The sequence below is a fragment of the Chanodichthys erythropterus genome, chromosome 10 (assembly GCF_024489055.1).
Source record: "Chanodichthys erythropterus isolate Z2021 chromosome 10, ASM2448905v1, whole genome shotgun sequence".
Lineage (NCBI taxonomy): Eukaryota > Metazoa > Chordata > Actinopteri > Cypriniformes > Xenocyprididae > Chanodichthys > Chanodichthys erythropterus.
In genome coordinates, this window is record NC_090230.1 from 52,015,679 (window position 1) to 52,079,865 (window position 64,187).

At 37.5% G+C, this 64,187-nt stretch overlaps 1 protein-coding gene across 1 annotated transcript; it reads right to left on the reverse strand.

The window, feature by feature from the left end:
• Positions 1-211: 211 nt before the first annotated feature.
• On the reverse strand, positions 212-40,880 carry sppl3 (signal peptide peptidase 3). The gene is made up of 10 exons (XM_067398108.1): positions 40,445-40,880; positions 16,356-16,433; positions 14,063-14,154; positions 13,749-13,868; positions 13,532-13,610; positions 9,376-9,488; positions 9,136-9,242; positions 8,028-8,382; positions 5,590-5,699; positions 212-2,475 (listed from the first exon to the last, which is right to left on the reverse strand). The coding sequence occupies exons 1-10, from the start codon at positions 40,465-40,467 to the stop codon at positions 2,404-2,406; spliced, it is 1,149 nt and encodes a 382-aa protein (XP_067254209.1). The 5' UTR covers positions 40,468-40,880; the 3' UTR covers positions 212-2,403.
• Positions 40,881-64,187: the final 23,307 nt, after the last annotated feature.

Below are 64,187 nucleotides of genomic sequence, written 5' to 3' on the forward strand. Positions count from 1 at the left end.
TTTTGACCAGAAAAAAAATAAAATTTACGACATCAATACTTAAAATGTTAGGTTTGTTCAGATCTCTAACTCGCGATAAAATGACATAATAATAATAATAATAATAATGAAATATTAATAGTAGTTAGTATGTTCGCCTAGGCAAACAGCACTAATAATAAATGTCCCGTTGCTACACTAGGAAAGGAGACCACTTGAACATACAGTTAGAGTCATGTTTATTTACAGCAGAATCCTGACTGAGGAGAAGATAGGGAAGGTTATGAGAGCTGAAATGTTTTCAGTACAGCTCATTTGGATCCACATTTCACTACACCTTTTAATTTATTCAAATTTTTATACAGAATCCTTTTGGCTGTTAATGTTGATAACCAAAAAGAGCTTAGCGCCCTCTACAGGCAGGGAGAACGATGGAAGAAAAAAAAAAAAGTTCGAAGTACAAAATGAAAATCCACAGCATTAAATGGGAAAGTTGAGAAAAATACAAACAATGGGAACAAAACAAAAGCAATCTTCCATAAAAAAAAAAAAAAAAAAAAAAAAAAAAAAAATGAACATCTGAGTTTATTTTCAAAACAATCACCATGATCGTCATTTATATTGTTCTCTTTTTTCTTGTAATGTCTATAAGGGTGGCAGAGGGACAGTGAGGAGGTTTGTGGGTAAAACAATGTCCGTGATGCTCAGGTTAACTGTGTCCCAACGCCAGGCATATGTTCATACTGAATATTTAGGCAACGCACTGCCAATGTTTGCGCGAGGTCCATGCCGGCCGCGGGGGTCAGAGCGGTCCGGACTCGTTGCCCCCCTCTCCATTTTATAAATTCTCTTGTGCGACTGTTTGTCCACGACCCCGTGTCTGCGTCTCAGAGTTTCAGAGTGTCGCACAAGTGCGGATGCCCTGAAAACGCAGCTTTGAAGAACGACACGCTGTACAACTGACATGCAAGGCCAGACAACTAACAGATTAAAAAACAGGTAACAGGTAAAAAAAAAAAAGAAAAAAGAAAAGAAACCAAAAAGCAAACCTCAACAGACTGAGCCAGCAAAATGCATTATTTTCTACAACATTACACACACATACACACACTCAATCCCACAGAACTCACTCCTCAATTCCAGTTTCATCATTTCATCAGCCAATTGTGTTGAAGGAATGACTACAAACAAAAATTAATGCTTAAAATACTAATTTGGGGGGGGGGGGATTGGCCTTAAATAATGGAGTACAATCCTTAAAGATTCCCTCCAGGAGCGTGATAGAGTTCATCTTCAGTGGTCCATCCAGAGCCCATGGAGGTAATGGCATACATTCATACATAAACACAGACATAATCACAAGCACAGCCTTCTCTTCAAGAGCCAACTTGCACAAATGGTCCATATGCAATGTTTTATGGAAGAGGATGTACATCACGCAAAAAAGTGACCTAGGCTGAGCTGTTACGACTCATTCACAGGGGGAAAAGAAAGGAAAGAAACAAAAATATTTCCCATCTGCGCGTTTCGTTTATGACTCCGTTGAGATCTAAAAGCCCTTGCCCTTGTTCGCACACGCACGCGATCTCACGCACACCTCGACATGATAACCCCCAATACATGTGTACACATATATACATAGAGCTGTACGCCCCCACAATTTATAATGCATCATTTCTGTATATGCCAAGAATAAAATCTTTCTAAATAAAATACATGTTTCTGCGAAGGAAGGGGTTGTTAGAGAGGGAGACGGGTGGGGTAGATGCGGGAGGGGTATTATCAGAAAGGGAAAGAGGAAGAGAGAATGAAGGAAGGAAGGAAGGAAGGAAGGAAGGAAGGGAGGGGGGAAAACAACGCTGTCCTCTACTGTGTGCTGGTCCCTTATAGGGTCGTCGTCATCCCAAGCTGTGGCAGAATCTGCGTTCCTCAACCACAGTTCGTTTAGAGCAGTAAATAAAGAAATCTCAGTCTGTAAATCCATAAATGGTGCCAAACGGTACAAATGGAAACACACTCGGAGCTCAAAGGGGCTCCGGTCACGTCCAGACAAAAGACCGATCCGGTAAAGTGTAAATGAGTTAAGTAGAATAGGAAAGGGATGATGGGATAGAAGAAAGAGAGAAAGAGAGATGGCGTGACAAACATGGAATGGAGCTGAGAAAGAAAAGAGGATGAGGGGGAGAAAAAAAAAGACAGAAACTATAGAAGGATTGAGGAGTACGGAGACGTGTGGAGTGCATGAATCCATCTGGCAGTGAAGTCCGCGTACGTCTGTTCATCCGCTGGCTGGAGGATGACAACAGGAATGAGGGATGACGAGAAGACGAGTGCAGTTCCTCTCTTCCGACCTCTCTTTCTCTCTCTCTCTCTCTCTCTCTCCAGTGGGTGGGTGGGTGGGAACCTGTGCTAGTCAGAGCAGCATCATACCTCCAGGAAGCGGGAGCTGCTGGACTTGGCATGGAAGGGCTCGGACCACATGCGCCGCAGGTCTCCCTGTGGAGAGACAGACATGGAAACAATTACAATCAATTCACACTGAAAGTGATGTCACATGACAAAGACAGAGCCACATCTTCTCAACTTCTGGGTTTAAATTTGTCTTCATGTGAACGTCACAGGATGTAAGGTTTTCTTGTACTATAGAGTACAGCAACGACTCATCTGTGTCTCATAATTATTCATGTGAATGCACGTCCTTATCCTGCGAGAAGATGCCTCAGTTAATTATTCACGACAACATGCGTCGATATCCTCTGACAGATGTTTCAAACTGGAGATCACGTACAGTAAGTGAGAGATGAAGTAATGGATCAAAATGAGTGTTCGTTTTTGCTTTGTAAGAGTTTGTCGCATAAGTTTTCTGTGTCACATGAGTCTTCGACACAAACGCGATTCAACCACACTGAGCGTAACTAGTCTTTACCGATCAAAAGGCTTATAAAAACAGCAAAAATAAGCCTCAAAGATGCAAGAGGGTGTTCATATATTTTCGATACAGAGAACAAATGTGAACGGCTGTGCATTTATTTTATAGCGGTCACAGGATATGTATTTGTGTAATTTAAGGTCAAACTACAAAACCATGTGTATATAGTGTAGAGTGTAATGGTAATTTGCTGCGTGCATTTGTGGGAAGCTTTGATGCTTTTAATGAGAGCCTGAATCAGAAGCCATTGCTGTGTCGTCAGCCTCTTCCCCCTCCACGCTCACTTTTGTAGCATTTTTTAAAACTGTGGTGAGAACTGACTGCTGCTGAAATGGGGTTTCATGACCCCTTTAATGAACAAATTTATATCTGCATCCTAACATAAGCTACAACTACTGTCAAATGTGCAAAAGACAAAACATTAATATTGCAGCCTGCACTGCAAACCTTTAAAACCACTAATAACAGTCTGGTTTCTACAGCTTTCACTTAGGAGCAAAAACCTGCCTTTAAACTTGAAAGAAATAAAGATTTGACATTCATTGTCATAATTATCAATATCGACTAACTTGAACATTATCTGGATAATTTTTTTTTATTTTTTTGGCCATAACCATCCAGCCCTATCATATTTACAAGCTTCTCCTCGATGGTCAATGAGGTTTTTTTTTTTTTAATTGAATAAATAAAAGAATGGTAATAATGGTAATAAAAAAGCAGTAATCAATCATTTTAAATTACAATTATTAATTTTTATCTTCTTTTACATTTTTCATTGCATTGGTCTATATTAAGGTTTAATTTACATTTGAGCATAAATTGTTGACTTATTAAAACAAATAATAGGTCAATATTTCATTGTTATTATTTGTAATTTTACTATATTGTTTGTTGTTATATAATAATAATAATAATAAAATATTGACCAACTAAACATTTGTTGACGTCCATATTTAAGCACCGAAATAAAGCTGAATATATACTAAACTAAATGTTCAAGTACAAAATATTATAATAATAATAATTATTATTATAATAACCTATTCATTATTTATTTTGTTGAATAGGTCAATTCTTTTTAATGCACAAAAATGTAAATAAAACTAAATACAGACTTATGTAATGAAAAATGTATAAGAAAAAAAAATATTGTTCCAAGTAAAAAATAGAATAAATTTCTATAAAAATATAGTTAAATCAGAAGATGTTCCCTAAATTTTTTTTGTTTAGTAACGTTTTTATCTTTCTTGTAAATATACTGTATATAATAAGTAGCGTTTAAAATATAATTTCCCATCTGCTATATCTGGTCTGAAATGTGTTTGATTAGATGAATAAAGTACACTGTTTAATTCATTTGTCTATGTGAATGAACTCATGCATGTGATAAAAACATCCTTTCACAACAAAATAAAATGTCTCAGTGTCCTTCATTTCTGCACATTCATTTGACCCATTATCTGAATATTACACTAAGTGCACACCAGAGATCACAAACGTACTGCCACAAATTATAGTAAATGTCAGTGGGACTGCAGCAGCATTACAGAAAGTAAGATAATTGTGCCATTTTTCTCAGTACATTTAATGTGTCACGTCAGGTTTGACAGCCAGTCCTATTATATTGTTATACTCTGAGTTACAAGAGGCTTGTGCACAGTGTTTATGCTACCATCAATGTTGTTCTTAAACAAATATGCAAGTTAAAAACAGCACAAACCTGTGCGGATCAATTTACACACCATAATTATGTCCTTTTGTTGTTAACGATTAAACAGACAAACATTTTGCTTTGTCAACAAGCTCACCTTCTCTACTATGTTTGCACATCAAGAAATATCGTTATTAACAGTCATAAATGTTTCAATAATAGGTTCAATTGTACAGAAGCGCTGACGAAAACAGCACAAACCTGTGTGCTTCTCCTTACACTAATTAGTACACACACACACACACACACAATTTAAATAAGACACCTACGTGGAAAAACACAGCTTCCTGTTTGAGAAGATGAGATTCAAATCAAATTTGTTCTAATGCTAATTCGCTTTGCCTACTTCTGTTTTTAGGCACACACAACATTCTATAAAGGAAAAGATTTTATCTTCTTGATGGTTATCACACATCCAACAGGTACTACCGCATACTTTGACACCAAAGAAGTGTAGTGTTTTAAACAGTCATATGGCACATTATTTTAATCCATTGTGTACAAGTCAAAGCTGGTAAAGCTCCATCCAGCTACTGGAGCAGCATTTCAACTTGCATGTGTAAAAACATTTCCAAAAGTGTTCGTTTCCATGGAAAAGGGAGGCTGCTGCTATGGCGACGGCACTACACAGAACTGATCATATTATGTTGCACATGCAGAACAAAACATCTGCCACAGTGAAAAGAAACCGGCGTAAAATTGAAGCCTCAATAGAAGGAATGTGAAGTACCCGCAGAGACGTACATAGGTGTATGTGCTAGAGCATAAATAATGCAGCGCAGTGTTATGGATATGGCACACACCCTGCTCAAATAACCGGAAAATGATCCGATATAGACTTCTGCATTGTTTCTGAACAAGTGGGCAAATGACAATTCTGCGAAATGAAGTTGACACTGTTTTGATGTTCCTAGAAATAAGGCATATCTCAACTCTCTGGAATTTCTGGTTTTGGCACAAACTGACATACCTTCAGGTAGGCCATGGTGAGCAGAGGCAGCAGGGTGAAGGGCACCAGGTACAGTAGGGCAGGCTGGGCCGCGCGGTGAATACGAGAGGCCACCGTTGCTGTCAACAGACCTGAGAGTGGAAGAGAGAGAATCATCAAACAATGAAATAGTCAACATGCAATCACTCACAGAAACTGCGAGACTGAAATGTAGTTAAAAAAAATAAAAACTTGACCAAAATAACTTTGTTTTTGTCAGGAAACAAAATTACAGAATATTCTTTACAAGCCAATACAAGCGTTCATGTTTGCGGTTGCCAGATTTAAAGAATTCAAATCCTCCGATCAGAGCTTTTCTGTTAAAAGAAAACTGGTGATTTACATAATCTTTGCAATCTGGCAACCATGCACATGCGCTTTTTCTCTACACTGCGGAAGAAGCGGGGATGATCTGAAAACACTAACAAGTAAGCTGGAGTTTAGGTTATGAGGATAAAAAGATAACCTGTGTGGTTAAAAAGTTTGGTGAGTGGCAGAGAGCGGTCAAAAGTTCAGAGATGCTCAACTTGCAAATATCAAGCAAAAAACTCCAGGTGGCAACCAATTGATTTGAGAAGCAGGTGGTGACATCTCTCACAACTGTTTCAAATATGCTGATGGTCCTCACGTTTCTGGTGGATTAAGTGCTTAAATCATAAGGCTTACACATTGTATGCATTAAAGTTGTTATATGAAGTTCAGATGCGAAAGCCACTAAACGGCACATCCGTCAAAAATGAGATCATATTGAACGAATGCTCTCGGCACATAGTATACCAAATACTTTTGCTTTAAATCCGCTAAATCCTGGAATCAGCCCATTCAGAAATATTGGTTCATTGGCAGAATCTGCTAAATGTCACTTTGCTTTGTCCGCAAAAGCCTCTAAGTCCAAAGAAGAACCAATCAGAAGACACAAATCAAATTATATGATTTCAAGATGAATGACGGTGTGTGTATGAGCCGGCTTGCAATGGAACTTTTCATATGCATGTTAAATATAGCAGTTTTGACATGTATTTCATTGTGAATTGGCTGGCTTTGTTGAAATGTTTTTTGAAAATGACACTGTATCTTTACTTCGGGCATTCGGAAACAAAGTTTGCATTTTTCCAACTGTAATTGTGTATATGTGATTATACTGCCAGTATGCTGGGGAAAAAACTAATTAAACAGAGGTGCTGTAGCGTTTTGAGCGGAGCTCTGCCACTGTAGTGTACATTCTTGTCTGTGCAATCAGAATGCAGTGCAAAAAATCCTAGCAAAAGTTGTGTAGTGTATTTCAGCCCTTAAGGAATACTTTGGTAAAAGATTACAAGATTTTTGGTCATACCGCCCGGCACTGATAAGGCCGATAGATAGCAAGACAAAGAGTCAGGTAGAACAACAGACAGACGGATATACCAACCAACAGATTGGACAGATTTCTATTGATAAAATATTTTTTTTGTAGGCAAAACCCGGAAGCGAGTTAGCATTTTAGGACTTCCGGTTCCAACGGCGTAAAGTCTATGGGTTTCTTGAATGGGTTTTTGCTAAATCGCCTGAAATAAGGTCTGTGGTTAACAAAGCCTCTAAATACTTTCACGTTTTGATTTATGACATAAAACACACCAGTTATAACCCACTTGTGATTTTTTAAACCTTTACTGTGTCTTAAAAACAGCGGTTGCTAACAAATTGCTAAAAGGGACTACTTCATTTGGCGGGGACTTTAGACGTCATCATTAAAAACAGGACATTTGGACAGCATTTCTCATGAAAAAATGGATAAGTATTCATACACAGCACAGATCATAATCAGCGAGCATGTTTTTAAATAAAGTTGTTTTTTAAATAAAGTTTGGCGATGGTGACGTTGATCCTTGACCATGGTGTGCTGTAGTCCGTTTATAGCCTACTGTTAGCCTTTTATATCTGACGACTTTATTTAGGCTTCAAAATCTATAAATGTTGCGTTAACTTGTAAAGATTATCTTGATAGACAAAACGTATAAGTGTCATAACCCTTTGTTAAACACAGATTATTTTCTGTGATTTTCCAAAAGTCTATGGGGAAAATGCATAGGCTTTCAATCGAGGGAACCCGTGCGCCGCTAACTTCCGGGTTGGCCTACAAAAACATGTCATCCCTGGGGTACTCTATGGTGCCTGGTTACAAACGTTCAACTTTTTAGCTCTTTAACAGTGTGAATAAGTCAGAAAGCATGAAATAGCATTAGAACCCCCAGCCCTCATTTAATGGGATCACATCAACTGTTCTACATTCTTCAAAATATCTTCTTTTGTGTACAGCAGAACAAAGAAATGTATACAGGTTTGGAACAACTTGAGGGTGAGTAAATAACTGAATTTTCATTTTTGGTGAACTAGCACTTTAATAGGAGGGTGTGTTTGGAAGATTAAGTTGTGATACATACCAACAAAGTAACCAATGAGGGTACAGTGGAAGTAGGAAACCCGTTGCATGCGGCCGGACATGTTGGCTGGTCCGGGCACTTCTCCAGTGGCCTGCTTCTTATAGTTGTCGTATCGAAGCACGAAACATAGCAGCAGGCCTGGCATGACAATATCGCCGATGCCCAGCATGGAGAAGTGGCTGCCGGTGGAGCTGGGGAACACCAGCTTGCCGGGCAGGGAGAGGCGTGGGACGTCCCGTCCCATGCCAGGGCCCAGATGTAGTTTGCGTGAGAGTACGTCAAGGGGATTGTCAGCAGGTTGCGTGGCCACCTTCACCATCACGTTGCTGTTGAAGATGTAGGCGGAGAAAAAGACCTATGGGAGAGGGAGGGAGATGAGTCTGAGGGACAGACCAGCTTGCCCTGCTGTTTTAAGACGCTGAGAGAGAGTGATGTCAGGCTTGCGTAAGCGTGTTTGGAGTGATTTTCCACACTGAGGAAAAGGTTTGACAGTTAGCACCGGGGTGGAATGGGGAACACATTTCAGGATTTGATGTACTAAGGGGTTGGTGTGATCTTGTGGTTACAAATCTGGAATGACATCAAAGGGTTGCAGGTTGCCACCCAAATGGCACTTAACCCCAGGTGCATTTCTTTAAGTAATAAGCTTCTGACTTGCAAGCGAATAAGTAATCCGTTTTAACAGGAACCCCTTGAATGTTTTTGTAACAATCTCGTGAGCTGCAATTATAAGGTTTATGACATCAACAGGGTGGAGCAGTACAGCAGTATATAACATGTGAGGAAAGACGTGTGTCAGTGTAATTGCTTTATATTATTTGCATGCGAGAGTGACAAAGAAACATTGAAGATGTGTAAATACAGAGCAGGATGTTTCCTGAACAGTCAAGACAAAGAAGAACTTTTTACTCATTTTAATAATCTGGGGCCCATGAAATATTTGAGAATGATCAAAAATGCTGGTGGGCAACTTTATAACTTTATAAAACCTTTATAAAACCTTAGACTGGTAGTGCATATACAGTTACTGTGAATTAGTCATGGCGTGATTTAAAGACTTAACACCATCCCTAGGAACCAGTATGACTTGTTGCATTAATTTGCTTACCCAGAACACATCATAAATGAGGAGGCCTGACAGCAGCAGGCATGACACCTTGAGACTAGGCAGCCGCACAAATGCGATCATGGCCACACAAAGACCCATGGCAAGCGCTGCAGGAAACAACAACACAATATTATGAGCAAAATAACACCACTCCATACAGAAAAGTAAATCAGAGGACATGTTTACATTTTCTTCCCACACACACACACACACAAACAGAGTAACAGCATGCTGACGCACCGTCCATGAGCAGCCAGTGGCCTGTCAGCACCCAGATGAGGACCAGCATGACAGAGAGAGAAAAAGACAGCAGCTCCGCCAACGTGAAGCGGCCACAGCAGCCGAACGAGATCCTGGAGACAAAAGAGACACGCTGGCTCACATGCTGAATACACTACCAACCACACGTCACTTGGTTGGGACATGAGGCTCTTTTTCACACCCCAGCATCTGATTTCTAACACAGTTGTCCATTAATACACAAGAGGATTGTTTCACCCAAAGCAAAAAGATCAGATTCTAGATTACACTGTGAGATTAAGCAAAGCCGAAACAAAAATCCCTACGAACAAACATGAGCATTATCGGTTTCAAAAAAAATATTTTAAAAGCTGATTTTGTAAGATTTGGAACATTCTATCAGACAAAAAATATCTTTTAAGTGTTAATAAATTGCATTGGGTGTTAAAAGGGATCGCACACCAGACAAGAAGCGCAGCGTAGCATTGCGCCACATGGTTAAAATTTGTTGTTTTCTATGAGTGTACATCACATGAGGCGGTTCAAAATCCTGCTGCGCCAGAGCACCCTCAACATAGTTTTCTATTAAATTACATTATATTTCTCCTACATTGTCATTATTGTACATATTGACTTTACCCTGTGGAGATGCATTTAGTTTTACATTCATAGTTTTACAGCTTGAATAAAGTCTAAACAGGAAAAAATGTATTAAAAAAGAAGTAGCCTTTTCTAATCTTTCATTTTGCCCTGTTGTGACATTTTTTCATATACTAACCTCAGTTCGAAAGCATATGTAACTTTTGCTGAATTATACGTCATGAACCACAGCTGTGTGGAGGAAGACTGCTGATGTTACCGGATTTTCAGGTGAGATTCTCAAGTAATTCAGTTAAAATACGCCATGAGGTAAAATGTTCAGTCTAAGAATAGTTCACCCAAAAATGAAAATTCTGTTATCATTTACTCACCCTCAAGTTGTTCCAAAACATGTATGATTTTTTTTTTTCTTCTTCACTAAAGAAGATATTCTGAAGAATGAAGAACAGTTGATGGGATCCCATTAAAGGGGGGCTGGGGGTTCTAATGCTATTTCATGCTTTCTGTCTTATTTACACTGTTAAAGAGCTAAGCATGGCCAAAAGGAGTGTAACGATACGCTCAGGTCACGATATGGTACGTATCACGATACTGAGTTCGCGATACGAACAAAAAGAAACTGAAATTAGATTTATTTAAAAAACAAAAATTTTCCTTGTACATACAAGATCACACTTCAGGTTTAATAAAAACCTTCTGTATTCAAAATAACAGCTGAATAGGTCTGTCTGTCACTGAAAAACTTAGAATTCAGAAATCAGAGTCTAAAAATGCGTGGAAGGTGCGGCCACACCGCTGCTTCTTTCCAAAGTGCTCCCATGGCGTCGGTCATTGCAATGCAACCATGAACTGCGCTCTCCAAGAGGATCAAGTTTCAGCAAAGGATAAAAAATTATTTCTAGCCCTTGGATTACTTTTACTACTGGATATATTTATGGAGATGAGATGTAAAAACCACCCTGTACAGCTGTTCGGCTGAGATTTTGTTACGGAAAGGCCATAGCTGATCGGTTGGTTCTTGTCACATGGCCTGCGGTGCACTTGCGGCATTCTGACAAGTTGATAATTTTTCATCTCGATGCGCCTGGAAAACGCACCGCATGTGCGTCGCGACCGTGTTGCTTCCATTATGGGCGCGGTTGCCGCGTTACTACATTTGAAATAACTGACTTGCATGCGGAAAAGACGCAATATGTGAGCGGCCCCACAAAACTTCTTAAAGCAAAGCATCGCAAGCATCTTTTGGTTTTCTGTGAGCACAGCTGTTGCTGTGGCACTGCGGTGAAAGAAAGCCACGACTTTTCTCACGCGACCAAGCAAGAGACTGACGCGAGAAATGTTTAAACCTGCTTGCAAGATTCGATGTGTGCGCGAAACACTTACTGAACAAGAGAGCTGATTGAGACACACCCTTATATGCGGTGACAACCCGGCTTCTCTCATTGCAGCCTACACTTTGCAGAGTAGGTCACATCGGCAGCTCAACCAATAAGATTAGACTGCCGTCATATCGTAAAAGTATCGCCATCACTCTACGATGCATATCGTAACATTTTTGCATCGCGAAATATCATACTGCGATATATCGTTACACCCCTAATGGCCAAAGTTTCAAAACACGAGTTGGACGTTTAATGGAGTATTTCTGTGCCAAATACAATCCTTCCAGATTCAGATAAGTTTCGGAAAGTTTTTTTTCCAAGTATGGCCCTGTATTACATAATAAAGGGGGGAATTCTTTGTATGGGCACTTCTCCCTGACAATCGAGCGCACACATCACCCAGAGCGAGAACAAGAGCACACCCATCAGCACGCTTCGTTCGGGTTATGGAAGCCGAGAGATTTTTCAACGAAGTGCGTTTTTGGTTGTGAGGGAAAGATAACCTTGTTTAGCTTCCCAAAGAACCCAGCTTTAAGGGAACAGTGGATGCAGTTTGTTTTTCTGGGGTAGCAACAGAGTTGTGCACACATGTTTGTTTGTTCCCAGAATTTCGGCGACAAATGTTTTGTAAACACGTCAGTTTGACGCTGGAAAATTGCAGATCACGGGCGTTGAGCAAAACTGCATCAAATGTCTGTTTTGTTGGCAATCGGCGTGCAAGTGCATATAATGTAAACAACGCAAATGCTTTTGTTTCTTTTTATTTACAATGATGTCGCAGCTTGCAGACGATCGCTACGTAAAAGATGTGCACGTTCTTTAGCTCTGCCCACGGCACGCCTCCAGGAGCTCGGCTTTTTTCGGAAAGACTCGGTTCAGCATATCTCTTTTACAAATATGATAAAACTAAAGACTTTTTGGAGATATGAAGGATGCACTACTACTATAGGTACTCAAGATACTGTGTGTGTTATGTACCCTTTAACTTCCATAGAATTTTTCCCCCCATACTATAGAAGCATGACATTTTTCAGAATATCTTCTTTTGTGTTCAGCAGAAGAAAGAAATTCATACAGGTTTGGAACACCTTAAGGGTGAATAAATGAAGACAAAAATGTCATTTTTGTTAAACCAGTGGTTCTCAAACTTTTTTGGACATGCCCCCCTTTAAACCTTTAAAAAAATATGGAGCCCCCCCCACCTGACTACCAAATAATTTCACTAAAAGCTATAAAAATGAAAATATTTTTTAAATTGAAAAATGTGCAATAAAAAACGCATGCAATAGTTTGTCGCATGCAATTTACTTTGTAAAGCCATTGAGTCATTTAAAATATAACAGTAAGAAAGAATAATAGATCAGAACAATATATAATCAGTGGCTGCAGTGAGCTCTTTTTACAGCATGTCACAAGCTCAGCTTCGTAGTCTTCTCGTCGCCACACTTTGAGAACCACTGGGGTAAACTACCCCTTTTAGGCTAAATAAAAACTTTTTTTTATATACACTGGTATCCATATGTCTATTAACACCTGGAAATAAAAAGTTTAGGAATTTGACAAATGTAAACTTATGATATAGAAACAAAGAAATATTTCAAATCTGTGCTATTTCTAAGTCAATATTCAAACCTAAGCAAATGTGACATTGACTATGCTCAATTCTGACAAACTCAACAAATTTAAAATAAAAAGTTATTTATTTGTCCATACTTGTCGTCCCTTTTGACATGTGTTGGCATCCACATAATGAGAAAAAGAAAATATAAGAAAAGAAAATAAATAACAGTTATTGTTAACAGTTACATTTCTTTGTTCAGAAAAACAGAAGACAATTTATTATTGCTAAAAGGTTTACATTTCTATACACATTATTATTATTATAATTATTTACATTTAATTATTTTAAACAAAAACTAATATAAAATTAAATGTAGATATAATAATAATAATAATAAAAAATTCTATCTACATTTTTACTATTATTTATAAATATCCGTCATCAGTTATTCATCATTAGACATTATGTAGAACATGCTAATGAGGGACACATTTAACTCAATGAGTGAATGTCACAAGATTTTTATCTGAATCCCAATAAGAAACAGTTTGTTGACATGGGAACTAAGGTAACTACAGCAAAATGCTCTGATGAGTGAGAAAACATTTCTTACTTGTTCTGTGGGGAGCAAGGTCTGGTCAGATACTGGCACATCGGCAGCAGTAGGAATGCAAATGCGATGGTTGCTAGAACTGTTGAGGAAAAACAAACAATTACGTAAATATTACTCAAGCATGCTACAGTGCAGTGACATGGCGCAGTGTATGAACTAGGTCAGTGTGAGAAAGGAGTGGTGGAAGGTTACTGGTGCGTTTGCATGCGGCACGTACCTGCAGTGCATATGGTAAACACCACCTGAACGGAGTCGAAGAAGAAAAACATGACGAGCAGAGACACTGAGGCTCCGATGGGCAGGAACAGCGCCTGTGTTGAGTCTATGGTCTGAATACCTGTGCAAATACACATTCTTATTAGAGGATTCAGGTTCTGCTTAGAAGAGCATACTAACATACTACTGCAACAGCATACTGTATCCCATAACGCACTCCACCTTCCATTTCTAGTGTGATTAATGAAGCAGAAGTAATTATAGCAGTTTTAATCACTTTCTTGGCTCATGACTAGTAACTAGTTCAGGACTCACTGTTGTTAGAGTTGGCATTGTTGAAAGAGCCATTGGTTGTGGGGTTTCCATCCTTGTCCTTCTCCTGGTTCTCACAGTCCATGTTTAATGACCTGTGTGGACAGAGACAGTTTACACACAATCCCCAATTTCTCTGGCCCCTAAGTGAACCACCAGTGGACAGAACCAGGATGCCAAAGCTTACTGCTCGACGTCTGGGGTTTTGACAAGTCACAGATGGCATATTTAATTTGAAGACAAATGAAACAGTCCTTTTTAATGGCCAATTCCATTTTTTTTTTTTTTTTAACAAGAAAATGGGCTATTTCCAATAACAGTTGTTTTTTTGTTTGTTTAAGCAAATATGTTTTGTTTATTTGAACTACTACAGGCCAAACTGGTGTTAATAAAAAATATCTGTAGCCATTTGAAATTAGAGGAAATCTCTGCATGAGCAGTTGTTTTTTATTTAAATTTGAGTGTATAATTTCAAAATTTAAAGCAAAAACAGTATGGTCTGACTTTAGCTTTGTGCAATTATGCTACATTAGACATAGCTGCACAGAACAAAAACAGAAGATGGACAGAATTAAAATGCAAATTCACTCTCTGACAGTAGATGGCGCTTATGGAAAGGCAGCGATATAGCGTCCCCTGCACTTGTAAACACTGCTTTAATAGGTATTATATGGAGGGAAGTGAAAAAGAAAATCCCATCAAAACTTTTCTGAAGACAGTCAGTTCTATTCAGAGATACATTCATATAAACACCCACCCCCAATTCAATATTTATATTTTTCCAATATTTTGAGCATGGCGAACAGTGAGCTTGCTGTGCCTGGTCCAGTATTTTCTCTGCTGGCATGTCTATGCCTTCCACTCCTCTTTGCATCAGTCTTCAGCATGCCCCATCTCTGGCCTGTGTTAACATCCTGTTTACAGACTTTGAAATAATTTCTCAAAATGGAATTTGTGCTGAAATATTACGATGCAGCTTGTGTATAAGTCCGGAACAGAGATCTTCCGAAAAAAAAAAAAAATAAATAAATAAATAAAACGGTCGGTTGCCAATCGTGTGTTTGGAGCAAAAAACTTTGACCGTTGCATCTTTACGTTTTAATATGTCATACTGTTTTAGCTACATCAAACTTTCAGAGTCCATGATTATGAGAGTTGCTGTCCACTGAAAATTTGGAAAGATATATTTTCAAGGCTTCATCAGATAAACAATCGACACTTCTGTACCTGACAGCTTCAAGTTCTTTTACAACAAATTAAATTTGTCATCTAGAAAAACAACTCTGCCCACTGATTCATTCAACAGATATATTTAAAAGGCCCAGGTTCCAAGAGTAAAGATTTTTTTTCTGCTAACACAGGCAAGAAAATTTTGTTTTTCACGGTTATGATAAAGTAAATTGGCTACATCACATAAAACAACACATTTTATAAGCATTTAAAAACATATGTACCAAAAAAAAGAAAAAGAAAAAAAAAACTGAAAGAAAAATGTAAATATTTTAGAATTTTTTAAATGTACTTCCCTGTATAATAAATATTTGTGAACACACAGGTTCAAAATAATTTTTAATGTTTTAGAAACTATTTTGCTCACCACGGCTGCATTTATTTAATCAAAAATACAGTAAAAAAAAAAAAAAAAGAAATATTGTGAAATATTACAATTTAATACAATTTATTTTCAAATGTAATTTATTCTTGTGATGCAAAACTGAATTTCCAGCATTACTCAAGTCTTCAGTGTCACATGATCCTTTTTTCAGGATTCTTTGATGAATAGAAAGTTCAAAAGAACAGAATTTATAAGAAACAAATATTTTTTAACATTATAAATGACTTCACTGTCACTTTTGATCAAGTTCATGTATCCTTGCTAAATAAAAGTATTGATTTCTTTTTTTAAAAAAATCTCCAAACCTTCGTACGATAATGTATATAAAATATAAAAAATATTAATTATATTTCCCTACAAAGAGAAAGGGAGTTTTCATATAAATATATTTTTCATTAAAACTTTTACTTATTTTAATTTTCAATAATATTAGGAAATTATACATCATACATTAAATTATCCATGATAACTATAAATTCATTAATTTTAAAGACATTACTGATAATATTTGGTGACATGATGACGTTTAAAGTCAACTTAATTCAACAATGCTCAAAAATCATACAATAGAATACAAAATGACTACGTTTGTACATGCAAAACACGCACATGGCAACACAGCACTGGTTCAATCCTAACTGCAGAGGCCTGAGGTCTGCAGCAGAAGAGATGAGACCTCACCTGAAGCTGCCATACACGATGAGAAGGATGGAAATGAGGAAGGTTGACACCTGGCTGGAGTCCACAAGGGAGTACGCCCTGAGGAGAGGAGAAAGGAAGTTATTGTTTTCCACAACAAAACAACAACAAAAGGATGGGTATGTCATACATCGGACACAGAGATTGTCACCCTGTAACGACCTTTCCTGGTTCAAACCCTGCACTTCAATGTGCTCACTATTCACAACATAAGCTATTGACCCAAGTGTGTGGGTGAAACATGAATCAAAGCTCAGTCTGGTTGAGCTGTTACCGAGTTGTGTATGAGAAATGTCTCGTGTTACGGCATTTTCACCCTCCCTGAGCTCCGCCGAGCGTCTTTTGAGACCTGCTTTTGCCTTTTGTAAATAAGCTTTTATAGAAAGAGGTCAGGTTGTACGCTGTGTGCTAAGCAGACTCTTAAAATATAATTACAGTGAGCAAGTGACAGTTTGTTTGCTGGATAAATAATGTGAGGCTGTGAACAAAAACAGCGGACTTGATTGTGTGCATTAATGAAGAAGCATGTATGAATAAAGAAAACGAGAGCAAGAAAAAGTAGGACGGAGCTCTGACCTTATCCTCAAACGACACGCTTTACTATGGACAATAAATGGTTTGAGGAAAAACACATTAGTAGTCACACACAGGCCTAACCTCGACTCTATACGTAATGATCCAGAAACACAGAATAGATGTACATCCAGACCGTAGAACGGACAAAAAGCGAGGCGAAGAGGACGAGAGGCGTTTGTGGATGGGGTGTGATGGGCTGCCCCTCAGCTTCGGTTCAAAGGCAGGCATGAGGAATGTGTGCAGGCCCTGTGAGGGCCGTCTGGACCCAAAAACCCTATAAAACAGCTCAACTGAACTCTGACTGCCACAATGTTTCAAAATCACAAGTGCCCACTGGGAAAGAAAACCACACATGCAATGCTTAAATGTGGTTTTTTAGCCATTTCCATTCAAACTGACTTTATTATCTTGAATTCCTGAGGTTAAATAGACTATTTGCATAATTAGTGGCATGGAAGAAAGGACCCGACCAGAATATTATACAGACTTGGAGGTGGGCTCTTTTGATTTAGGCTAGTTAGCCACCACCTACCAACCACCCAGAAACACACTAGCAACTTAAAATCTACATAGCTTTTATTTTATAATCCAATACTCCAGTGTGTGTAGTGGTAAGAATCTTGAGGAGAAATACAAACAGACAAGCTTAACAAACAAAATCTATAGAAGTGTATTATGGTCAAACTTTAAATATGAGTGCATATTCAATGTGAACATCCTCTTGGTTATTTTTTGTGTTTTCCTGGTGTTTTATTATGCACTTCATTGTTGTAGGGCACAATGTTCTTCTATTAACCGAACGTCATTTTAAGATTCTTTGTATTGCGTTTTGTGCACATAATAGTATGAAAAGAAAAAAATGGTACATCATGAATATTGCACTGAACGCAGTTTTTACATTCATTTATGTTATTATAATAATGGAAAATGAAAGAAAACAAGTGTATTAGTAGTTTTACATACTGGCATAAATGTATTTCATAATGTTGTGAGATTACTGTAACTTTATATATAATATATCCTACACAAAGTATACAAACAATAAAATAAAAATAGGAACTCATTACAGGGTATGGCGCTCACCAAAATAAAGTTTTTTTTTTTTTTTTTTTTACTTTAAATAAATGTTATTAGGGACGCACCAAAATTTTCAATTTTCAGCTGACACAGTTATTTTCATTTTGGCCAGAAATGGTTTTGTAGGGCCAAAATCAGTGAAGGAAACAGACATTTAATTAGCACTTCTCCGATGGCACATTTTGACTGTGTTCAACATCTATTTTGTGAACACAACATGGATAACCTACAACAGTTAAACATGTCAGCTGTGTGGACACTAGATTTGGATTGGCAATATTAATTTCTCGATTTTAAAGGGGTCCTGTTATGTATATCAACTATAGTTAGTGTGTAATGTTGCTGTTTGAGCATGAAAAAAAGTCCACTCCAAACAGAGATATTCACTCACAACACTTTTAAAAAAAAATGGCTTAGTGGGATTACAGCACGCTTCTTCTGGATCTTGTGAAGTCACAATGCCACTCATTTAAATAATCCTGGTTAAATAGGCCTGGTTTAATAGGCCTGGTTTGAGCTGCACTAGAGAAAACCTGATTTAGTAGCTTGTTGTTGCCATGTCAAAGAGAATGTTTTTTTCCACCCTGGATCCAAAACTACTTTGTCTGGCCTTCCTAAGGTGGACAAACTTAAAAAAACAGTGGTAAAAAAGTATTATTTTATCTGTGTGCTGCATATTTTACAAAGGACAGTTTCCAGAACCTAAGAAAGTACAATGCCTGATACGCACAAATACAATACCCATTTTGTCGGTACAATCAGTTGTTTATGGATCACAACCTGTAAGTATGTTTTACCATTTCTTGTTTGTCATCTATTAACAGTTCCAATTATAAGTTTTATGTTGTTGCTATGATGTAAACAAATGGCAAACTGTTTGATTCAGTTAGCCTGCTAGCTAACATTGCAGTGTTGATGTAGTGTTTAGCTACAGAGCTCTTGCTTTTGTAAGAACGTTGACCGATGTTCACCGATCCTTAGTAACTTGCCACTCTGAAACTTCCTGTAAAATCCATGCTTCCAAAGCTTCTACACAAACCTCTTGTTCATAAACATTTTCAGGGTCTAAACTGGGCTCGTATTAGTATGGCAAAATTGACACCATCGTTATACCTGAGCAGATGAAACTCATAGTTATGGTAAGGGGCGTGACATATCCAGAACATGCCATAAGCAGTTCGCCAATCACAACAAACTGGGCCAGTTAACTAATCAATCAGAGCATATTTTGTATTTCAAAAGGAGGGGCCAAATCGAAATAGGAACTAAACGGGGCATTTGAGACAGAGCTGAAAAAAAATTGTTTTTTAAACAATCAAGCATGCAAACATATTCTAGTACACCCTCAAAACAAAATCAAGACTTTGAAAAAGGGAATAATATTACCCCTAAAATCAGTATGGAAATCTGTATGGTTTTGTTCAATTTATAACAATTTGGTGTAGTGACAAGCCTAATTACTATTTGGTTATGTGTATCACTGCAACTGTTAAAGGAACACTCCACTTTTTTTGAAAATAGGCTCATTTTCCAACTCCCCTAGAGTTAAACAGTTCAGTTTTACCGTTTTCGAAACCATTCAGCCAAACTCCGGGTCTGGCGGTACCACTTTTAGCATAGCATAGCATAGCATAGTTCATTTAATCTGATATTTTTCCTATTTAAAACTTGACTTCTGTAGTTACATCATGTACTAAGATATGACTAGGAACTATACTCTCATTCCGGCGTAATAATCAAGGAACTTTGTTGCCGTATCACGGGTACAACAGGCGCAATGATATTACACAGCAGCTGTGACCCCCTGCTTGCACAGGGAGCGTGCCTTTCAACCATGGAGACATTTGTGAGAGGGGCTGCTTAAGATCATTGCACTTGCTGCACCCATGGTACGGCAGCAAAGTTCCTTGATTATTATGCCAGAATGAGAGACATATCGGCCTAGAAAAATCGCAACTTTTCGTTTTCAGTCGGTCTTAGTACACAACGTAACTACAGAAGAGTCAAGTTTTAAATAGGAAAATTATAAAAACTCCTTGGTCATTTTTGAGCAAGATGCTATCGGTCTAATCAGATTCAATGAACTATGCTATGCTAAAAGTGGTACCACCAGACCCGGAGATCGGCTGAATGCATCGAAAACTGTAAAACTCAACTGTTTAACTCTAGGGGTGTTGGAAAATGAGCCTATTTTCAAAAAAAGTGGAGTGTTCCTTTAAAGTCCCCCTCTAGTCAAATATTTTATCCCTTAAAACTCCTCTTTGATCACCAAAATGACATATTTTTAAAAAAATTCAAGTGAAAAAAAAAATATCTTCATGCCTTAAAATAGCTTGTAAACCCTTGTCTCATTTAATATACACAGATCTATGAATATGCAAATCAGCTCCGCCTCCATTCACTCAGCCGTTTTCCTCTGTGAACAGGCTAATAGATGTTTGACAATTTTGTTATAGTTTTCAGATTTAAAAAAAAACATTCGGATGAAATCCTGCAGGCGCAGGCGTGTCTTCTCCGTACATGAAACAAATGCAGATCCTTGAATGAGCATGAACTTCCATCGTATTTACTTCCATCGAACTTATCAGGTAGGCTAAAATTTATAATGGACTGAATAGCTCTCTCTGAACTTGACGTGTGAGGGACACACTGACTGAATATGCACACAAATCACGGTCACATGCACACGCTCAGAGCAATATTGTTCTATGTTTATAGTAGGCTATTAAAATATTTTGAAGGACAAAAACATGAACTTTATTGGCTTTACTTCAAGTCAGCCGTCACTTTACTTAGCGCGAGCCCCAATGCGCGAGCCCCAATGCGCTCGCACACTTGGTACAGACCTTGCGCCGGTTCTGTCATTCATTAATATGAATTTATATGATTAGCCTTTTGATTGACTACGTTATCAAACAGCTAATAACGTGTTGCTAATGTTACACAAACCATGTTCCCGTTCTTCATCTCAGACAGAGTCAGACGGCTGCCTTCTAACAATCAGTATCCTTACAAACACTTTGAACAACTCAGAACGTCAGTGGAGAAAGGCTTATAGTTTATCAGAACATCATAATAGACTTGCTATATTGATAAAGCTACATAATTTTTCATATCAACAGAAAATTTACCGGGATAACCTGGCTTATCTCAAGACTTTCCTGCTTCAGAGCAGTCATAGTTAATGATATGCTGAAGCCTGCCGGCACATTTTTGTGATTGGTTACAAGGTAGTCTGTGACGTCACAAACACCCACGATTTCAAACCGCGGGTTTTTGGTTTACTGCAGTTTTAAACATAAAATACTCAGCAATGGTGCTTATGAATTTGCACATGGTTTGTCTTAAAGCATATTGAAAACACTACACAGACATATAAAAAACATTAAAAACTTGATTTTCACCACAGGGGGTCTTTAAAATTTACATATAAATGAAAGGGTTTTAGATTTTAGCTATAAAAAGGTTTTAGCCCACCATTAAGAATTTTACCTGAAAAGTTATTTGAAAGTCATAATACTTCTACAAAAGACATAAAAACTGTATCAAAGACAGGTCCAGTAGCGTGTCATTGAAGTGACTGAAAAACACTGGTTTCTTTATTATTTAGACAATTCATTTATAAATTTAAATGAATTAATTTTTTAAAAATTGTTTCAAGGTGCTGAAATATTGATGTGATGTAATATGACAGACAGTGATTGAAAAGAGGTTTCTGCAGATGTCCCTTAAGGGTGTGTCCTGGAAGATTACATTTTCTGTGATTTACATGATTTTGTCTCTGAATCCTCCCAAGCTTCATACAAATTTCTTTTGCACACAAAAAAAGAAAGTATGCGCAACCTTTCATGTCAATGACACACTTTCAGATTTGACTCCTGCCAGACATTTCAATGGTGATTTCAGAACACTGTCCCTGCTGTTCTGTTCACTTTAACAGCGGATTGTTGCAATAGCCAGTCCCTTTAAATATACGAGAGGGGGCAGGGAGGCAAAACACAGGTTAGTTGATTGCATTTTTGCAAAAGCTGACTTAACTATATAGTCACTAATTAGATTATTTAGCTATGGGCAAAAATAACATGTTAAAATTATTAATGCATTTAATGCGCCCACCCCCACCCAGACCTACTGTATTTCTTATATTTCATACAGTTGATTGATGACAAACATGAAGCAGGTCAACAGCTCACTGCATGATGGAGCCTATAGAATATAGTTACAATGCCCCTAAAATTCAAGATAAAATTCAAAAATGCCCCTGTATGAGTTTTTGTTTCATATTTAATATCATGATATAGTTAAGCAATATCACACTGGTAACGAGCGCAATATCAGTTGCGGAGTGCTGTTTTTGTCCTGAATAGCATGAGTGCAAATGTGATATTGATTTTATACAACAGTTCAATATATAAGCAGCTAATATTGTGTTACATTTTAGACAAATTATTGTAAACCCAAACACACACAATACTATAGACCGATTTCATGTGGAGCAGCATTTACTGTGAACGGGAACGCTCTGAGACACATGTAACCTGCACACACATAATAAATTAAAACGCATATATTTGTTTGATTTACTCTCAGCCTTTGTGATTTCACAATAGCACTATGCTACGTTATGTTAAAATGCAGTTCATGAATTCTTATCTGTGGAATGCGACACTTCTGGTATTTTGCAGGTTAAATTGCAATCGAGGATTTGAGTACTCGAATTTAATAGAGGAATTGTGACAGCTCTAATCATACATTTACAAAAGTTTCATGAATGAGGCTCAATGTGTGACTGAAAAGACTTTTGTGAAGCGGTTTCATACCTGTAACATGATAAATGCTCTCTCTGGATCAACGGAGCAGATTTGAATGTTCCGCTGTGATTATGTCAAAGGTTTAATAGAGGCAAATCATTGTCATTTAGGAATGAAATTGCATGGGTGTTTGATTCGAGATCGCAAACTTTTAACGAATAATCATGCAGCTCTGATATATACAGTAAAATTTCACAGTACCTGGTACCAATTTTGGTACCATAGCAAAACTATTTAATTTTAATTGTTTATTTTACCATTTAACCATTATAGGGATAGTTCACCCAAAAATGAAAATTCTGTCATTATTTACTCACTCTCCAGTTCTTCCAAACCGGTATAAATTTCTTTGTTCTGCTGTACATAAAGGAAGATATTTGGAAGAATGTTGACCCCCCATTGACTATCATAGTATTTTTTTCCCCTACTATGGTAGTCAACTGAGGGGTGAGATCTGCTTGGTTACAAACATTATTCCAAATATCTTCCTTTATGTACAGCAGAACAAAGAAATTTATACTTAAGGGGGTAATTGATGACAGAATTTTAATTTTGTTTGGGTGAACTATCCCTTTAAATAATGAAATTAGTTAATTATTAATACTGTTAATAATTAAAAGTAAATAATACATTAGACCATTAGCATGGAGTATTCTTATATTTGTCGAATTAAGTAAATATTGCATAAAAATATCAAATGAAGAGTAAAACAATGAAACATCACATGTAAGAACAAGTGGCAGGTCTATTGCAGTTACACTGCAAAACTTAAAGCACAGGCCTACTTTACATATCAGATTTTTTTTGTCCCATCCATTATCGCATTGGTAAAATCAGTTCTGCATTTTAATATGGTTGTCACATCAAAAACCGTGTGTACTTAGCAGCATAAAAAAAAAAAAAAAAAAAAAAACTTTTATTCAAAGTATGAACAGGTTATATAGAAAGCGAGCAAAGAGCGCTCCCTTTATAATTAATGAAGCTGATATCACTTCAGTTCACCCACAGCACAAGCTCACTGACTGAGTGAAAAAAAAAAAAATCTGTTAAACAAAAATCTGTCTATACTGCACAATGAATCTCTTATTTACATTATGTTTATAGTCTGTTGGTTATAACAAAATGGTTTGCTAGCAAACAGAGCTCACACTGAACAAACTCTGCCGTATTGAGTGGATCCTGACTTAAGCACCTCTGACTGGCCATTGTGTTCACATGCTCAAAAAACATTGCAGGGCTCAATGCTTTTTTCTAAAGGTAATCAGTCAAGAGCAGTTACAGATGCATAAATGTTTTGAAATGTTGAAAATATAAAACGTTAAAACCTGTTATTTGAAATTATTTATAAAATGAAACATTTTATAAATATGACTTTAAATATGAAATTAAACCCACCAGGAGGTGACAGCAAGTCCCTGTTAATGAGCAAGTCATTGAGATTCAACTGATTCATTCAAATGGCTGATTCATACAGGAATTGTTGCTCAGAGACGCAAAACAATCTGTGGACTTTGTATGAAACTATTTTCTTTGGCAAAGTAGAGTGAAACAGGCGATGTGGTGTCTAAAATGCAAGTCACATATTAATATAAACTGCTTGTTTATTTAACTGTACATTGTATAAAATCAATATCACATTTGTAATCATGCTGATATTAGGAGAAAAATAGTGATCTTCATGTAATATTGGTAAACTATATTAAATTATATAAATATAAAAAAAACATACATGGGCATTTTTGCCCCTTATCTTGAATTCTGGGGTCATTCTAAATGCATTTTAATAGACTAAATCATGCAGTTAAAGCGTCCACTCTAAAGATGCATGCGCACTAGTCTAAACTATTAAACTACATCACGTAGTGTATGCGTGCACTCAGTGGATGTATTTTTGTTAGTTAGGCCAAGCAAGAAACAGAAATCAGTTTAAATCAAAAATTATGACAAGAAACAAAGGCATTTCCTACTACAATTTAAGTCATTTTCTTTTAAAAGCTATTTGCTGCATATTTAACATCAGGGTACAATTCATTCTACTCTGAGTCAGATTGCTCACTTAGCGCATGTATGTCTGAATGAATTATCAGCCTATTGCCAGTAGATTGGCAGAAGTGGCACCATGCCACAGCTTTCAAGAGCAGGCATTTCCCTCTCTAGATCTCATTACCTCATTTATCTTTCACAGCGACATATGACCGCTGATACCTTAAGATTACACAAATTTGTAGGGATGCACCTAAATGAAACTTTGAAAACCAAAAATGACTTATTTAAAAAAAATTTGTATACTTATTTTATTATTATTATTATTATTATTATTATTATTATTAGACTTTTAATTAAATTCAATAATTTAACTGAATCTGAATTTTAAAAATAAAAGCCAATAAAACAAAATGACCACACTTTTATTCAAAGTAACACCAAAATTGGACAGAAAATACATTAAAATAATATTAAAGCAATCTATATATCAATATCAATATATTATTCTTCATTCAGTTCTATACAACAGAATAAGATTTAACTAGGGCTGCCCCCAACTAAAGATTTTTCTAGTTGACTAACTAATTGCATTTGTAATAATTTAATTATTAAATATATTCCACCCCCCACATATGATACTGCGCTCAAGCGCACAAATCTTGCCGGAAAGCACTGGGAAAAGTAATGATTATGAATGTAAAAATAGCAAGGAGGAATTTTAATTATTTATTAATAAACTAGTGTTTTCTGAGTCAGTTTCAGCTGCAAAGATGAAGTTGACGATGCTGCCTCGTCATCTCCGTAGTAGCCAGTGGACACACCTTTAGAGAGAACTACACCTTTCATACGGATTATAATTTACATAATCATAGAGTAGCCTATTCGTTTTCGATTCAGACTGGTTTGTTTAAAATTAGACATTTCAAGCTTTCTATAGATATATTCCTCATGTCTGTGAAGCAATAAGGTTATACACTGAGTTTCGGTTCATTTTTGTGATGCGCTGCAGTTCAGGGAGACCGAGACAGCAGAAAGTGCATCCTTTTTGTGTTCTTTATTTTATAAAAGCACTTACGCTTTAAGTTAAAAAAGATCCAAGTGATCGCGCCAGCACCTCTATCACAGTAGGGATGGGATTTTTCCAAAATATTGAATTTGAATATTTGGGCTCATAAAAAACCTAATATTCGAATATTCGTTTATTTCATGACATTAAACAAGAAGGATGTTATTTTTTTAAATTCATCAAGATTTTATAACCATTTCTGAACAAGCTTACTATTAGGCAATATACAAAACATGCTTACGTTATATCTTAAGCGTTTCTTTTAGTTCAAAGCATTAAACAATATATGCAAACAAAAAAATATATAAAGAACAAAAGCATTTAAGCTCAAGCTGCGCGAACGAGAAAAACGCTAATAAAGCAGACAGCGCCAGTTATCGTACAAAACGTACATAATACACTAGTGTCAGTATATGGTTATTGTGTTTATATTGTTTCACATGTTCATGTTGAGAAAAAATATCTACATGCTCGGTTTTAGTGCTTTGGATTTATCATGGATTCACTGCATTTACGGGCAGCAAAGCAACAGTAAAATTCGAATAGTATTTTTATTTTTCAAATATTAATAACAGGTCGAATATTTGACTATAAGTGCACACCCCTATATAACAGTATAAAATTGTATAAAATATTTTCTGTCTCACTGTTCTGTTAAGAAGCAACATGGGACCACAAAGCAGCACATTATTTCAAACATGACTGATAGTGATTTTGGAGCATACTGTGATTTTGCATATTTTGGAGCAAAACAGGATATTAATCTCATAATTGTCATGTTTGACACTATGCTAAGAAAATATACTAGCTATCCCTGTTGTAAGAAGCGATTGTTTTATTACTAATTTTAAAAAGTCTACATAAGATCATTTAAATGTTTTAAGTAAGGTAAGTGAGAGGGTGAGAAGTTTGCTAAACTTTTTTTTTTTAATTTAACATTTTAAATAAAATGCTTTTTTCTACCGAGCATGTGAGTCCGCTGTTACTATAGTAACGAACTACACTTTTACATGTACCTGACAAATAAACCATGTGCTCTTATTTCAATGTTGTTGAGGTTCAGCCTTTTTTCTTCAGAGTTCTTCAGTTTTCTTCATACACTTAATTTAATTGCATTTTTAAAGAGGGCGAGCTTTACCATTCAACTGAACTGTGTGCATGCATTTTAAACATTTACATTACATTCATACTCTCCATCCATGCAATAACTGTGTCTTGCATGAGCAGAGTTTTCAACTGCTCAGTGCTCTGGTTATATCACTGGTATGACCCCAGGAGCGGTCAATTTAAAACCAGTTATGAGTTATGCTCATATTCTAACATTCACTAAAATATTTAAACGTTAGCGATTCAAAAATGCCAACAACACCAGTTTGAACGTCCTGCCCCCCAGGTGAACTGGAAGTTTGAGTGGTTTCACACCTGAGTCAGATGTGCCTGTCATTGCATGAAGCAATAGTTTGAAAAGTGCCCATCAAATGCCAGCTCTGTTGGTCTGTCAACACCTTTTTTAAAGTAATTTGTACTTTTGGTGAAAAATAAGAATAGCGAAGTTGAATACTTCTCTCTCTTTCGGCCAAAAAAATTAAAATGTCATTTTCGGCTGATAATTTCTGGTGGCCAAAATTTCAATGCATCCCTACAAATTTGATATCATGTATTAACACACCCGTAAAGACAAAGACAAATTCATGAAAATGGTGTCATTTATGCAGACAAAACTGTCAGAAATACCTCCAGTAGGACCAATAATCAGACAGGCCATGAATGTTTGATGTTAAAAACTGCAAAAAAACAAAACCCTGTACTTGGCACTGCACACAGCTCTGTATATATACACGTTTTTCTTCTATTGACTTTGCTTGCTCTTAAATATGATTCTGTGATAAAAGTAGGGCTGTGCTCAGAATATCGATACAACGATACATCGTCATGAACTCCTGACGATGCGCGTATCTATACAGCAGCCGCCGTATCGAGTCTGTCTTGCTTTTAAATCTAGCCAATCACGTGACGTCAATTGACGCTAACAAGCAGCGCAAGCAGACATTCACGTTTCTGTGAGCTTTCATTCGTAAACAATCAACTGTTTTGTCGCTGATGTGAAGAAGAGGAAATATGCTCTCGAACGGAGAAACACGCGATCTCCAAATCATCGATCAAAGCGTGCTAACGTTTTAGGACAGGTAGATGGTATATAAATCATGCCCGAACGTTAGCATTTGTCAATCAAGCCAAACCGTCCATTTAGAAACCGAGAAATTTAGAGGCCGATCTCTCAGGCGAGCTGGCTTAACTGAAGTTTTCGTGAGGATATAGTTTATAGACAGTTTTGATTTCGGTAATTACATCTAGAAAGGTAAAAGCAGTGATGGCATATATAATAGAGATATCTGAAAGCGAAACGAAAGTGATATTGGCCTCGTCCAGTGGGGAGGACGCACGAGAGGAGACCTGCGCATTTAATTGGTATGTGTATACTGTAATACTGCATTTACAATGCTTATCAGTGACATGCACTTTGATCGTGAAAGTGAAAGTGCCCTTTGCGGTCACATTGCATCATTTAAATCTTGTTAACATTAGTTAACCCTCAGGGGTCTGAGGATTTTTGGGACCCTGGAGAAGTTTTGACATGCCCTGACATTTGTGCTTTTTTCAGTTGTTCATAAACATTAATGGAAAAAGTGTCATTACACTGTATTCAGAACAAACTAGGATACAATAATATGTGAGGAACATGTCTGTACATGTTTGTGTTTTTGAAGGAATAACGTTTATGCGTGGTTATTGAAAAAACAAAAAACTTAAGTCACTGAAATAAGGCCAAAAATTATATATTAAATCTTTGTTCACAAGACTTCTGGGTATGAGGTTTTAGACTAGAGTTTTTGCTTCAAAATGAGGTAAAAAATTATGCTGCCTGCTTGTTCATATAAAACAAGAGATTTAAATTTTCTAAAACATCTTTGGTCAAGAAACACAGTATGCATGGAGGCGTGAATCCTCATGTATAATGGGTGATTCTCACCTGAGAAGACAAAAGAATCACGTAATAATGACCTGAAATGACTTAATGAGGCCTTTCAGTCAGGTAGGCTGTGAAAAAACCCTCTGTGATCATGATTCAAATCTCTTCATGGTGTAAATCAAACATACAGAAAAAACAGCAATACTGTGAAATATTATTACAATTTAAAATAAAGGTATTCTATTATATTCTTTAAAATATAATGTATTTCTGTGATGCAAAGTGTCTGAACAATTATGTTACCTCTATGGCATTTTATATAGGCTTTTAGCTTAAAAGCATGCACATTTGGAGAAATATTGATGGATTCCCATATATTTATGTCAATTTTGTATACAGAGGAGTATTTATTCAGGATTTATTGTCATTACTATGAGTGCTGGATACTGCGTTTTTGATTCATACTTGCAGCCGGAGAGCGCTCCGTACACCTTTAGTCCACAAATGCCTGAGCACTAAAGAAGAATAGGCAATCCAGGAACTAACCGAACTAACAGAGGACAGTGATCGCTAACTATGGTTATTCAAAACACTTTTCAAGACAATAAATACACGATTGAGACAATGTATGCATGTATTGACTGAATTTGCCTCTGAATAGCGCTCGCTCCGTGGGCGTGGCCGCATTAGCAGATAATGAGCTGAATCACAGATTTCTGACATGGCTCTCTTTTCATACAGATTACATAAACACAGAATGTTTGTTTTCAATTTGACTTACATGATTTAAAATCTGACATTTCAACGTTTTTTTAGACATAAGTCTAATTTTTTTGTGATTAGTATTCACTAAGTTACAGTTCATTTTCTGAGATCTATCAGATTGGACTTCGTTCAGAGGGAGACGAGAGATCACGCATCATGTTAGTTTTCTTTATTTTACAAAAAGCACAACATTTTGTTTTTACTCTGTACACAAATAAAAGAAGATATTCCACAGATTAAAAAGGTGTATAGCTCTTAATTGTATGTGCAACATTAACAGAGTATTTTGAGTCTCTTTCACACTGGTAAGAAAAAAAATGCGGTGGTATCGCCGGCGATACCCTCAGACCTCAGAGTGTTAATGCACTGTAAACCAACATGAACAATCAATCAACAACTGTATTTTTTTTTATTAACTAACATTAACAAAGATGAACTAATACAGTAACAAATGTATTGCTCATGGTTAGTTCATGTTAATACATTATCTGATGTTTAATAAATGAACCTTATTTTTAAGTGTGTATTGTAAATTCGTATAGCCCATAATTTGTAGACCACGTTAATAAAAACGTATGTTGTTCTAGAACATATTTTGAGTTGATATCCAAACATTTTTTTTTACAAAAAACAGGCAGTATAGACATTATTATAATATAATAGCAGATATAATTAACTAACTTAGTTTTCTTACAAGTCAATTTAGAAATTAGTCATTGAGCTTTGTTGATATGCTTCAGTGTCACTATAATTGTCAATTCAGTTACTGAGGGAGTGACTTTAAAAGCAATCTTTTAAAAGAAGCTTTTTTTGTGACAATTTTTTTATATTTAATTTAAATCATTGGTTTTTTTTTTATGACAAAAACAAAATAGTTTTTTCAGTTATCACGACTGTTATAACACTGGTTATTCAATAAACACATATTACTGTTACTAAACTCTGCTCAAAAGAAATTTAAATTCTAAATTGAACCATATCGTGATGCGTATCGTATCGTGGCTTTAGTATCGTGATGTGTATCGTATCGTGACATTGTTGATGATACACAGCCCTAGATAAATGTATTTCCTCAATAGGAAACTGTGCTAGGCCAAATATACTGCAATATGATTATTTACATCACGGCTGTTTGCTGTAATAAGTTTGTAAAACCTGACATCCCAGGTGAACAAGTCAATATAACAACAATACACCATTAGAAATGGACATCCTGATTAGTGAAATTACCTTTTTTCTTTTTTTTTTTATAAAGGATTTTTCACAATTTTCTTAAACTATTAATTGTATAATGCATTGAAGTTCATGTAGGCACCTCACTCATTACTTGTCACTTTTTAACTTTTTAGCAGCTTTTTGTATCTGCTTTACAGTACACCAACAGTAACTCCAGCCACCCTGGACAAATCTAGGGTTAAGTGCTTTGCTTGAGGCTTTAAACAATTAGCTGTCAATCCACATCTTTTACCATTAGGTTAACACTAGTTAAAGTTACATGACGACTTTTGTCAGTTTGGCATATAAACATTTGAAGAAAGTTTATTGGTGCTTCTATCTGACCTTTCACATTATATTAAATACAACGCTACTGTCATAGTACTTAATAGCTGGAAATGATCTTTATACTGAACACATTCTGTCTACCTTAGGCCAAAACAAAAACATTCCCTTTTCTTCTTTTCACTTTAAGTCAACATGCATTTACAGACAATTTTACTTCTATGATATATTTTTGAGCAAAAAAAAAAAAAAAAAAAAAAAGATGTTCAACAAATAAAAACTGCATGATTTTATCCATTAGGACAAAACTGGATAGTGTAAAGTGAGCATTTAGAGCCAGGTCCTGAAAAAAAAAAAAATAAAAAAATGGCAATTTCAAATATTGCCAGCACAAACTTTTAAGAAAGCTTTCTGACCAAAACATGCAGACTGAAGGTCAAATTCACAATCAAAAGCATCTCAACATTTGCTATTGGTAATGTTCCTTGTTTATCCAGATATATCGTTATTTGCTATTATTGCCATAATAAGCTTTTTGAATATCGGTTGTTAAACACACTACTGCCAATAAGACTTTATTTATTTTATTTTTTTAAAGAAATTAATACTTTTATTCAGTTTCAGCCAAATTATATATAGATATAAATGATACTGTGGGTACAATAATACAAATGAACCTGGGGAAAACTTCAGTTTCAATTTACGTTCAGTGTAACACATTAATTCATTGACAGAAACAAGGAATGATGAAAATTAGTGATCGACCAATATTGATTTTTTATAACCGATACCGATTATTTGCATGTTTATGTACCCGATAACCGATATGCAGAACCGATATTTATTTACTGTTATACTTCTGTTTTTGACAATTATTACAACACAAATGAGCTGAACAAACCATTTTATTTATAAAAATCACTCCCTCCTTGCATAAAAAAAAAAAAACTTTACTGAATAATATTAGCTGGAATATATAACATTGTCAGGAAAGTAACAAACAAAACAGCATACATCATTGCATTTTCCAACTAGTGTTATTAATTATTATGTTTTGTCGGTCTAGATCATGAAATGCTTTCTGACAAAGTGCTGTAACTTATCTATGCATTTACACAAAACTATAAATTGGGCTACTCAACTGTGTGGAGATACTAAATAATTTCCACAGAGCTGCATTTATTTAGATTTGTATTAACTAAATAATGGTTATGTAGTAAATCAAATGATTATATAATGTAATAAAGTTAAACAGCACTTGCCAGTAGGCATTTTATGATCTAAATTTAATCTAACGTTAAATCATGAAATGCCAACTGACAAAGTGCTGTTTGACTATAACTTAATCAACCGCGATCGCGCATGGAGATAATAAATAATTAATTTCCACAGAGCGGTAGGCTATATTTATATGTGTATTAGCGAAATAATTGTTATGTAGTAAATGATAATATAATCTAGGGTGTTTAAACAAGATAATCTTGTCAAAAGTTTCATTCAGTGGCCGTGCTTAAGCCTCCTGATCATCCGTCGGATGCTAAGCAATATGAACGAACTTTTTCTTCTAGACTAATTGTGAGCAAATACAACAGATAGAGAATTAAATTCAGCGCTTTTATTTTCAACATGCACTCATTCATGTCTGTTTTATTTAATTCATGTTAAGTCACGTCTTTATTGGGGCAGGACATGACGAATTACACTACTTGACTCAATGAGTTTGTCTCAATTGTTTAGAAACAAGCTGCATAAATTAACTATATCAGGAATTTATGTCTCAGATCTCATTTGTGCATGTCTGTTATGTTAAATAAAGTTGATTAATTAAAGCAAACCTATGTAATTCTATGTAACACAGTTTGCCTTTGTTGTGAGACTTTGTAAGGCGCATCATGTTTATTTGTACAGTGCATTTCACACATGCCGATGATTTTAGTTTTGCTTTCTCAGGCAACAGAAAATCAAGTCTTGCCACTGTGGAAGATAAAATTCGCTTTTACAACAAGTGTCAGCTGCTTGTAGCATCCGGAGAAAACACAAAGATACTAGAAAAGAGAACTTCTCTTTCCTCCTCGTGTCCCACATCCGACTCAAAACATAGAGCGGTAGGCTATATGATGCATCTTTGTGGGGAAATATAAAATGTTTTTTTAAATAATATTTAACTTTCTTATATTTTTCAGGTTACTATTATTTACTTCAATGTTTTACGGACTTTAGTGTGCTGTTTCACTGACGGAAGTGCTAAAATAAACACGCACTTCTGTTACCACTGCTGATAGTTGGTCTATTTCCACCATGGTGGTAAAAAACTGCCACCGTCACAACCCTAATCAGAAGGTATGTTGAAAGATTTCAACCATGGAAAGATGTCTAAAAAACCAACATTACATTTACCTCAGAAAAGTCCATAATGCACTATTACATTCATTTTATTATGTAATCTGTTCTTAAATACTTAATGTATGTTTGAATAAATTCATCACGAAAACAGTTATAAAACCACCATTTAAATTTCAAAAAGCAAATTGGAAATGAAACAATTATATCATTAAAAAGTTATTATAAAATTATTATTGAGTGAACTGAGTGAGAATTGAACGGTTCAGTCCAAATTTTCTGAAGAGTCTTGATCACTTTATATGATGAACAGATTGAATTTAGGCTTTTATTCACATTTAAACACTCATCAACTTGCGTGTTCTCGTGTGTTTTGGAGAACGTTTGAGCTTCCGCAAGAGATTTGTTCTCACGCATCAAGCAGTTTGTTGAGCTTCCGTTTATGTTCACTGATCAATGTTTATATGTGAGTAAAAGCCTAAATTAAATCTGCAGTGCTTCCCACAGGTTTGAAATATACTTGCAGTGGTAGCCGGGTGAAAAATCCTCCTATTACCCATGGCGCAAAAATGGTCTACTACATGTGACAAACAACAAATAATGTGTGATTTTTTTTAACAGTATTTTTATTTATTGAAATTAATTTTAATTACATAGCAAACTATTACATTTAATTACATACTAATATTAAGCATTATTATGCATTGTAAAATTTATATAATGGATAATATACTTGTCAAATTATGTTCAGTCTTTTCTTCCCGTGGGGGAGACAACAATAATTCACTATGAATTAAATGAAAAATCAAATTATAAACTATTTGTCTAACCAAAATACCAATAATGCACAGAAGAAAAAAAAAAACTTGGCATTAACAAGGCCGAATTACACTGGGACTCTTATTTTGAAATGTCTACACAACTGCAGGCTGATTCTGACAACAATTTCTAAAAACATTATATAAAGGCCATTAAGTAGACATTGTCATAATTCATCAACTTCAGTTCATTAGCAATCGCTTGGCATAAATCTGCGCTTTTCATTGATTGAGAATCACTTTGAAGCAGTCTGAAGCGCTGTTGCGCAAGCTTGTAGAACGCACAACAGTGCCGCCTTGTGACTTTGCAACATGCAGCGCTCTTTGTGAAATATCCACCGCGTCTTTGCAGCGCAAGTGAGAATGTCAGCGGGAGTAAAGTAAACAGTTCTGACGCACACATAACGAGCAGGTATGAAACACACAGGGCGAGGGAAGATTTTCCACTAGTTAATCGATCACGGATGATTTCAGTATCTTTGGCGGAAAAAAAAAAAAAGTAGTAGAGGATAAAAATAATAAAAGCATAAATGTGTCTCCAAATATACTGGGCGGCCGTTAATATACCTGGGCAGCCCGCCCAAGTAAAGTCTATGTGTGGGAAGCACTGATCTGTTCATCATATTAAAAGTAGGGCTGCACGATCATGTCAAAAATCATAATTGTCGATTATTCCCTTGAAATCGTAATTGCGATTATTAATTACGATTATCACATTTAGCACTGAATGATGTATTGAATAGCTTTATACCATTGTTTGAAGCAACTGCATGCCATATTTTTGTATAAAAAAAAAAATCTGAAAACACAATTTTTTTTATTGGTTGATTGGATTTTTGATTGGTTTATTGGTTTGGTTTCTTCTTCAAATAATAATAAAAAAAGTCAACATATGCATTGTATAATAGGGGCTTTTGCCAAGAACTAATGTTCCCCTAGGGCCTAAAGTGATGTAAACTGCGCTTGTTGTTATTTTTATTTTGACAGCGCTGAGAACAGTTCAGACTGATCCTGAGCACACAGTGCTAGCATTCTCAAGGATGTATTATTTAAGAAAAGTAACCATAATAAAATTGATGGTTATTCCTCGTGAGGTGTAAAATACTGTATTTTCTTTCTTAATTTGCAATCCAATGGTTATTTTTCTTAAATGAGACCGCCTCGATGACGTATGCAGCCTTCAAATGCGACCTCCGGAGGATGCAGCCTTCGAAATGAGACAGTCCTGTCTAATACGTTATTAGATTTAACTGTTATACAAAGTAGAGAGTAGATGAAAAAGTATTAGATTTTGCCGTGTGGTTGATGCCCAATGTCGCTAGCTTAGCAGAAGTACATAACCATGTTTCGCTTGGTCTGCTCAGGGTGTTTTCACACTGGGCTCATTTGCCACGGTCCGAGCCTGGGCACGATTGTTCCCGTTGCTCCCCGCAGCTTTGTTCTGGTTTCACACTCAAATTGATTATCGAATCCTGGTGCGTTGGCATTCATCTTACGTCATCACGGACACGCATGATAGAAAGCAGTACGCGGGTCAGTAAATTGTGTTTTTATAATAATTTGGTGCTATTGTGTGCAGCAGAGTAAACAACACTTGGGTTTACTGTATGTGTGTCGCATGTAGACGGTTTTCCGCTGCTTGCAAGCAGACTATTGTGAGGAGACAGCTGATTGCCATTCGTTTGCCGCTCTGATTGCATTCGCGAAGCACAAATACACTGCAGGCTCACTCCAGCTCGAATCCAAAGTAAATCATCAACACTATCATCTTATTTTAGTAAATATATTATAAATCAGCTAAAACACGTGCAGGTTACTTTAATTCCTGAACAAGTGCGCACCAGAGTCTGTGTTGCTTTCATGTTTATGCGAACTCCGGCACAGTTTGAGTGCAACCGAACTCAGACCACCTCCTTCAGGTAGTCTCGGGTTCGGTACCCCGGTGCGCACCCGGGTTCGCATGACAAAGTCGCCCTGGAATTTCTCCTTAGTGTACGGTTGAGAGGTCCATCTATTGCTGTTTTCCGTGTTTGCAGAGTTAGTTTGTGGAGTAAATATATAGGCTTTGTACACTGCTTTTTAAAAATGGCAAGTGCTGGTGTTTCACATGTGTTCGACATGTCAGCGTACAGCTATGTTACTGGTAGCTCCTTTTATGCTGGGTTTACACTTTGTAGTAGTCGTGATTCGTCTCTCACAATGTGACATGCTCATAACACACCTAATAATACCGAACCTAAAATAACACGCAGAATAATGTAAGTGGATATTTTTCCTTGTAATCACGCCTTTGAACGATTATGAAATCGTGGCATCCGTAATCGTAATCACGATTAGAAATTCGATTAATTGTGCAGCCCTAATATAAAGTGATCAGGTCTCTTTAGAAAATTTAGATTAAACCACTACATTTATATGGATTAGTTTTACGATCTCTTTATTAAATTTTTGAAGCGTCAAAGTGGTCGTTATGTAGCTGCCTATGGAAGGACAGAAAGATCTCAGATTTTATCAAAAATATCTTAATTTTCTTTTCTGAAGATGAACGAAAGTCTTAGCTACATGTTTGGAATGACATGAGGGTGAATAAGTAATGACAGTTTTCAATTTTGGGAGAACTAACTCTTTAACATTTACTTTGTTAGTGCATTTTTACTAGTCTTGTGGTGAACAATTAATCCGTGCAAGTTAATACACAGAAAAAAATTGTTTCTTGCGGTAATCTTTAATCAAAATCTGAAAAGTTGCTTCCGGTCTGAAATGGCGTTCCTTCTCTGATGACGTCAGTTTGACGGATTGGGTTGAAAATGCGTAAACCACTCCCCTCCAACCGTTAGTCTGCCATGAGCGAGAGATGGAGTGCTAAGGTAAAATCCTGCCCTCTATTCAATATCCGTTTCACTTGGAAATATGTCACAACACTGGAGAAATGTCTTTTGCAACTTCCGTACTTTAAGAAAGGGGTGTCCAAACTCAGTCCTGGAGGGCCACTGTCCTGCAGAGTTTAGCTCCAACTTATCTCAACACACTTGCCTGGAATTTTCTAGTATGCCTAGAATCTTAATTGTTAGATTAGCTGTTCAGGGGTGCGTTTCCCAAAGCAAACTGTGGTCACAAGTTCCATCGTTACCAATAGAGTTCAATGGGATAATAATACTATTATAATACTAATAATAAGACTATAGTTGGCTAACGAGGCTTTCGGGAAACGCACCCCAGGTGTGTTTATTTGGGGTTGGAGATAAACTCTGCAGGACAGTGGCCCTCCAGGAGCAAGATACCTGATATACATTTACCAAAAAGAATCTATGTATCGAATCGAATTGTGGAATTTGTGTCAATACCTAGCCCTAATATGACCCATTTTAATCACACCATAGGCTAATGTTAAGTGCATGTCATTATGGCTTAGCCTTTAATGACAATTTCACTTACTATAATTGTCAAATCTGGTACTTGTTTTGCAGTGCTCTGGTGGGTAAATTTACTCATCTGTTGAGGGTGACCTGTAAAGCATGTCGGATTGACATTTTATAAGAAACCAGATGTGTAGAAGCAAAAAAACATGCTAGAAGAAACATATTCCATTATATCTTGAAGTCAGATGACAAAAGTAATCAATGTTCACAATACACACGTGTGAAGAGTTTACACTTTTCTTCACTTCAGCAGTTTTTAATGCATTATATTGACAGCCTATATTTACCAGCCACTGTGGCTGGTTTGTTTTCCCACACTTATCACAACCGTGGTTAACATTTAGCCATTTCCAACAACTAGACAAAGTGCAAAAATAAAAAGCTGTATTTATTCCACTTCTCAATATATCAATTCATACTGCATTGCAATTTCCTTACAAATAAGCACATATTTCTTATGACCTTAGCCCTCTTTTCACAGACAAGGCTTAAGCCTAGTCCCAGACTAAAATGCATGGTTTAGCTCTTTTAACTGAAAGCAACTTGCACTGACATATCTAAAAATATGTCAGAGCCATTGTTTTGTCTCAAGATATACACTTGATATACAAGATATACATGTTTTTTTTTTTTTTTAAGGCTTGTTTATAAAAGCTACTTAAATGTCCTAATTGAACTAAGGCCTAATCCTGGCTACCCGCTAAATCTAAGCCCTGTCTGTGAAACCAGGCCTAGATGTCTGTATATCAGACTAAGCAGACAAGTTGAAATGTCATTTAAATGCAAAAACGGTCAACTATATGGCCTACTGCACTAGTGTCACACTTAACTTGAAGCATTAGTTATAAATGAATTGGACAGTCGAGGACATTTGTTAAGCTACGGATTACAGACATATACTAGGCAGATTGGTTATGCAGAAAAACAGGATTAAAAGAACTAACATATTTTAAAGATCAACCGAATTAAATGTCATGTGCGCTTTCACATTCAAAGCTAATGCATTTTGAATATTAATGTTTCAAGTATACATATTTCATCAAAAAGAAAATAGCCTATTAAAGACAAAAGACTTTGCTTAGTTGCCTTTACTTGTTTAAATGGATCAGTGAACTCGTTCACATGCAAACTACTCGCGGTCACCGAATAAATACTATGTGTCGTGTACATTAGCGGTAGTCAGTGTGAAAGATCACTGATAATGTCAAGTGCGCATTTACTTCAACTAAATTAAAGAACTGCTAAATACACAATTATAGGCAAATCATAACTGTTTGCTGTCTGACAACAGCAACTGAACAATACCATGATTCTCCAGACAAACAAAAGCAATTCAATGCCACCCAGCCAAGGCATTAGAGATGCAGATGGTTACGAACACCTACACGCCAGTCAAACTTCCTGGAAAGTCCTTTTCATCAACTAGGCTTAGGATAACTGGGTAACTAGATAACTAGATTTGTCTGAAGAAAATAACAGAAATCGTCTTCTGTCAGTATCAGCTACAGATATACAGAATCCACTATTATAAATACAAAGGCAATGATAAAATTCTGAACAATATTTATGAACATGCCACATTTGACCTATTCACTTACAGCCATAAATTTTTTTTTTTTTTTAAATATATTGTATATAATGTGCATTTAATCTAATATGTAATATATGTAATGTAATACATATATGTAATATATCTATATACACACACTTTAAATATCGTTTTGACTATTCATGACTTCATGTTCTGAATATTATGCATATTATGTATATGGGTGCATAATGTTTTGCAACAGACTTAGGAAAAATAAATGTATAATTTTTAGCAGAAAAACTCAATATAGGCCCAAAACTCATTGAGTTGGTGCTCCAAAACGTGTTATTCGGACCACCAAATTTGCAATCTATCTCCAGCTATATAATTTCCTAGCCTAAAAGAGTTATATGAATGACAAAATGCGCCTCAATTCTTTTAGCCAAGAGAAGATACGTCATGTGTGAGCTGAAAAGTGTTAAAATGAAAGAACTACAGTTTACAATGAGTTGAATGTCTTGTTTACACATCATGGCCGTGTCTCAAAACCTTGTGTGCTGCCTACATAGAGAGCATTTTAGGGCTCCATATCCGCATCACACTGACGCCCGAACCAGTTGTCTAGGTAGTCAGCTCACTGGGTTTTTTGAAACACAGCCCATGTCTTGCATATACACAGCTCTCTTCCTTAAAGACAGGATTACAGCAGCTAATGAGCTAAAGCACCACCACCACGACCCAATCTATGATTACCGGCTACTGATTCACATGAGAAACAATGAAATATAATAAAATCAATTAAATTATATTGATTTAATAATGTTTCAGATTGCATTGGTCGTGTTAGCACGTTAGCGCACTGCATTTCCCTTTGTGCCACTAACTGTTACCGTATTACAAATTAACACATACACACGACGGGAAATACGTATTATTAATAACATAACTATTGTAAATAGTTTGTGAGGTAAACTAGATCAAATGAATGCTGGTCTAACGGCAGTTGAGATTAAAACACCAAACCCGTATATAAGGGAGCAAATGGGCTATATTAGACCCAAAATACGCCTCGAACCTTTGCCGGAGCGTTTCAACGGCAAAACTGAGGAAAAATCACACCTTTCAGGCGCTGACAGTGGTTATATGTGTGTTTTAAAGCGGGTTAAATGTCGGCGTTTTGTGTCTGAATGGTTATATTTGCTGGCACTCACCAGGAGTAGCTCTGCTCCGCCATGTCAGTCAGTCAGTCAGTCAGTCGGGCAGCGGCTGAGGACTGAGGTTCGGCTCAAAAGACGAGATTATCTCCTCCACACGCTCACGGTTTCGCCTTCTTCACTGAGCCCCCTCCGATAACAACATGGCGATGTGTTTCCTTCGGCAGCTCGCAGCAGAAATGACAATGATTGTGGCTGTGCTGCTAGCCGAGGCTAAAAAACAAAAGCCGTCCGGGAAAAAAAACGAAACGTTTCGCTGACTTCAGTCGGCTGTCTGTCCTCACAACAGGCCCCGCTTTCAAAGGCCCTCAGATGAGCTGCAAACCCATCTTGGGTGTGCATGCAGATTGCAGAGAGAGCTGTGTGCTGGGTTTGCCCCAATAGCTGTAATGGAAGCGCACGGATAGCTTTGTTTTCTATGGCGAGCGCGCGACTGTCGCCCCTACCAGAGAAGTGCGCGTGCACGGCTTTGCCCACACAGATGAGATTGAAGGGACAGGCTCTGCCACTAGGTGACATGCAGTATTGCAGTTTCGAGTCGACATGGAGAATTGGCTTAGCTGAAGTAATATAGTGGGCCTACATTTAAAACGGACAAGTACTGAAATTAGCCTTGAGTCCATGATAAAAGGAGAGTGTAATCTCTTTATTTAATTTTCTCATTTCCTCAACTTATATAATAAATAATACCACCCTTGCACTCTATACAAGGGTGTAACTTTGGTTTGAAAAGTGGGGGGACACACACACCCTCTAGGGGGGTCCAGGGGCATGGCCCCCTGTAAGACAATTTTGTACATTTTAAAGGTGCTCTAAGTGATGTCACGTGTTTTTAGGCCAAAACCTTTTTTGTCACATACAGCAAACATCTCCTCACTATCCGCTAGCTGCCTGTCCCCTGAACACACTGTAAAAAAACACGGTCTCTGTAGTCGCCACAAGCTCCGAAAACGGCAATAAAAACAAACTGGTGCAGCCTGGACCACTTAACATAATAAACATGCTCCAGCCAATAACCGACAAGAATGATTTTAAATGCGCGTTCATGACTGTTTCAGGAAGCACGGAGGGGAGGGGAGGAGGAGGAGGAGGGAGGGAGGGTCTAGCTAGCCTCTGTTTTGTTTGACAACACTTCGAACGTCAACAGGAAGTTACATCCACCCAGGATCGCTTAGAGCACCTTTAAAGATAAATTCATTAATCTGGTGAACTTTGAGAGTTCAAAATAAACATCTTGATCAAGCTGTTTAGAACAGGTGTCACAACCCATGTTCAGTGTGCAGACTGACTAAAGAAAAAGTCTGTGCATTGACTTGTACCTTAATCCACTGTTAAAAATAAATCATCCCGCCAACCACCCGATTATTCACGTTCTCAGTGTTAGGCATGATGATATGGTAACATACCACACTGAAGTAGGCTGCTTATAAATGAACATTTATTTAAAATACTAAAATTACTTGCCTAAACACAGGCTTTGCTCCCTTCAACCTTAAATTGTCACTGTTTCATTACATCATTGTTGGAAAACACTCTTATCAGAATAATGTCTGTTAGTTGTGTATATTTTTAATTAAAGCTGTTAAGTTATAAAGCAATATCTCAAGTAGGGTTTTTTCTTTGTGTTTTATAGAATGACCACTAGGAGGTGCTCTAGGCACATATTTTCCTTGATTGGTTTTCCATGATCAGAAATACGTTCAGTTGAAAATGAAAGTAAAAGAGTGACACGCCGGGAACCCACAACAGAACCGTGTCGGTGGAAAAGGGGTATCTGAGAGTTTTGTCGACAGCCGGAGGCGGCACGAAATTTGACGGAGACGGCTGCCTCATAATTCTTTATGCAGGAAAAACTCTGCTGACAGAAAATGTTGCGTTTTACATTAAAAATGTAGCTAACAGTCTGAAGTTACCAAGCAACAGTGTATGTTAACGTTAGCTCAACATCAGCAGGTGTAGACAGAATATATGATTATCCTGTCCTGAAGTAATTTACTGAATCAACCAATTCACATCACCTTTATTTCATTTCATCCATGATGACATTAAAGTCATCTGTTGCTGTTTCTGGCGTTTCATCGCTGACTGTGCCGCAACCGCGATACTGCTTCTCCTTGGCAATGACGGTGTATGGTTACAAAATCATAACAAATGAATTTGAAAGTGGGGGGGACACAAACAGGATTTTGAAAAGTGGGGGGGACATGTCCCCCCTGTCCCCAGTGGAAATTACGCCCTGACTCTATATAAAGACTACATATACTGTTATCCTTGGTCATCATCAAACTTTTGGGTTGCTTTTAGCAAAGACTGCAACTTGTTTTATACTCCACTGAACATTTCTCAAGGTAATTTCTTTTTGAAAATCAGTTTCTGTACAGACACTTTCCTACAACGTTATTGCATATTTCCAGAATTATTGCATATAATAACATATAAAATATACATATAACAATAAGTTTTTCACCTTGGGAGAATGCATATCCTCATTGTCATGTTGAAAAAATGCCCAACATTGCAGGGAATGAGGAAAGGGTAACATCTTCTGTTTCAAGTTTGTGTATTAAATTACAGTGGTGAGGGAGTTCATGACAGCACTGATAAATCACAACTCCCTCAGCCTTCAGCACTCATACATCCCTATATAAGAGCTTTACTACCACTGAACTTTACTGTGGGAACCAGGCACTTCTCATGTACTCCTCCTCTAGCAACACCATAACATTTTGGATGCTGTTAGATCCAAAATGATTGATTTGGTCTCATGAGACCAGAGTATTGACTCCCAGAATCTATATTTTGTAAATATGGGCTTTGGAAATAGCTAACTGACTTTATTGTTCTTTGGCTAAAGTAGATAGTTCCAGTGAGAACAACAACCATTCATGTCATTTCTGCAGGTCATTTCTGAGTGAGATAAACAGTCACTCTTTTCGTAGCTTTTGCTGGCTCTGAGACACTCGCTTGGTATTTCCCCTGCTCTTAGTCTAGCAAAAAAAAAAAAAAAAAAATCCCTCATCACTAAATGAAAGCTTAAAATGAAGGCCTAATTATTTCATGGGCCTTGTCACAAGTCCAATGTTTTTGAATTTCTGTTACTTTTGATATATTTTCACACAATGATTTGGTAATCCTCTTGTAGCACTGTCCACTTTTGTGCAAATAAGTCTCGTGACAGTTCTCTCCCAAGTGGTACCATTGCTGACAGCTTTGAGAATGATTCAGTGGGCTATATAACACTTTTAATTGTCAAGAAATTACTTATCTTTAAATGTTTTGGTTCAACATACTTACCTGTTGATCAATCATTGCCTTAAACTTACACCAGAAATTTTTTATTTTGTTTTATTTAGTAACTTTTAGGAGGGTGTACTCATTGTATCATTGTATCTCTAAAGAACCCTAACATGTCTTCTAAGTAATTGAGTAATTGCTGACTTTCAGTAGTTTCAGAGGGTGTTTACTCATGTATGCTGTGCACTGTATATATATATATATATATATATATACATATACAGTGTCCTCCACTAATATTGGCACCCTTGGTAAATATGAGCAAAGGCAGCCGTGAAAATCAATCTGCATTGTTTATCCTTTTGATTTCATTAAAAAAAAAAAATCACAAATTTCTAACCTTTTATTGAAGTAAAACAACTGAAAATGTGGGGAAAAGCTCATTATGAAATAAATGTTTTTTCTCTAGTTCACATTGGCCACAATTATTGGCACCCAATTATTGCAACGTCCTTTTCCCAAGATAACAGCTCTGAGTCTTCTTCTATAATGCCTGATGAGTTTGGAAAACACCTGACTAGATATCAGAGACCATTCCTTCATACAGAATCTTTCCAGATCCTTCAGATTCCCAGATCCATGTTGGTGCTTCTTCTCTTCAGTTCACTCCACTCATTTTCTATAGGGTTCAGGTCAGGGAACTGGGATGGCCATGGCAGAAGCTTCATTTTGTGCCCAGTGACACATTTTTGTGTTGATTTGATGTTTTTTTTTTAGATCATTGTCCTGATGGGAGACCCAACCACGGCCCATAATAAGATTTCTAGCAGAAGCAGTCAGGTTTTGATTTTTTATCTGTTAGTATTTGATAGAATCCATGATACCAAGTATCTGAACAAGATGTCCAGGACCTCCAGCAAAATAAATAGGCACACAACATTTAAGATCCAGCAGTATATTTAACTGTGGGCATGGGGTACTTTTTATCCATGTGGGGTATTGAGAATAAAGTCACATGAGAGGAGGCAATGCCTCCATTGCATGGATATCCCATCTGGTGGGTTTGCTGCCAAAAAGCTCTTTTTTTTAGTTTCATCTGACCATAGAAGCCGGTCCCGTTTGAAGTTCCAGTCTTGTCTGACAACTGACTATGCTGGAGTTTGTTTATGGATGAGTGAGGAGGATTTTTCTTGAAAACCTCCCAAACAACTCTCCTCCTCACCATGCATTAGGACCATATAGACACACGTCCTCTTCCAGATAGTTTTTTAACATCTTTAGTTGATTGGAACTTCTTAATTATTGCCCTGATGGTGGAAATGTTTTTTTTTTTTTTTTTTTTTTTTTAATATGTTAGCTTTTTTCTTACAGCCATTTTCTATATTGTGAAGCTCAACAATCTTTTGCTGCACATCAGAACTATATTTTTTGGTTTTTCCATTGTGAAGAATGATTAAGGGAATTTGGCCTTTGTGTTTACTCATGTTTATACTCCTGTCGAACAGGAAGTCATGGCTGGACAATTTCATGTTCATGACCACCCTGGTGTGCTAAAAAAAATGTAAATATGAATGGGAATATACTTCAGAGATATTTTACTCATAAGAATTGCAAGGGGTGCCAATAATTGTGGCCAACATGCATTGGAGAAAAATACTTATTTCATAATGTGAGTTTCCCCCCATTTTCAAAGAAAGGTTAGAATTTTGTGAATTATTTGAATGAAAGATCAATTTTAAAGATCAGATTTATTTTCACAGCCGCCTTTGCTCATATTTACTAAGGGTGCCAATATTTGTGGAGGGCACTATATATATATATGAATAATTACAGCAGGAAGCTTGCCTCCTCTGTCCCCATTGAGTTAAAACAGAGTTAAAGCATGAGGTGGGTTCAGTGGGGGGTATTGAGAATGAATGGGGTAAGTCGCATGAGAGGAGGCAAAGCCTCCATTGCGCTTTGACTGGATATGATCTGTTATGATTGGATATGACTGATTCAAGCGATAAATCCCGCCTCTTGTTTTTGTGCGTGTTCTGAATGAAGACAATTTTTTAAAAAAAGACTAAGATTGTATTTGTTTTCAACATCATAATATTGTTTGGATTGGTTGAGTAAGGTTGGATTGTGTGCCATGTTGTTTGTGTATTTTTTTGTAGTACTTTTTGTAGTAATTGTGATTGTAATTATTGGATGTTGTATGTATTGTTTGGACCCCAGGAAGACTAGCTGTTGTTTCGGCATCAGCTAATGGGGATCCTTTTCAAATAAACAAATAAACAATTAAGGCATTAATGGGAAGACTATTAAAAAGTAAGTAAACAACTCAGCAATTTCATTGCTTTATGTCACATCAAAATCAAACTTAAAATGGCCTAAAAACATGATGACTGTGGGGTTTTTTGGTGAGCAATCAGCTTGGTGAATTTAAAGGTAGCCTGCATCTGTGTCTGTGACCAGTGTGAACAAGCTTGATGACTTCTAAAAATAAGTTGACTATTAAAAAGAAAAGCTGAACATTAGTTCACAAATACAATTTTTTAAATTGTTACTGGCTTAAGTATTTTATAATATAAGTATAAAAATGAGTAAAAACGGTCCCACTTTATATTAAGTGGCTTTAACAACTATGTACTTACATCAAAAAATAAGTACAATGTACTTATTGGGTTCATATTAAATTGTAAAACACTTTTGCTGCTATTGAGGTGGGATACGGGTAAGGTTGGGAAAGCTTTGGTGGTATGGGTAGGTTTAAGGGTAGGGGTAAGGGTTAAGGGATGGGTCAACAGTGTAATTATAATTGTAATCACATAAATTAATTAGTTACATGCATGTATTTTTAAAATATAAGTACAATGTAAAAACATGTATGTTCACAATAAGTGCATTGTATCAAATGATTAATTTAAATGTAAGTACATAGTAGTTAAGGCCACTTAATATAAAGTGGGACCATAAAAACACTAACTTGGTGAAATTTACTTGATGTTATGAAAAAAAAAACATTACATAGTTATTGCAAAAAAACACAAAATAGAATTGTATTTGGTCTCTCTTTTTATGTAATGTTTATTTAACCGGGAAAATTAACCCTTTGATGCACAACATGGGTCAAAAATGACCCGGCTGAGTTCTTATTTTCTATATCTTTGCAAGAAATTATTTTAATCATTCAGTATTCCAGGTATTCCTCAATTAACTTGTTTTTGATCATCACAAATCCTCATTTTAATTTTTTCTTTCTTACTTTTTTAATAAAAATCATTTTTGTATCACTACCCTTCTAATGCGCAACATGGGTCAAAAATGACCCGTATTCATTTCCTATGTAATTTCAATCATGGTTGAGTGTTTCTTTGCTGAATCTTTAAAAGAAATGTATTTTATCATTCATTTATTCCAGGTATTCCTTAAATATCTTGTTTTTGATTGTAAAAAATCATTATGTTCATTTTTTCTTTCTTACTTTATAAACAAACACAGTTTTTGTCTGTCTACATCAATTTTACACACATGGGTCAAAAATGACCCGTATTCATTTCCTATGTAATTTCAGTCATGACTGAGTGTTTCTTCGCTGAATCTTTGAAAGAAATTTATTTTATCATTTATTTATTTCAGGTATTACTTAAATATCTTGTTTTTGATTTTCTACAAATAATTATGTTTATTTTTCTTTCTTACTTAATAAACAAACACAGTTTCTACATCAATTTTACACACATGGGTCAAAAATGACCCATATAGAAATCTTTAAGATTTGCAAATTTTTGCAAGTAGGAACATATTTACTGCAGACAACTGTTCATCTGCCACACATTTTACATCTTAACAAGGCTACTTTTGTATATTTGATGGATGTAAGTCTTATTATATTTAATATATTAGGCTATATATTTCATAATTTTAAATTTTTTGTCATAAATCAATGCAATTGGTCATCCTTTATGTCTGTCAGCGTTCCTGAAATGTAACAGTTTTGGACAAATACAACATGAGTCAAAAGTGACCCAAATTAGTTATTTTCTATAGCGCATATATTACAATAAATTAATTTTATCATTCATTATTCCATCTATTACTCAATAACCAAATCCTTATTTTAATTTTTCCTTTCCTTTTGAATGAATTTTTTTGAATGTGTGTGTCATTACCTTTCTAAAGGCCAACGTATACTTCACTTTTTATGTGTACGTGAGGGTCAGCATACAGATTTTTGTAACTTTTTATAATTTCCGCCGGATTTCTGTAACTGTGTATGTGCAACCCTGCACATACACATTTAAATTGCGTTTGACTGTTCGCAAAGTACACTTTCAGCTTTTTTTACAGTGATGTCATCATCCACCTCAGTTCTGTTGAGGACCAGCCATTAACACTCTAGATAAAGAAATTCAAAATCACTGTTGATCGATACACTTATTATATATTTTCACTGTTGGACAGAAACCTTGTTCAAAACTGTTACTTTTCAGGAACACTGATAGATGTAAAAGGTGACCAGTAGCATTGGTTTATGACAAAAAATACAAATTATGAAATATAATATACAGCCTATTATATGAAATATAATATGTCTTTCATCCATCAAATATACAAAAGCAGCCATGTTGAGACATGAAATGTGTGGCGGATGAACAGTTGTCTGCAGTAAATATGTTCCTTCTTGCGAAAATTTGCAAAGGTTTCTATATGGGTAATTTTTGACCCATGTGTGTAAAATTGATGTAGAAATACAAAACCTGTGTTTGTTTATGAAAAAAAGAAAGAAAAAATAAACACAATGATTTGTTAAAATCAAAAACAAGATATTTAAGGAATACCTGGAATAAATAAATGACAAAATACATTTCTTTCAAAGATTCAGCGAAGAAACACTTAGTCATGATTGAAATTACATAGGAAATGAATACGGGTCATTTTTGACCCATGTGTGTAAAATTGATGTAGAAACTGTGTTTGTTTATAAAGTAAGAAAGAAAAATAAACATAATTATTTGTAGAAAATCAAAAACAAGATATTTAAGTAATACCTGAAATAAATAAATGATAAAATAAATTTCTTTCAAAGATTCAGCGAAGAAACACTCAGTCATGACAGAAATTACATAGGAAATGAATACGGGTCATTTTTGACCCATGTGTGTAAAATTGATGTAGACAGACAAAAACTGTGTTTGTTTATAAAGTAAGAAAGAAAAAATGAACATAATGATTTTTGTCAATCAAAAACAAGATATTTAAGGAATACCTGGAATAAATGAATGATAAAATACATTTCTTTCAAAGATTTAGCAAAGAAACACTCAACCATGATTGAAATTACATAGGAAATGAATACGGGTCATTTTTGACCCATGTTGCGCATTAGAAGGGGTTTTCATAGCTTGTGCATCAAAGGGTTAAGAATAACAGACATATATTTACATTTGATACAGTATATAAAAAAAATGTGATGACTTTGCCTACTCATTTTTAAACACCACACACACACACACACACACACACACACACACACGCACAAATTATTTTCCAAATTATTATGCTAGTGACATATTGTTACAACAGAGACACCGGAAGCAGAGATAAAAGCAGTTGGGTTGTTTATTGAGACAATCAGCAGAGCAAACAGGTAAAAAGTGACTGGTGAATATGAAGGTCTTGGAGGTGAAAGAGAGGTAATACTGTCCTTATTCTTTGTATTGCAGGTGATGGTGGAAGGAGACGCTGGAGATGGGTGACTGGAACACTCACACACACAAGCAGGTAGGGACACGAGGAGTACTGGAGACAATGGAGACGAAGGAGATGATGTAGACAGGTAAGTATCGTTTTGAGAGTCCTTGAGGTAAGTGAACAACGGGGTGTATCACGAACGAGACCGGACAATGTGTGTGTGTGAGTGTGGGGTTCTTATAGTGAGGCTGATGACTGTGGTGATGAGCTGCAGGTGGCGGTGATTAGAATTCCGGTGATTGAGTGCGCGGGTAAGGGAGTGAGGTGGAACCTGACGTGTCTGTGACAGTACCCCCCCTCCCACGGCCCGCTCCTGAGGGCCGAGGACCCCGACGTCGTGGTGGTCGTCCTCGAGGTCGTGGGGCAGGTCTGTCCGGGTGGTTGGTGTGGAAAGTCTGTAACAGAGTAGGATCAAGGATATCATTCTTAGGGACCCATGAGCGTTCTTCGGGACCGTAGCCTTCCCAATCCACCAGATATTCTAACAGACCACCACGGCGCCGGGAGTCCAGGATCTCCCGAACCTCGTAGGCAGTTCCATCGTCCAGGATGAGTGGAAGGGGGGGCTCGACGGCTGCCACGTCAGGTTCTGTGGAAGGAAGAACAGAAGGGTGGTGAGGTTTTAGGAGTGACACATGGAAGGTTGGATGAATTATTTTATATTGTGCAGGAAGTTGTAACCGGTAGGTGACGGGGTTGATCTGTCGGAGGATGGTGAATGGGCCAATGAAGCGGGGACTCAGCTTCTTGCAGGGCAGGCGCATCCTGATGTCTCTGGTGGACAGCCAGACCTTCTGCCCCGGTTGGTAGTTAGGAGCGTGGGAGCGCCGAAGGTCGGCTGTCATCCTGTGCCTGCGCAGGGCTCTCTGCAGCTGGTGATGAGCTGAGTCCCATACCCTCTCGCTCTCCCGGAACCAGTAGTCGACCGCTGGCACGTTGGAGGGTTCCCCGTCCCAGGGGAACAGTGGGGGCTGGAAGCCGAGCACGCATTGAAAAGGTGTTAATCCTGTTGTAGCTTGACGGAGGGAGTTCTGGGCGTACTCGGCCCAGCCCAGGTACTGGTTCCAGGAGTCCTGGTGGCCATGACAGAAGGTACGCAGGAAGCGCCCAATCTCCTGGATCTTCCGTTCCGTCTGCCCGTTCGACTGAGGATGGTATCCAGACGATAGGCTGACGGTCACACCCAGGAGGGAGAAGAACGCCTTCCAGACTCGAGAGATAAATTGGGGTCCTCTATCAGAGACTATGTCTTCGGGGATTCCATAATGACGGAAGACATGGTTGAACATTAATTCTGCTGTGGCCATGGCAGTGGGTAGACCTTCCAGGGGGATCAGACGGCAGGCTTTGGAGAAACGGTCTACGACTACTAGAATACAGGTGTGACCATCAGATTCTGGGAGGTCGGTAACGAAGTCTACTCCCAGGTGTGACCAGGGTCTCTCAGGAACGGGCAGAGGATTGAGCTTGCCGGTTGGAAGATGGCGTGGGCTCTTGGAGATGGCGCACTCCCTGCAGCCCTGCACGTACCTTCTGACGTCGCTGGCCATGTTTGGCCACCAGAAGCGCTGTTTGAGCAGCGAGAGGGTCTCATTGACCCCCGGGTGACCAGTGCCAAGTGATGAGTGTACGGAGTGCAGGAGTGGAGTGCGTCGTGTCCTGGTGATGTAGCGCAAGCCTGGGGGACAACCCGGCGGAGTGCGTGAGGAGGCATTGGAGGAGGGTAAGGTCTCTTCCGACCATTCGATGGGGCTCATGAAGAGAGACTCGGGCAGGATAGTTTCAGGGTCATCATTCTTCTCCTCGGGAGCGTGGAGACGTGAGAGAGCATCGGCCTTGAGGTTCTTTGATCCAGGGCGGTATGAGATGGTGAAATTAAATCTTGAGAAGAACATTGCCCATCTGGCTTGACGTGGGTTGAGTCGTTTGGCAGCTTTCAGATACTCAAGGTTTTTATGGTCAGTAAGAACTTGGAAAGGGTGGTTAGCTCCCTCCAACCAATGCCTCCACTCCTCAAGGGCGAGCTTGACAGCCAGGAGTTCACGGTCCCCAATGTCGTAGTTTACCTCCGCCGGGTTGAGCTTGCGGGAGAAGAAGGCGCATGGATGGAGCCTACTTGGATTCCCCTGCTGCTGTGAGAGGACCGCTCCCACTCCGGTGGTGGAGGCGTCCACCTCCACGACGAATGGTAATTCTGGATTGGGGTGGACGAGGAGGGGAGCGGTGGTGAAGGCTTTCTTGAGGGTCTCAAAAGCTTCTGTGGCAGGTTGGGACCAGGACAGAGACTTGGGCTGTTTACGGAGCAGGTTGGTGAGTGGGCTGACGATGGTGCTGTAGTTTTTGATGAAGCGACGGTAGAAATTGGAGAAGCCGAGGAAACGTTGGAGTTCTTTAATGGTAGTGGGAGTTGGCCAGTTCTGGATGGCGGAAACCTTCCCCTCGTCCATCCTGATGCCACTGTGGTCAATCACATATCCCAGGAAGTGGACAGAGGACTGATGGAAGGAACACTTCTCTGCTTTTAGAAAGAGTTGGAACTGCCGTAAGCGCTTGAGGACCTCCGCAACGTGGTGGCGATGTTCGGCCAAGCTCCGGGAGTAGATGAGGATGTCATCAATATACACCAGAACGAACTTGTGGAGGAACTCCCGGAGCACCTCATGGATGAAATCCTGGAATACGGAGGGGGCGTTGACCAGGCCATACGGCATCACAAGATATTCATAGTGGCCGGTGGGCGTGACGAAGGCGGTCTTCCACTCGTCCCCCTCGCGTATCCGGATGAGGTTATACGCGCTGTGGAGGTCCAGCTTGGTGAACACAGTGGCACCACGGAGATGTTCCAGGGCCGCTGGGACGAGGGGAAGTGGATACCTGAACTTCACGGTAATCTTGTTCAGTGAGCGATAATCGATACAGGGCCGCAAGCCTCCGTCCTTCTTGGCCACGAAGAAGAAGCTTGAAGCAGCAGGGGAAGTAGACGGGCGGATGTATCCTTGGTTAAGGGCCTCTTTAATATATTCCTCCATGGCCTTCTCCTCCGGTACTGATAGGGGGTAAATGCGTCCCCTAGGCACTGGCTCACCCGGTAACAGATCGATGGCGCAGTCCCATGGCCGGTGTGGAGGAAGCTTGGAGGCGCGTTGCGGGCAGAAGACGTCACTGAAGGGGGCGTAGTCGGGTGGAACATCGACGGAGCGTTTTTCCACAGGACTTTCGATGGAGGTAGCGTTCACGGAGATATTCTTGGAGAGAGGAGATCTTGGAACAGGAAGTTCTGGGAAACAGCTGGAGAAGCAGTGGTCGCCCCACTTCAGGACTTCGCCCGTGCGCCAGGAGATGGTGGGATTGTGGAGTTCCAACCACGGGCGCCCTAGAACCACGTCAGCGGTGGATTCCTCCAGAACCAGCAGATGGATGGTCTCAGAGTGGAAGATACCCACTTGCAGTAGAAGAGGACCAGTGACGCGACGAACCATCTTTCGGCTTAGGGGTTTGCCCGTGATGGAGTGGACCTGGTAGTTAACCGGAGAAGGCGAGGTCTTGAGCCCGAGGTGTCGACAGAGGGCGCCGGAGATGAAGTTTCCTGCTGACCCTGAATCGAGGAGCGCCACCACTGGAACGGAAGCATTAGCAGCAGTAAGGTTTACGATAGTAGTGAGTGGTTTCATCTTTTGGATTGAAGGAATGATAGCACTCACCACAGGTCGAGGAGGACGGGTTGGGCATGTGGAGATGACATGCCCAGGGGATCCACAGTACAAGCAAAGATTCAGGGTCAGCCTTCTCCGCCTTTCTGCTGGAGACAAACGTGAGTTATCCACTTGCATGGGTTCGGTGGCTGGTTCTGGAGAGCTGACGGGTTCGGACCGACGGAGGAGGGTGGTGGTCAGTGGTTGGCCCTGGTGCTCAAGGAGACACGACTGCATACGAGAACCCACACGGATGGCGAGTTGGATGAATTGTTCGAGTCCCATGGAGTCCTCGTATGCAGCGAGATGCAACCGCACATTAGGCTCCAAACCTTGTCGAAAGGTGGTGATGAGGGCTTGTTCATTCCAGCCGCTGGTTGCGGCGAGCGTTCTGAACTGCAAGGCATAATCGTTAACAGTCTGGTTTCCTTGTTTTAAATTGTACAGTTTCTCACCAGTAGAAGAGTCAGCCAAAGGTCTTCCGAAGACTTCTCTGAAGTGGGAGACGAACGCTGGATAGGATTTAACGACTGAGCCTTTTTGAGTCCAGAGGGAATCCGCCCATTGAAGGGCCTTACCTTGCAGTTGGGAGATTATGAACGCTATCTTCGCCGTTTCGGTGGGATAGAGGTGCGGCTGCATCTCCAGGACCAACTCGCACTGAAGAAGGAATCCGCTGCAATCCTCCGCCGATCCAGAGTAGGGCGCTGGTTTGGCCATGGGACTGGCGGTGTAAACAGGTGAAGCAGCGGTGACAGTGGATGCGGAAGTGGCAGCGGTGAGGGGTCCTGGCGACGGTGACTGTGGTTGAGGGGTGAGTGCTCGTCGCAAAGCGTCCACGAGCTCTTGAAATGGGTCATGGTAGCTCATGCTGATGTATGGCTGTTATGGTCCGGTCTTCTGTTACAACAGAGACACCGGAAGCAGAGATAAAAGCAGTTGGGTTGTTTATTGAGACAATCAGCAGAGCAAACAGGTAAGTGACTGGTGAATATGAAGGTCTTGGAGGTGAAAGAGAGGTAATACTGTCCTTATTCTTTGTATTGCAGGTGATGGTGGAAGGAGACGCTGGAGATGGGTGACTGGAACACTCACACACACAAGCAGGTAGGGACACGAGGAGTACTGGAGACAATGGAGACGAAGGAGATGATGTAGACAGGTAAGTATCGTTTTGAGAGTCCTTGAGGTAAGTGAACAACGGGGTGTATCACGAACGAGACCGGACAATGTGTGTGTGTGAGTGTGGGGTTCTTATAGTGAGGCTGATGACTGTGGTGATGAGCTGCAGGTGGCGGTGATTAGAATTCCGGTGATTGAGTGCGCGGGTAAGGGAGTGAGGTGGAACCTGACGTGTCTGTGACACATATAAGTAGGATTTCAGTACAATAAACATTCAGATTTTAGTTTTTCAAAGAAAGTGTTTGTTTGTTTAATTTCTCCAGATAACTGGTATCAGTCTCAGATCTCAACATTTGTTGCATATTTATGTATTTGCATAAGTACTATTAAATATGATGTGATGTTATATATTTAATAAGAAAGTAAATAGCATGTTGTATAGTAAATTGCAAGCTTCACATTCTTTATTCATCATACAAAAGGGGCCACAGATTGCACCAAGACTTGTTGTTTTGGGTTTTTTAAGAAGACATACTTCAGTTGACACTCACCAGGTTTTCCACTATATTGTTCGATTTTGATCCAAATTATTTTCTACATTCAGTTTCTTATGTAGTCTCTATTTGAAAATTCATGCACATGTATCAATACTTTGTGTTGGTTCTTTGATCACCATTGTAAAATCCATACCATGTATATCTGGAACACAATTTAGTTATTTAATTTCAATAACATTTTTTTTTTTTTTTTTTTGGCAAGGGTCAAAGGAAGTTTTTACCTTCAGTTTGGTTCTTGGCTTAGTTGTAATTGGCTGGTATTTGTATGGCTAAGGTTATACTAAACAGATGGTACACCAATTATGGCTGTCATTTCCTGAAAATGTTTTGTGCATGGGGTAAATTATCAGTGAATCAATAAGAGGTCAATAAAAGGATACAATGGAAATCTCCTGCTAATACCAAAGCCAAAACTACAGGAAAGGGCACACCATTGTTCTTTTTTTCACTGCCCAGAAGCTCAAGTGAGTGTAAAAGAGCTCAACGGCAGGGTCTTTGTGGATAAGGTATAGAGAGGAATCAGATAAATCCACCCCCCTAAGGGGCTTCAGCCTGGGATTACAAAACTCAGCAAGGAGCTGTTGTTCCCAGAGATTATTCCCAATCTGTTCTTGTAACCACAACAGTTGCTTATAGAGAAGGAGCTGCTCAGTGTCAGCGGCCCATTGATTCTTATTTATGGTCTCATTTACTGCTGAGAATATAATCCTAACCCCCCTTCCCACTTATTTTACCAAGAACTAGAAAATGTACATAACATGTTAGAATAGATTTTTTTAACCTTTTCTGAAGGGTGTTATTTGCCCATTTAAAACTCACTTCCACAATTTTAAGGGTAGGGTGTTCTGGGTAGTTGTTATGGTGTTTCTATGTGGTTAGTGTTAAACTGTTTTATCATCAACTAGTTAAAAATAGTAAATGCAATCTTTTAGAAAAGTAACAGCACACCCTTCCCCAGCAAGCCATTTGTTTTAAAGTATCATTGATATATCTGTAGCACAAACAGTTACACTCCAAATCCTTGACTCTTATAGTAACAACAGTAATAGTGTTGCAAGAATACATTTACATTTTAAACCGTCTTGTGTCAGACTTGTTTGTTTGGAAGTCAAAGCATTTTTACAGCCCCCCTGAATGCTTGACAGGGTGCATGAAATACAATGTATGGCATGGTTGCATGATAGTTTAATATTGTTTATTAAAACTGCTTAGGTTTTGACATCTTTTGAGACAGTTATTGTGTATAAAAAACATGCCTACTTCCTCTCAGGTCTTTTATAGTATCATGTATAACCACTAGATGGCATGCCAGTGAAAGGGAAAATCAAGCATGACCAGTGAATGACAGTGTTGGTGATTTCAGTGATCATCATCGTCCAAAATATATTTACACAACCTATCCAGTGTATCATATTAGTAATTGACTCGAAATGACTTTTTAAAAATGTTTTTCATGTATTCGCCCTATTGTCACTAGAATAATGTCTAAATCAATATATGCAGACAGAGGTGTTAAACATTATGGAGGACAGTGTTAACAGGGCTACATGATTTGGGGGAAAATTAATTGTGATATTTCTGATAAAAAAATGGCAATTGCAAAATATAATATATAAAATATATATATATGAACTCTTTACTGTGCTTGTTTGTAGGGCTGATCAATTTGGCCCCCAAATTTGTGAATATATATCACTATGGCAATAATAATAATTATTGTTATTAATATTAATATTCATATTATTATTACTAAAGTATTAGTATCTTACAAAATAAGAAATATTTCTATTGTTATATTTTACTGTAAAATATAAAATGTGTATTTAAGAAAAATATAATACTACTACTAATAATAATCATAATTTTATTTTATAATACAACCTATTAATTTTCAAACGGTAAATCATTGAGCTTTTGATTTGACGGAACACCACAGGGAGCCCTTAAAGTCGGCATGAAGAGGAAGTTGCGACAGTCTTTTCTTCCCTATTGTGACGTAGAGTATATCCGAGTGAAACAGCTTCTCAAAAAAAGAAAAAATGTAGGGTAGGACTTGATTTTTTTTTTATGGATAATTGATTGGATGCTTATGGTTTGCTATTGGTGGATCTCATGAGTGACAGGTTGCCCTCACGCCAGTAAACACCTCAACAGAGAAGAGAAGAGATGCTGCAAGAGGGAGGGAGAAGTTATTTTGATTAAAGGATTAGTTCACCCAAAAATGAAATTTCTGTCATTAAGTACTCACCATCATCACGTTCCAAACCGTAAGACCTTCGTTCTTCTTCAGAACACAAATTAAGATATTTTTGATGAAATCCGAGAGGTTTATGATCCCCAAGAGAAAGCAACGTATTACCGCATTTAAGGTCCAGAAAAGTAGTAAAGACATTGTTAAAATAGTCAACTTGACAGTGGTTCAAGCTTAATGTTATGAAGTGACGAGAATACTTTTTGTGCACAAAAACAAAAAAATTACTTTATTCAACAATTTGTTCTCTTCGTTCTCCTATGCTATTTACATTGTATAGACAGTGCAGCGATTCCGGGTTTTACGGGTGAACTAACCCTTTAAAGATTACGAGGACACATACATTTAAAAATAATAATAATAATATTGTGCACGGATAAATCATTTATAATAAATACTGTTTTTTGAATTTTCATTTCATTCCAACTTTTACTTATTTCGTTTTTAAATTCTATTTGCTATGCTTGTGGTGCAAAAATATATTAACGCATTGTTTCGACTGTTTATGACAGACAAAGTGAAAGTGAGTATATGGTTAAGAAGAAAGGAGGGTAAAGTGTTAGCTGTGGCATGCTATCTAGGTCATAACTGGGGAGAGAGTGTACCTTTTCTTACCATGGCTTAAATAATGGATTTCTTTATAGCCCCGCTGACAATGCGAGGACTAATGATCCCCATTTGAATCAACAGGCATCATTGGACATCTGTACCCATTATCGCACTTGCACCGCTGTCAATCTGGTTTAAGCCTTAAATGGAAAAAAAACACTGTTGCTGGGAACTGAACACTATTAGTTGCTGAAACTGCAGAAAGAGATGGAGGAGATAGAGGCTCATCGAGGTGGTTGACTATCAGATGCTGTACTTCCTGTACACTGCTGGGGTGCACCTATGCTCACGCACCCACACTGATACAAAGCATCTGATTACAGATCACATGCACCTGCAAAACCAAGTGGAATTAATAGAAAAAGACCACATGCAAGAAAAAACACCTGTGTGAAACTGAGGGGAAATTATTCATACATAGGCTAAATGATATATATATATATATATATATATATATATATATATATATATATATATATATATATATATATATATATATAAGGTCAGTTAAGCTTTGACTTGAAAAGTTTGGCCCATGAATGTGGCTCAGGAAAACCTTCCTGGACTGTTGACATAAAACAGATTCCTTTAAAACACACAACAAACCCAATACTGTGCTTAACTCACGAGATAAGATGTCTGGCTTTGCTAACTTCACTTCCCTTGAGTATAAAGTTTCTGTCTATGTCAAACGGGCACCCTGGTTACCCAGTCAGGGTATGAGATATCACTGTGCAGGACGTGGAAAGTCTGCATTCCCTGTGCGAGCAAAGCTACTCAACAACAGACACGCAAAGGTTTTGAGACCAGCACACATCACAAACGCGACACCTGGCTGCTTTAGCACTTAAATATTAAAGGAATATTCCTGGTTCAATACAACTTAACCTCAATCAACAGATTTAAATGCTGATTTCTAATTAAATAATTCAGGCTTGTATCTTTTTTCAGAAATTTAGGTTATTTTGAGGCACTTCCGATGGAAGTGAATGGGGAAATTTTTTACTATTTGTAATTTTATAAAAATTACTTTCTGTTGAAATGTGTGTTTTATTTGTAAACATTATTTTTGTGGCCATTTTAAGGTTTGAGGTATAAAGGTAACACTTTACAATGTTAACATTAGTTAACTACATTAGTTAATGAACTTTTAAAGCATTTATTAATCTTTGTTAATGTTAATTTCAACATTTACTACATTATTAAAATCAAGAGTTGTATTTGTTAACATTAGTTAATGTACTGTGAACTAACATGAACAAATAATGAACTGCTGTTTTTTTTATTACCGTTAACAAAGGTTAACAAATACAGTAACAAATGTATTGCTCATTGTTAGTTCATGTTAGTTAATACATTAACTAATGTTTAACTAATGAACCTTATTGTAAAGTTGAAAAAAATTGATATAAATTTACCCACAAAAGATGTAAGCATTTTTTTTACACTGAAATCATGTTAACGTGTTTACGTTTTGTGTCTATACTGTTGAAACATTGAGAATTGTAACATTTACACCTTCACTTTATGCCTACAAATTCATTTCCTCAGTAAACCGGTATTTCTGATTCTAATCCACAATTTCCTATTACGTGAATCAGTGTTATTTCAATATAACTAAGATAGATTTATAGTTTTTTTATGGTTTTAGTTTCAGTTAACTATAATAACCCTGACGTAAATAATATATATTGAGTATGCATTAAGTGCTAGCAAGGGTCTTGATCTGCACTTTTTATGTGATTTTTTATGGGGTCTTTAAACATAGCAGTATCCTCTAATTTAGTCTGTATAATAACGAGAAATCCAGTGGCAAGTTGTGATGCATCATAAGGCCTTTAGGATGTTGGTGTCTGGGCGTTGATGAGCTGCTCTCAGGAGCGCCTGTGCTCCAGGGTTCTGTGGAATCCGGGTGAGCTGACACTGAATCCACCGTTGATATAAGAGCCTGATCAAAGCCGCCCTGTTTCGCCTGAGCGATTTTCACAGGATTACGGATTAGGGAGACAGGACGCAGCAAGAGAGGCGCAGAGGCAGGCAGAAAGAGAGAGGGGAAAGATGGAGAAAGAGAGAGGCAGACAAACAGAGGGACAGAGACTGCTATAATTGTGTGGAATCAAATGCTGAATGCAGAAATGCTTAGTAAAATAGTTGTGAAATGTCTTAACCTAAAAAAGACTAAAATCATAAGCATAGTATCAACCTGTTTTCTGTAAATGTATAAGGGACAGCAAGCCATTGACCCCTTGATAGTATTGTAACACTAAGCATTTTTTTCTCTGTTATAGATCATTAATACTAAATACAACATGTGTTACAAATACAACATACTTTCTACCATAACAAATAGGGCCAGAAACTATATATACTGTCCGAAATCAAGAAGCTGACTTCCGAGGCAGCATAAGGGTTTAATGATCTACAACAAAATAGAGCGAGCTTTGGTGAGAACTAAACAAATATTTAATTACTACAATAGTAATTTCTCGCTAGAAATGATATCAGAAGTGGAAAACGTTGGTCAGAAACGTACATTTACACACAAACTGAACAGAAACCTCAACTTTCAGACGCCATCTTTCTTTTTCTTGCTCAGCTGTCATGAATGGAATGAATAGGAATGTGGGATATCAAAGGCAGTGAAGGACACATATATGCTGCCATTAAAAATCGATCAGATGAAGGTATCTCAGAAGACAGGAAGTGAAGCTAACATTGGATTCGGAAGTGCCTTGCTGCCTCCCTACCTTGGAATACTAAGCAAATGGGGGAAATAATGATAAACACCTGTGAGAGTAAAAGAATCACCATGACAACTGATAAGTGGGAAAACTGAACAAAGGAAAAGAGGAACTAATGAATATAAACTAAGGTTCCATGAAAATGAAACTAAGACCAAAATAACTGAATGTCTGTGACATAATGCCCCCTCCCACAATTTTGCACCACTGTTTTTTTATTCTAGCAATAAGCATTAAATTAACATCCAAATTAAATAGTCAAAATAAATAAATAATTATAAATATTAAAATGGGTTCTGTGAAAGAACAGACTTGCAAATAACAGTGCTGCAAATTTAATATACATTCAATTATTAAAAATTCACAGTTTAAAGGGATAGTTCACCCAAAAATGAAAATTTGATGTTTATCTGCTTACCCCCAGGACATCCAAGATGTAGGTGACTTTGTTTTTTCAGTAGAACACAAATGATGATTTTTAACTCCAACCGTTGCCGTCTGTCAGTCGTATAATGCATGTCAGTGGTAACAAAATCTATGAGAATCAAAAAAACATGCACAGACAAATCCAAATTAAACCCTGCGGCTCGTGACGATACATTGATGTCCTAAGACATGAAACGATCGGTTTGTGTGAGAAACCGAACAGTATTTATATCATTTTTTACCTCTAATACACCACTATGTCCAACTGCCTTGAACATGCGCATGGCATCCAGTGCATGAGGTGTGTACGCACTCTGGCGTAGTTTACGCAAACGCCGGAAGTGATCTCTCACGTGTATACATCACTCGTTGTTTACACAGAGCACAAACGTTTTAGGTATGACAGCTAATGAAAATGGTACTTACTTGCACTTATCCAGATTGTTCAAACGAACTTAAAACTAAAAGATTATGTTCTCTCACTCAAACTCATTCGGGAGTGGTGACTTTCCACGTATTCCCAACTTCTGAGCCTGTTCGCCTGAAGTTATGGTTGATTGATCTTCGGCTGGATATCAACACACCCATTAACGTACTAAAGTTGTCGAGGGTCTGCAGCGATCATTTTTCCCCTGATGATTTTACATACCCAGGAGAGGATCACGTACAGCTTAAACCATCAGCTGTGCCTATGGTTTTTCCACATCCAACTGAGGTATGTAAACAAGATCTTTGTATGTGTCCTTTTTATTTGTAAAGCTGCCCTCACAAAAAGTAACAAAATAAAATGTAATGATGTAATAAAACCATGTTTTTTAGTGCTTTACTTCCATTTGTATAACAACTGTTGTACTACAGGCACCATGTTTAAACTACGCTAGAGTTACAGACCTCACACACCGGATGCCATGCGCATGCTCAAGGCAGTTGGACATAATGGTGTATTAGAGGTAAAAAATTATATAATACTGTTTGGTTTTTCACACAAACCGATCATTTCATGTCTTAGGACATCAATGTGTCGTCATGAGGCGCAGGGTTTAATTTACATTTGTCTGTGCATGTTTTTTTGACTCTTATAGATGGTGTTACCATTTCAGTGCATTATATGACTGACAGACTGCAACGGTTGGAGTTAAAAATCATCATTTGTGATCTACTGAAGAAACAAAGTCAAGTGCATCTTGGATGCCCTGGGGGTAAGCAGATAAACATCAAATTTTCATTTTTGGGTGAACTATCCCTTTAAGACCAAATATTGTTTTGTAATTGTTGATAAACTCATATTTCCTATAAATTGAAGAAAAAATATCATTTTTTTTTAAATGTGGGAGATTCCGATTAGCACGCAAAATGACCAAAGCTAAATATTATGTTTTTGGTCATTAGAATTACTTAATTAAAAATGATAGTACTACACTTACTTGAATGTCAATATAACTTCCATCCATATAGACATTTGATGTGTTTAAGATATTTTTCATGCTAGGTTAATCTTACATTGATAATACTTTATAAAGCATCTGTTTTCACTGAAAACAAAACATAACGTTTGTGCCACTAATGTCATATTTGTTAACTACATGTGTTTTGGAACTACAAAACAGATATTTCTCAATGTCGTTCTTTGCTTGGTTCGATCTGATAAGACACATAAGCCTGAGGCCATGTCTTGCATCTGTGACATCTATTTCCCTCGAAACCCTTTCAGTGCGGCCCTGTATCCTTCATGCACACAGCACAACCACAGGTTCATTAGGGTTGTGCTTGTGCAGTTGTAATGCACTGAAAGCTATTAAACATGATGCAAGTAATGCTCTAATTAAATAAAATGCTGAACCAATTGGAATTGAACCTTTAGTAATATCCGTGCAAAGACAGTTATTGTGAATTGCATCCCAGCGTGCATGAGCAGATCAGGCAAGCGGTTTCCTTTTATATATCATTGAAAAAAAAAAAATAAATAAAATAAAAAAAAAATATATATATATATATATATATATATATATGAAGATGTGGCCCACATAATCAGATCAAATGCTGTATTCAAGCAAGAAGACACTTATGTTCCCTACTCTCTCATGGAGATGTGATAATCCTGTTGTGTGACATGATGGTTTGCACAGAATTTTTCATATGCCAGACTTTTCCTTTTGCCTGCATGGACAGACTGCACACACATCACTCCTCCCACAGGAGAGCTGTTTATAGAAATGTACCATCAATTCTCACCCAGAAGACAAGTATACATGCCTAACAACATAAAACTAACTTGCTACAAATCATTACAGCTCCCTATTCATAAGGCCCTCATATACTCACGGCAAAGTTCTTTTTCGTTCTTCACATAAGGGTAAAAAGAAGTTTGAAAACTTTTGCAGTGATAGAGCCTACTGTTAGTGAACATCCTGGTGCCATGCCCACATTTGAATATGTAAATATGTACTGCATGGTTTCCTTTCAATAACAAAATAAACACACGACAAAAATGACAGTGGTGAGAAAACAGCAGTAAAGAAAGCATCTGATCATAGGGATGTAGATATGTTGCATGAGCTCTGCAATTCGTCACATCATGTTTATTTGTATAGCACTTTATGCAGATTGCTTTAAAGAAAGCAGCTTAATGGTATTAAAAATGTCAGTGTCAGTGTCAGTGTCTCTTTCAGTTAGAATCACAACTTCTGTTTGTACTAAAAAGCAGCTCTTCAGCAGCTCTTCTTTTACCCCATGTGTGATACATTTATTAGATTTTTAAACAAAATGAACCACTTTTATGATTTATTTTCACACAAAATCTGTTGCTCCATGAATGTTCGATACACACATATATATTTTTTCTGCAATAATACACTGTCAGAGTAGTGAAAGACATTTTTTGTCACATACTGTTTTTTCGCCTACAGTAGGGAAGTGTGTGATTTGGTAACCTCCTGTTGGATTTCATTTGAAATGACGCCACAGTAGTTCGTTCTCTGATTTTGCTTGAAGTATATCAGAGCCTTTATACTTCAGGCCGTGACCATTCACACCAGGCTAATTTAACCAGGCCCTGTGTTGCGATCATTACAGTTGTACGGTTTAATCCCACACATACTGACCATGGCTGTGATGTTCAAGTGCATGGAATGTAAACATTTCATGCTGATTTTATTATGATTCATGCCCTTAGAAGTTCAGTAGCTGTTTTCTTTTAACACTGATGCATTTATGTGTTTATGTGATTCCTTTTGTACCTGATAGACTTTAATTCAGAATAAGTGCACTATTAAGTTTCATTTCTATTTAATTCCAGTATAGTCACTGCATGAATACATAGATTGCATTAGCATATTGCTAACATCGTGACACTGTGAGCAACATAGCAAA

Coding starts and splice junctions, on each gene's coding strand:
- sppl3 (XM_067398108.1), bottom strand. CDS start 40,467: ATGGCGGAGCAGAGCTACTCCTG. Junction 13,611..13,748: donor GTTTACCATATGCACTGCAG/GTACGTGCCGCA, acceptor TTTCCTCAACAG/TTCTAGCAACCATCGCATTT. Junction 9,489..13,531: donor CCTTGCTCCCCACAGAACAA/GTAAGAAATGTT, acceptor TTTTGTCTCCAG/GATCTCGTTCGGCTGCTGTG.